Source organism: Trachurus japonicus, chromosome 18 (assembly GCF_045865225.1).
Source record: "Trachurus japonicus isolate A0001 chromosome 18, Traja_1.0".
NCBI classification, from domain to species: domain Eukaryota; kingdom Metazoa; phylum Chordata; class Actinopteri; order Carangiformes; family Carangidae; genus Trachurus; species Trachurus japonicus.
In genome coordinates, this window is record NC_140924.1 from 6,484,745 (window position 1) to 6,555,515 (window position 70,771).

A 70,771-nucleotide genomic window follows, 5' to 3' on the forward strand; every position below is an offset into this window, starting at 1 on the left:
AGTTCAGTTACATTTTGTGTTGAGTTTTTGTTTAAATTGTTACTTGATAAAATAATTATAGAAATTATGTATGAATTTTGTTGAAGGAAAAAGTGATAATATTGCTTTTAGAATCAAATTGGTCGTTTTTTAGAAAATGTTGTAATAAAAAAAAATATCATATCAAGTTAAAATTGTATATTTTTCATATTTTCAAAGTGAAGTTGTGATTATTCTAAGAGAAAGTTATCAATCACCTCCTCCAGGTTGGTTTTGGCTCCCAGCTTGCTGACGACCGTCCGTGGAGCGTTTTCTCCCACGTCCACTTCCTGGACGGACATGGTCTCGGCCAGCGGGTGGCGCCGGACGCTCCGGACCCGTCCGACCCGGAGGTCCAGACGGGACACGTCCAGACGAGGCTCCACGCCCAGAGGGTTGGGGTCCGACACGGGACGAACTGGGACGAAGAGACAGAGAAAGAGTCAGTTTCACTTCTTCTTTTCCTTCATTGTTAAAGGGATAGTTCAACATTTAATCAAATTGGCCCATTGCCATAATCCCTATAGTCATAGCAGTAGGTTCGTTACCTTTAATTGTCGGTGCAAGCTATTTTTTAGAACGGCGGAGCAGAGCTGTGAGCTGCTCAGAGCTACGCTACGGAGGCTCATTATGGGATTTCTTTGTTGGTTTCCCTCATCAAACTCATCAAATACACAATCCAACAACTCCACAACGCTCTGGTGGACAAGTTGTGAGCTGCACATTCACCACGCTATGAGATAATAACACAACGTTACCAGACGGAGCTGTTTTAGAGGGAAATTCATGCAAAACCGCTGATGCACGTTGTTGGATTGTGTATTTGATGAGTTTGATGAGTTTGAAACCAAATGTAAATTTACCAAATTATGTCAAATTCAACAAAACACAACTTAAAGGAAAACCATTGGTGACTGTCAAAGTGAATATAAGGTAAAGAAATAAAGTAGTAGGAACATTTACAAAGAGAAGGTGTAGCTAATGTAACATTGAATTAAAGTGTCGGTTTAATTTAAACTCTGGCAGTGAGCAAATAAACTTTAAAATAAACAAAATTTTGTTTTATGTGCAGGTCACAACTTGTCCACCAGAGCGTTGTGGAGTTGTTGGATTGTGTATTTGATGAGTTTGATGAGGGAAACCAAGAAATCCCATGAGCCTCCGTAGCGTAGCTCTGAGCAGCTCACGACTCTGCTCCACCGTTCTAAAAATAGCTTGCACCGACAATTAAAGGTAACGAACCTACTGCTACGACTATAGGGATTATGGCAATGGGCCAATTTCCCAAAATGTTGAACTATCCCTTTAATTTTTTCCTTCCTTCTCACCTTTCCTCTCTCCTCTCCTCCTCCTGCTCTGCCTCTCTCTCCGGTCGTGAGGGGACGGAGGAGGAACAGCAGCTAGCGCTTCAGCCGGTTGATTGGCCGGCGGCGGCGTGGGGGCGGAGCCAAGACTCTGAGGGGGCGGAGCCGAGGAGAACAAGGCCTTCGCTGAGAGAGAGAGAGAGAGATGGAGAGAACTGATGGTGTGTTGACAGAAATTACATGCAAGGATTTATTCTAAACGTTTGTGGCTGCGTTGTCGTTTTATCTTTGGGACGAAACTCATAAAGACGTTTTTTTTTTTGGACTTAATAAAGTTCTTATTGAATTTAAGAAGAAGTCCACTGTAGTGTTATTTAAATGTGACCACAGTCAAAACTGAACCAGCTCAGAGGGAAACCAAATCATTTACAGTCGTCTCTGAGTGTGTGTTTGTGTGTGTATTTGTGTACTTGTGGGAACCAGCTATACTTTTCATACACACACTAAAAAATGTTGGGTTATTTCTGTAACCCAATTTCTGAGTTATTGGTGTTGAGTTAAATTTTTGGGTTATTTTTCCAGAGTGTAACCCATTTTCAGGGTTATAGGCTATGAATTTAACCCAATTCCTGGGTTGTTCAAGTAATTTCAGTGAAACAGTTGAATATTCAACCCAAAAGTTGGGTCAAAAAGAATAACCCAACCTGTTGGGTTAAAATAACCCAAAAAAGGGGTTTGTCCTTATCTGTACCAGCAGTTGGGTTAAAATTGGGTTATTTTTTAACCCAACTGTTTTTAGTGTGCATAAATAGGCCTACACAAAATAATTTTTTTGCAATGTGAGGACATTCAGTGAAAAGTGAGAAGTTTTCTTGAAGCAAGGACATTTTAGACAGTATAACAGTCTTTTTGGGGCAAATTAGAACATTAACGAAATGTATAATTGTTTAAATTATTATTCTGTGATGTTTTTGTATGTTTCAAATGTCTTGTCTTCTGTCCTTATATGTTTTGTGTTTCATCTCGGCTATATTGTAAATGAGGTTACTCCTCAATATACAGTATCTCCGAGTTTAAATAAAGGTTATGAAATGAAATGAAATAAATATTGACTTTTTTTTATTTTAGAACAATTTCAAAATGAACGTACATTCTGTAAAGTGTGGACAATTTTAGAAAGTGCAAATATATAATATATAAATATAAAGTCACGACCTCGATGCAGAACGATGGCATTTCGGGAAAGTCTCAATCAAGTCTCAAAAACTCTGTTAATTTAAGTGTTAAATGTTTAATTTTGCTTTTTTTCTCCGTTATTTTACCAGTGCGTCTTCTCTGTTTGTCCTGCAGCTGATTTCTCAGCTGTTCGATGTCTTTCTTCAGTTTGGCGTTTTCCACCAGCAGCTTCTTCTGCTCTCTCACCGACGACTGCAGGACTGAACACACACACACACACACACACACATTGTAAAGTCTCTTTCAAAACTGGCTGTTATCTAAACACATTATTTTGCCCCCATTAAATTGGATGTCGATCAAAGTTGGACTACAGTTAAAGGAAAAGAACTTGGTGAACATTTTAATTTCCCTTGGAAAACATTTCATCAACAGATGTAAATACCTCAAAGTGAAACCTCACTTAATGAATGGAGAAACGAACTCAGAATATAGCCTATAAAAAATCTTTGCATTTCATGAAAAGCAAAAATGCCCTAAGGTTATTTTCTTTGCTGGACTTATTTACTATTGTGGACTGAGACCCTCACGTCCTCTTTTCTTTTTCTTTTTGTTCTTGATTGATCAAGATAGCTGATTCAGCACTGTGCATTTATCTATAAACCGAATCTCCTTGTTGTTTACATTCTACTTCCAGATAGAAAACCAGCACGTAATTTGAATGAGATCAATAGTAACAAACGAGAGTTTAGCTATATATCATATTTTTCACGCCCTATCACCGTTTAGACAAATCTGAAATGATTGAAAAACATTACTATTTCTGTGTGTGTGTTTTGTGTTGCTATGTGTTGTATTTATTCAGTTTGGGGGAATCACAGTGTCTAGAAAGCATCAGTGGCTCAGCTGACAGGGACAGCTAACGGTAGCTAAGCTAGCGGCGGTAGCTAAGCTAACACCAGGACCTCAGCTGTTAAAACCCTCCCGTTGTGGGACACGACATGAAACTACTCCAGTTAGCTCAGTCATGTTGGAACTCAGATATCCGCTGGAGAAAATATTTTTTCATGGAGCGTTTATTGAGTCACTGAGTTATTAAAGTTAAACAGGTAGCTAACCGTTAGCCCGGCTAATCTATGATAACCATGACTAATTACAAAAATGTGCACACGTAAATAGTAATGTTTGTCCAATCATTGGTTTTATAAACTTTACAAACATCAGATTAGTCTAAACGGTGATATAGTGACATGAAAAATTAGATAAATATAGTGAAACTCTCGTCCGTCACTATTGTTCGAATGCTGGTTTTCTACCCGGAAGTAGTTGTAAACAACAAGGAGGTTTGTCCTATTACCAATGTGCCTTTAATGTTTGTATTTTGAAGATACTTCAATAAAAAAAATTAAAAAAAACACTGTAAAGTCTCATTATTAGAGGTTTTCCTGGCTTTACAGTAAAACAGTGAATGAATCAATGACCATTCAATCAGCTCTCCTGTCTGAATGCTTCAGTGTTGTCCACTAGGGGGCAGCACATCGACCCTCTGCCATCCCAGCTGTACAGTGTGTTTCCTCTTACGTGCTTTCTCTCGGCTCAGCAGTGCGTGAGTTTTAAAGTAGTCCATGATCTGCTCTCCGTCCTCTGGATCCAGCTTCATGATGGCCGACTCCAGGCTGTAAAACACACGGAGACTCAGGGATCAGTCAGCAGTGATGGACAGTAATAGGGTAAATTTACTTGAGTAGCTACTGTACTTAAGTACATATCCAGAGGATTTGTACTTTACTTGAGTATTAGATTTCTTTGGTACTTATTACTCTTACTTGAATACATTTCCAAAACAAATATTTTAACTTTTACTCCACTACTTTCCTTAAGCCAGCTCCTTTATTTCCTGTCTTACATTATTGGACAAACTGATTAATCCAGGTGTGTCTGAGTAGTCACAATAGTCAGACACACCTGGATTAATCAGTTTGTCCAATAGTGTAAGACAGGAAATAAAGGAGCTGGCTTAAGTTCAGGAAGTAGTGGAGCTGTGCAAAGGGCCCATAGGACACAAGCTGTGTTTGTCAGAGAAGGAAACCCTAACCCCTAAAAGCAGCACATCAGTGCAGCTGAGTTAATTCTCAGAAACAGGAGTTAAAAGGTCCTTACATTCATTTAGAAACAATTATAGTAATTCATTGATGTGAAAAATGAGAAATTTACTCTAAAGTAAATTTAAAAGCATGTACTTTTGGATACTTAAGTACCTTTTAAAAGTAGACTTTTTTACTCTTACTCGAGTAACATGTCGACTGAGCTACTTTTACTTGTAACAGAGTAAATTTTGTAGCTGTGTTTATTTGTTCATGATACCTATTCACTGTATTATTTATTGTATTTGTATTATTGCACTTATTGTATTCAGGGCCGTTGTATAGGGGAGAAAGGTGATGATAATTCTATTTGTATGACTGATTTATTCTGCTTAGACCCTGACTAATACTACTCATAGTACACTGTAAAAACTCAACATCTTTCCAAGAATATTTGTCTTATTTCTTGTCCAAATGTCTCATTTCTAGTCAAAGCTAATCTCTTTCCACTTACAATAAGACCCATCACCTAAAAATTTACTTGTTTTTAGATAATTTTCACTTAAATTCAAAATAAATAGAAAAATCTGCCAGTGAAAGCAAGTTTTTTGTAATAAGGAAGAAAAACTTGCTCCACTGTCAGATTTTTTCTACTTATTCCAAGTGAAAATCTGCTTGAAAGAAGTAAAAAGTGTCTAAAAACAAGCTACTTTTAATATGATGTGTCTTATTTTAAGTAGAATGAGATTTGTTTTGACTAGAAATTACATTTTGACTAGAAATAAGACAAATATTCTTGCTAAGATACTTGAGTTTTTGCAATGTAATGCTGCATTAGCATCAAAACAAAGTAGGCTAAATAAAAAATAATACATACATAGTCTAAGAAAAAAAAACTGGAAAAGTTAGGGGAAGGGGCCCACTTTAGTATTCTTTAAGGGGGCCCAGAATTCCTAGCAACGGCCCTGATTGTATTCAGTATCTTTTATCCTTCTTTAGCCTGACCAGGGACAAAGACTGCAAATTAGCTGAAGCTATAGACGTCTTGTATGTTAAATAAACATTAAAATCAAAAATAAATAAATAAATTTTGACCAGTAGTATTTGTACTCTTACTCTGTTCATCTCTGTTAGTCAGAAACTAAACATCCCAAAACATCAACAGTCAGAAACAGTCTTCCGCCAAGGTGTCAATTATTATCAGTTGACGTCTCTCCACAGATAGATACACACCGACCGACCGTGACCAATGACGGTCAGAGTCAGAGTGGGCGGGGCTTAAACATCGACAGACTGTGTGACAGTATATGCAAACCACACAGGCAGCGATGATGTCACAAACACACTAATAAAACGTTTATATAGATGCTATCTTAGAGGAAAGGCTGTGTGAATGGATATGCCATCGCCAGAGGTGACACACACACACACACACACACACACACACACACACACAGAGGAAGAGACGATGACAAAATGTCAGAATTAATTGAGCGGAAGTTTGTAACACGACGAGCGTCTTAGTTGATCCACTTCAAAATAGTTTGACCTGTTTGGTGTTTGGTCTAATCCACTTGATTGACAGCTGGATTAGACCAAACACCTGATTGGTTGGTTTGTTTAGCTGTGGACACGCCCACTCTGAACACTTTAACAGTTTATTCAGTAGCATTGGAAGATTATTCCTTGATTCCTATTGGTCGATGATGACGATATGATGATGATGATGACCTACATGGAGCTTAGACAGATTAATATTGTGATATAACAAGAGAAATTTGCATGTTTTATATGTCAAGATTAGGCGATGTTGGGTTTTTGTTAATTTAAAGGGATAGTTCAACATTTTTGTCAAATTGGCCCATTGCCATAATCCCTATAGTCATATAGCAGTGGGTTTGTTACCTTTAATTGTCGGTGCAAGCTGTTTTTAGAACGGCGGAGCAGAGTCGTGAGCTGCTCAGAGCTACGCTACGGAGGCTCATTATGGGATTTCTTTCTTGGTTTCAAACTCGTCAAACTCATCAAATACACAATCCAACAACTCCACAACGCTCTGGTGGACAAGTTGTGACCTGCACATTCACCACGCTATGAGATAATAACACAACGTTACCAGACAGAGTTGTTTTAGAGGGAAATACAGAGACTGTTGATGAAAAACTGTCCCTGAAGCAGCAGTTTTACATGTATTTACCTCTAAAACAACGTTGTGGAGTTGTTGGATTGTGTATTTGATGAGTTTGATGAGGGAAACCAACAAAGAAATCCCATAATGAGCCTCCGTAGCGTAGCTCTGAGCAGCTCACGGCTCTGCTCCGCCGTTCTAAAAACAGCTTGCACCGACAATTAAAGGTAACAAACCTACTGCTATGACTATAGGGATTATGGCAATGGGCCAATTTGACAAAATGTTGAACTATCTCTTTAACAATTTACAAACAAAATGTCAACAGAAATATATCTGCATTAGATGTGTGATCTTACAACCTTCATTAATAAACATTAAATGACACTAGTGACCAAGATACTTCATTTTCTACAACTTTATACCTCCACTTCACATTTCAGGAGGAAAATCTTTCATGATTTAAACTAATAACGTTTAAACAAAAACAACAGGTCGTGCAAAATGAGGTTTTCATTATTCAATTAAATGAGTGTAATTAAATATCTTTATTTAAATGCAGGTTTCTGCAAATGAAACAGCTCGACTCAGACCCAGATGGTAACGCACCGCGTGGATAATAATAATAATATATTACATGGGGCCTTATGAAAACGTGCTGTTGGACATTATGTCATTGCTTTTGTTTTATATTTTCTCGATCGTTCTTCTACATCAAAAACCGCAGGAGATTACGGCCGAGAAGCCACATGAAGGGGAAAGGAGAATTTCACTAAAACTGAGATTGAGACATGAAAGCATAGAAAGAGCTGTCAGTGAAGTTTCAATAGATGTTATCTGTGATAAAGGAAAAGCTTATAATACCATCAAAGGACTGGTACACACACACACACTCATACACACTCATACACACACATTCAGAGGCTTATTGAAACCAGGATATTTGCATAATGATAAACAGAGAGCTACTGACGCAGCCCGTAGCTGTAAGTCTGGTTGAGATTTACATAAACAAACACCCTCGACCAATCAGCTGTCAGCCACTCAAACTAGTCTAAACTGCAAAATCTAACAGAAACAAAACTTCTTCTTTTATTAAATATCACACGTTATATGTTTTATTCTGTATCATCTATTTCAGTTTATGCATTTATTTTCTTATTTATATGAGAATATCTTAAAGGGATAGTTTGTATATTTTACGCCACATTGTTGATGTAAAAACAGAATTTGGTTTGATGTCTGATCATTTTAATGAAGTTATATTAAATTAAATCACATTTTTTGGTGACATAGTGAAGAATGTTTCTACATTTTCTTTGTTGAAATCCAGATCAACTGTCCTCTTAAAGGGATAGTTCAACATTTTGTCAAATTGGCCCATTGCCATAATCCCTATAGTCATAGCAGTAGGTTCGTTGTTACCTTTAATTTTCGGTGCAAGCTATTTTTAGAACGGCGGAGCAGAGCCGTGAGCTGCTCAGAGCTACGCTACGGAGGCTCATTATGGGATTTCTTGGTTTCAAACTCATCAAACTCATCAAATACACAATCCAACAACTCCACAACGCTCTGGTGGACAAGTTGTGACCTGCACATAAAACAAAAAGTTGAATCCGTTTTTGTAAATTTTGTTTATTTTAAAGTTTATTTGCTCACTGCCAGAGTTTAAATTAAACCGACACTTTAATTCAATGTTACATCACACCTCTTTGTAAATGTTCCTACTACTTTATTTCTTTACCTTATATTCACTTTGACAGTCACCAATGGTTTTCCTTTAAGTTGTGTTTTGTTGAATTTGACATAATTTGGTAAATTTGGTTTCAAACTCATCAAACTCATCAAATACACAATCCAACAACGTGCATCAGTGGTTTTGCATGAATTTCCCTCTAAAACAATAATGCTAATGGGATTAGCATTATTGTTTTATAATTTTGTTACCACTCTGTGTGGTAACGTTGTGTTATTATCTCATAGCGTGGTGAATGTGCAGCTCACAACTTGTCCACCAGAGCGTTGTGGAGTTGTTGGATTGTGTATTTGATGAGTTTGATGAGGGAAACCAAGAAATCCCATTAGAAAAAAATAGCTTGCACTGACAACTAACAACAAACCTACTGTTATGACTATAGGGATTATGGCAATGGGCCAATTTGACAAAATGTTGAACTATCCCTTTAAGAGGACACTTTGTCTGGATTTCAACAAAGAAAATGTAGAAATATTCTTTACTACGTCGCCAAAAAAATGTGATTTAATTTAATATAACTTCATTAAATGATCAGACATCAAACTCAAATTCTGTTTTTACATCAACGATGCGGCGTAAAATGTAACAAAATGTCCTCGTAATGTGATTAAGAGGAGTACAAACACAAAAACACACACGTGAGCAGCAGCTGCTGGACGTAGGAGGGGATGCGACAGCTGCACTCAGACCTTGTGCTATAAATAACACAAATTGGTATAACACACACACACACACACACACACACTCAGGTCCTCGATTGCACTACATTTGAGGAGCTCCGTCCTTGTCGTACTTGACAAGTCACAATGTGTTTTTTTCTCTAACAGTCACCTCTGTTCTCTTAACCCCGACCTGAACCTGAATAATAACCCTTAAACCCCAAACAAACCTAAAACATCCCATAAAAACACAACAACACAACACTCGAGTCCCCACAAAGCCCAGAAGTACAGTACACACTCATAACAGCCCCCAAAAATACTGTAAAACACACTACACACTCATATTTAATATTAAAAACGACTATAATCCAACATTTCAAGTGACAGTATTGTAAAATCTTATTGTTTTGTCCATGTTTGTGTCATTTTGATGCTGTAAAAGTTCAGTTTTTCTGTCTCAACAACTGGTTTCAATAATCAAATGAGGGATTTGGACCCAGAAACGATGCACAGGAGGTTTAAATAAAGAGATAATAACATCACTGTGGCTGTGGAGAGAGAGAGATTATTATCAGTATGTAAAACTGAGACACACACCTCTCACTTGCACATGCATACGAATAGAAATTGGGGTGAGTTTGTAAAAAAAAAAGGAAAAAAAGTGAAGAAAACAGAGAGATAAAGTCGTACCTTGGGTGGAAGAGGTTGTCGATGTTGTCCATGTCCGATGGGATGTTTATTATCGGTCAGTTTATCGGTCGGTCAGTCGGTCGTCCGTAGACAGAAACAAGCTCAGAGTCTCAGGGTCTCGGGCTGAGGACGAACTCCCCCGTCTGTCAGCTGTCTGCGTCCGTCTTCAGCTGCAGTCAACACGGCCACATGAGGCTGCACGGGGTCAAAGGTCAAACAGCTCCTAGTTAAAGGCCAATGAGTAGAAGACTGAAAGACAAAACTCACTGATTATAATGAATTAAATCTGTTGTTTTGTTCAGTGGTGGACAAGTAACGGAGTAAATTTACTGTAGTACTGTACTTAAAGGGACAACGAGGAGTTTCTATTTGGTTATAAAAAAGTCTCATATTAAAGCAGAAGTAAGTGATATATTTGTGTTAATATAAGTCTTAAATCTTCCGACAGCAATCACTTACATAGAGTGTTTGGTCTGAAACACGGGTCTGTCAGTCACTCTGCTCTGCTCTGAGCCCAGGAGAAAACATTTATCGTATCCTACAGTTTTTATCCAATGAGGAGAGAGAACGGCATAAAGGGGCAGTCCTCTCTGTGTGTGCAGCCAAGGGACGCCGTGAATGTGGCGACGTAGGGACGAGGACTGTTATGGTGCGTTTAAGGAAACTCGTAACTCGTGTTTTTCCGACCGTGAAGTGGTACCAGTTCGATCTGGTACGAGTTCACGGGTCAGAAGTTACGAGTGGCCGTTATAGTGACTTTCACCGGTAAAACAGGTCGGAAAAACACGAGTGGGTTGCCTGGAACGCTACAAAGTCGTAAGTTGTGACTTGAAGCTGTAATTTACGATTTCAAACGCCTGCCTGGAACGCAGCATTAGCCAAAACGACCGGACCACTTACTTCTGCTTTAATATGGATGAATCTACGTTACCACTTGTTAATGGGCCCATTTTAGATAAATATATTGTTTTGTCTCTATCGTTATTTTGTTATTATTAGTGGTGGTGGAAACGCTGGTCGAGCCGACCAGCGTTTCCTTACTTTCGGTTTCTTGGCGAGTCATGAGAATAACGCCGCCGAATCTCCGTTTATGGTCGGAACTACGACGGTATGTGATCGTCTTCCAACCTCTGACTTTAATTCTTGATGAATGAAAACATGAGTCTGTCTTGCGCCGGTCAAAGAATTTCACGGTGCGGAGGCTCATAAATGTAGTGTGGAAACGCTTCGCTTTTACAAAACTCCTCGTTGTCCCTTTAAGTACATATCCAAAGGATTTGTGGGTGAGATATAGTAACAAAGGATGTGTAAAGTATATTCAATTGTAAGTGATGTATTTTCTGCCGTACCTAGTGCATATGTTTTATGAAAATGTATCCTCTTGACTGAAACCTTTATGTAATTATTAGAATTTGTATTTTTTTTTCTTTTTTTCTATTTTTATTATTATTATTTTTACTTTTCATAATGTCTGATTACTTTACTATGTTTTTGTTTGTCTGTTTGTTCATTAAAAAAAAGGAAGTATTCAATAAAAAAAGAGCAAAGGGGGTTACTTGTAACGGAGTAAATTTTGACCAGTATTTGTACTCTTACTCAAATACTGGGGTCGAGTACTCTCTGGTTGTGTTATATACATTATATAAATACTATACATTCATATACTGTATATATTTACACACTTTATTTCACTATATAAGTGATCATTTTCACATTTTCCTGCAGGTATCAAGACAGAAACGTCTTCTGAATGTTTTCTCTTCCTTAGAATTAGACTTTTATTTTGAAATCTAAGGTGAGAGTAAATGACATTTTCACTTTTTTTTTTTTTACTTTCTTGAGCAACATTTTTCAGGAAATCCAGGATTTCCTAGAATTTATTGTAATCTACTTGAATAATCACTTTTACTTTCCTTCTGACGGACGATGTAAACTTCCCAGATCTGAAGTATGTGGAGAATGTCCTTCTGTCCTTCCACACAGAGCTGCTTCCACAGAGGGAGTGGCGTCGTGGCGGCGTCTCACTTCACTGTGTTCTTCAGTAGATAATCAGCCTCCTCTAGTGGAGAAACATCGCTACTACAATAATACTACACATTAACTTTTCACTCTTTTTTTCCACTTTAATAACTATTATGATTGTTTTCTTTCTCCTCTAGTGGAAACAACCCTTTGAATTTTTGGATGTCTTTTATTTTGAAATTAATGTCAATAGGAAACAAAGTATAGGCCTAATCATAATTTTAATTTTGGGTTGTTACGTGGTATATTTTCAATTTTTGTCTTTTTTTAATGAATGTTAACAATTAATAGATGAGTGACATTGCTGATTCTCAATTAAATTAATAAATATGGATGTAACAAGACTAAATTCCACGAATTCCACTAAAAACATCAATTTAACTTTTATATTAGGCTATATTTCATACAATTTTAACTTATTAATCATATTTTCTGCTTTGATTGCCTATTTTACCACATTTCTAACAGACTGTGTAATAAATATCAGCCTTATAAAAACTCACCAATGTTTAATCTCATGATGAGTAATAATAGCTGAATGTAAACTCAGTATCAGTAAAAGCTCTAATCTATTGTCTTCTACGTCCAAGGCCATGAGCCAATGTTTGATTATACAGTCAGTTCAGGGAGTGACAGGAAGTGAGTTTCACATTGAGACAGCTAACTAATTCCTAAGTCATTTGTATCAATTAAAAGTCAGTGTCTAGATTTTATGGCTGTGTTTAGTGTGTGACTTACTTCCTCTTCAGAGGATTTCACTGGAAATGCAGCAGCAGGAAGTAACAGCGCTGAGAGAGACTGACCCTTAACAAACACAATGATAAAGACACATTCAGTGAAATCTACAGTGGATGATTCACAATTGTTTCATATGGTCATACAACAACCTATATAGGCTAATAAAATAATAATATTAACAGAAAAATCAGACACAAAGTTACTGAGTAAAAAAAAAAATGGATTTCATATTTTGGATTTGGAAGTTAAACCTCTGATTTTTATTAATTTGACCATAAATATTACTTAAAATTGGCATTTTATTAACATTTTGACTCATGTCATTGGATAATAACAGATAGTAGCTATAAAATGAACATTTTTCATTATTTGAATACTTATTTAGGCTATATGTATATTAATGTGTCACTGTCTTGTAAGCTAATGCTGTCTGGAGTCATAGCTACTAATGACAGATAGTAAAAGAATTTAAACCATGCACCATGCATTGCCTCAGACTTAGTAAGCCTAAATATGATGTCATAGTTTTATTTACTTTCGATCAGCCATGCAGCCCTGCTTTTTTTTTTTTTGTGGTGCTATTTATTTTTTGATGTGCTGCTGTTTGAAATAAACTCTAACTCTAACTCAAACTCAAACTCATAGTTTTATTTATCAATTTATTCAATGTAAAATAACAGAATTGTATGCTAATTAGCCAAAAAAGTGTATATTTATTTACTTACACTTGGAGCGAGTTTTATAACTTTAAACGAGCTGATTTCTATGATTCACCTTCGTTTTTTTACGGAAAATCCCGAGTTATCCATTTATTCATTGTAAAATAACCGAATTTTATGCTAATTAGCCAAAAAAAGTGTATATTTATTGACTTACAGCGAGTTTTATAACTTTAAACGAGCTGTTTTCTATGATTCACCTTCGTTTTTTTACGGAAAATCCCGAGTTATCAATTTATTCATTGTAAAATAACAGAATTTTATGCTAATTAGCCCCCGAAAAGTTTATATTTATTTACTTACAGCGAGTTTTAGAGCTGTTTTCTATGATTGACCTTCGTTTCTTTACGGAAAATCCCGAGTGAAAGCCGAGCTCAGGTGAGTCATCATCGTCGGCAGCTTCGGCGGTGAGTCATCGTCGTCAGCGGAAACCACCGAACCATATTTGGAGCCGCTGACGGGAGGCGGTGGGGGCGTGGCTTCCTCACCGATACTGGCGCTCGTCCTCGGAGAGAGCAGCGGGAGCGCGCTTCCAGTTAATGAAGAGTCGAGGGAAAAGAAGCTGAAGGAGGAGAAGTAGAAGGAGAAGAAGGAAAAGAAGATTTCTGGAGTGGAAAAAAGTGTGGAGAAGTGAGTTTAAAGGAGAGAAACTCTGCAGCGGAACAGGTGAGTGTGTTTCTAGGAGAAAAGAAGCGGTTTGTGTCGTGTGTTGTGTGGTTTTTTTTGTTTCCTTTTTTACCTGTTAAGTTAAAGGAAACGTGTCACGCACCGTCACGCAGGTGTGTTTATGTCCCGTGTCACAAAATGAAGGACGCGCGTGCTCAGCGGTTTTCTGTCTTTCAGCCACCGACAACAGCTGAAAGTGTCGAAACTACCGATACCTTATCAATATGATTATTGATGCACAGCCGATAAGTTTTCAGGACTTAAATGGTGGAAACAGGCCAAGAAAACTTTTAAATTCTTTAAAAACCTTATTATTTTTATTATATTCGGCCTATATTTATCATTATTAGGCTATTAGTAGTAGTAGTATTCTCATATTTGTATTGTTTATTTTATTATTTCTATTAGGCTGTTATTATTTTAACTTATTAGTGTATTTAAAGTTTGTGCTAAACTGAAAACTAATGACTTTATTGATTTGGTGAACATAAATTGCGACTTGCTCCTTCTCTATTCTGTAAGTTAAAGAAGTTTACAGTTTTCCCTTTAAACATTTTTACTGTAACTTTTATTGAGCACTTACATGATTAGCTAACCTGTCAATCGATCAATCAGGGAATGCAGCATTTTTTATCAATCAATGCATCATTTAAGTCAGTTATTAGGACACATAAGCTGCTTTAGTCTTTGTTCTGTATCGTCCTAGTTGAATATATTTGGAGTTTTGAACAGAAGAAGGTTGAAAACTTAGTCTATGGGATGTTAAAAATGAGTATTTTTCACTGTATCGATTCCTAACAAACTAAACTGATGAATAAGTGAATCAATACCGATAGTAAAACTCGTGTTTTGCCGTCAGTCTGCTGTAACACTCTCCACCGTGTCTGTCTTGTGTTGATGAATCAGCACTAATTTGGGGAAATTGAATTCCCATGGTCTCAAATTTGATTTAGGGTTCATTTCTGTGTGTTTCTGACAGGGCTGTAAACAGGATGTGACATAAGAAAACCATTCACAGGGTAGTTTAGAAACACTGTGAGGTTTAAAAAGCTGCTAAAACCAAAATATAAGAACATGTGTTGAGCTTTAAAGGAGACGATAGCAGCTAAACAATGTCTACAAACTACGAAGTTGTTGGAAAGGTAGAAGTTTTCATTTCTTATTCTTCTAATTACACAATAGATTGACACTTTTAAAGCAGTTATGTCATTAATTAGACAAAAAACTGTCTCTAGCTTCTCCAATGTGACGGTTTGTTGCTTTTCTCTGTTCATTTATCATTATAAGATGAATATTTTGGGGGTTTTTTGGACTATTTGGTGGATAAAACAAGCAATCTGAAGACAAAACTTTGGGGTTTTGGAACATATTTGGGCATTTAATGTTATTTTTTGAAGCTTTATTTTGAAAAGAGTCTCAAGAATCTGAAACTAGGCACCTGAAGAGACTAAAACACAGACACACACCTGTAATTGCCTCACAGTTGTTGCATAATACTCTACTCTTTCCTCTCATTACACAATATATCTACTCTTTTAAAGCAGTTATGTCATTAATTAGACAGAAAAACTGTCTCTAGCTTCTCCAATGTGACGGTTTGTTGCTTTTCTCTGTTCATTTATCATTATGAAATGAATATTTTGGGTTTTTTTGGACTATTTTGTGGATAAAACAAGCAATCTGAAGACATAACTTTGGGGTTTTGGAACATATTTGGGCATTTTATGTTATTTTTTGAAGCTTTATTTTGAAAATAGTCTCAAGAATCTGCAACGTAGACTAAAACACACACACACTCACACACACACACACACCTGTAATTGCCTCACCAGTTGTTGCATAATAACACACAGGACAGGACGGTTCGTGACGAGCAGCCCGAGGGCGTTGAGGCTGCAGCGGTTTGAGACGAGGCGCCAACAGACGGTCACACACTCACTCATACACCAGCACACACTCACTGTTGTGTGAATTGTTGTTGGCGAGGCGACAGGGACGGGAGATATTTAGCAGGAGAGAGAGACATGACTCAATCTAACTGGATCTGCAGCAGTTTAAAGGGATAGTTCACCCTAGAATGATATTTCGCTCATTATCTACTCACCCTCACCCTCATGTTGACTAAGGGCTGGAAGAAGTTTCAAATCTCGCGTGATTTGCGCCGGCGTCAGCATGCGTCAGTGCGGTTACTGCGAATCACGCGAGATTTGGACGGACCAGGAAGAGGAGCTTCGAGAAGCTTCCGCTACAAACAAGCTTAAAATATAGACTTATTTAATTTTTTTCGGGACAATTACGCAATTTGGGGCTTCAGCACAAGACGGACATTACATACGAGCATCATGGAGGTATTTGGATGTTTTTTTGTGTGTGTTTTTTTACGAAGAGCTCCGGTGTCCCTTTGCAACCGTTATATGGACATGCACTGCTACGCTGAGACCCCCTGTAACTCAGAGAAGCCACGGAGGAATCTGAAACTTCTTCCAGCCCTTAGTCAACATGAGGGTGAGTAGATAATGAGCGAAATATCATTCTAGGGTGAACTATCCCTTTAACTTTACATTCATCAATCCTTCCTCAACTCGCTGCTCGGTTTAATCTGTTGGACATGGGATTTCTTGGTTTCCCTCATCAAACTCATCAAATACACAATCCAACAACTCCACAACGCTCTGGTGGACAAGTTGTGACCTGCACATTCACCACGCTATGAGACAATAACACAACGTTACCAGACAGAGTTGTTTTAGAGGGAAATACAGAGACTGCTTGATGAAAAACTGTTCCTGAAGGCAACGTGCATCAGCGGGTTTTGCATGAATTTCCCTCTAAAACAACTCTGGCACTCTTATGGCAATGGACCAATTTGCCAAAATGTTGAACTATCCCTTTAAAGTCCCTGTGTGAGCTCAGTTCTTCAGATTTACCAGTGAAAAATGATTATAACATAATTAATTGAATGGAATAGAAAGTTTATTAAATAAAAAGGGGTTTTATTAAATGGCAGTGTTGATGGTTTGCACTAGAATACAAAAGAATAAACTTTAGTCTTTTAAAGTGGCATCTTATGACTGAAGCTGATCATTTTCATGATTGATTGATACTGTATACATACTATATCAGTTATTTATAGTTTTATTTCAATAATAAAACAGTCTGTAAGATAAAACTGGTCAGAAGCTGCAGTAGAAAGTGATCGACTATATAAATGATGATAAAGATCAATTGGTTGTTATCAGCCTATTTGTTCAATTCATTGATTGATTGATCGCTCTTTCGATATCTTTAAAAAACTGTGTTATGTTTTCATTTTATGAAGATGCAATGAAAGTTATTCTTTAAAGGTATAGTATGTAGGAATTCCCCCCATCTAGCGGTGCGGTTGCATATCTGAACGTATTCTTGTTGTTGCATTCACGTGAAATCGGGCAGACGTCAGACAGACAACAGATCGACTTCAGTGAAATACGTATTTAATATTTTTAATATTTGATTTTTGCTAATAAAAAGCCAAATAAGTTACACACTGGGGCTTTAATGTGAATAATCATAACACTTGGTGCATAATTTTCTTTACTTACAAAGTGATTTATAATAAAAACTGAGAATAAAACAAACTCAGAGTAAGAAGAAACGAACAAAAGCACAAAGCCAGTGAAGATGATGAGTTATTTATCAGTCCAGACTTATAAAACAAGTAGAGGTGAAGCTTTGATGGTCTCCAGGAGCTGAAGGTGACACGGGCCTCTCTCAGCTTTTAAACTAATCAATACAAATCTGAAAATAGATCCCAGAAGCAACAGGAAGCCGGTGAGGAGACGCTGGGATCTTTAAAACAAGGTCGTGAGTTTAAACCTCGATGACAGAGTTCTTTCATCGAGGGGCGAGATCACGATCGTAGAAGATGAGACAGAGAGAGATTTCTGCAGAACGAGGTGAACGACGCAGCTTGTAGTTTGAAATGTGGATGTTTGGATTGATTTGACCTGTAGATAAAAGAAATGGTTTTTGAGCTGGAAGTATAAAGGACGATGACGATACACTGTAAAAACTCAAAACCTTACCAAGAATATTTGTCTTATTTCTAGTCAAAATGTCATTTCTAGTCAAAACAAATCTCATTATACCTAAACTAAGACTCATCACATTAAAAGTAGCTTGTTTTTAGACACTTTTTACTTCTTTCAAGCAGATTTTCACTTGGAATAAGTAGAAAAATCTAATAGTGGAGCAAGTTTGCCTTTCTTATTACAAGCACACAAACCTTTCTTTCACTGGCAGATTTTTCTACTTATTTTAAGTGAAAATTTGTTTGAAACAAGTGAAAATGATCTAAAAACAAGTTCATTTTTAGGTGATGAGTCTTATTTTAAGTGGAAAGAGGTTAGTATTGAGTAGAAATTAGACATTTTGACAAGAAATAAGACAAATATTCTTGGAAAGATTTGGGGTTTTTGCAGTGTAAGAGATAGTTACTGTGGACGAGTCACTGACGGACGGGAAGGATTAAAGTTACAAGCGTGAAATCAAGAAGAAGCTAAAGAAAACCAACCAGTTTAGAAGATGCAGATCTCACACACACACGTGGCTGTTTGAATAGTGTGTGTGTGTGTGTGTGTGTGTGTGTGTGTGTGTGTGTGTGTGTGTGTGTGTGTGTGTGTGTGTGTGTGTGTGTTTGGGCGTGTTTGTGTTGTTAAAGGGAGTGTCTCCTTCAGGTTACTAGGAGTCAAACACTCAGACAGTAGTGTGTGTGAAGCAGGTCAGTAACTTATCTGAACTTGATAAGCTGCAGAGATAAGTTAAATACCTGAGTTGTTTGACTGCCGGTCTGTGTGTGTGTGTGTGTGTGTGTGAGTGGTTCACAACTTCATTAACAATTCCTTTGACTCACAAATGGAGGCCGAATCGACTACGGATAAAAAGAACCCCCAACAAAAAATGCAAAACTTTACCGAACCGGTTCACAGCAGGAATGTGTGAGGCTGGAAGAAATGTGATCAGATGTATCAGTTATAACAGAAAAAAGTAAAGTTTAATCAATGAAACTGCATCAGAAACATGTTTAAATGTAAAATGAAGTTTGTATGAGGAGGATAAATTGGCTTTAAAGCATTATTGGTTACATTTATCTGTAATTTATTAGAATCCAAACTCTAAATACATAGGCTATAGGTACTTTTACAAGTTGTTTCTTGTGCAATCTTGATCCCAACCCACCAATGTCTTGTAGGCAAGGCAAGGCATCTTTATTTATAGTGCATTTCATACCAAGGCAACTCAATGGGCTTTACATAAAGACAAAACATTTGAAAAGAACAGCATAAAACAAACTTAAAAAAACAAAACAAAAAACAGAGTTAAAAGCAGGAGCAACGAAGAATAAAAAAGTAGAATAAAAGAAATAGATATATGTTTTTAACCTTAATTACAATCAATTACAATCAGTGCAGTTTTAAAAGGAGCCATTTGTAAAGTATTGCTATTGCTACATAGCTAGCGTTAGCATTACCAGCTGTTGACTCACCAGTCCAAGAAATGTTGCAACTTTGGCATCAAACTTTATTCATTTACTCGCCTACAGTGGAAAACAATGTTTTAATTTACTGTCTTTTTCTATAACTTGTTTTCTCCTGCTGATGTTAGCATGCTAACTAGCTAACTGGGTCCAGCTCACATTGACATTTTCCGATACTGAGTCACTGTAGCGTCCATTAGCCGATCAGACGACGTATTATAACTTTTTGTCTTGTATGTGAACAGTTGCTAAAGCTGAATAGCTCAACTGATAATCATAGACACAACAGAAACACAAATGCAGTGAAGCTTTAAGAATATTTGTTTTAAAACGGGAGTCGGACAAAAGAAAGGTATTCGCGTAACGTCACAAACACAACACCTTCTGTGATTGACACGGTCCATTTGACCTCAAAATGAAAATCTACGTCTGAAAAACAAACTGAAAATAAAAATGTGTGTTGTGTTGTTGTTTTTCAGGTTTTCTCAGAGTCGCACCATACTGACCAGACCGGATCGACCAATCGCTGCCTGGATCGCCGGGCTTCACTGCTGCTACTGTATTGATCCCGGTCGTTGATTCGTACGGTGCTCGTCGTTGTGATCCGGGACCTTTTGATCACGAAGGAATCGATCACTGCTGCTGCTGGAATACCGATACGGGATTACCAGTCGCACCTGAACCAGACAGAAGCAGTCGATACCCGATAAAGGAATATTTGATCAACCGCTGTTAGCATAGCAAGGCTTCGATTGGCTAACGAACAGCAACCCCCTTTTGCTTTATTGATCAACCGCCGTTAGCAAGGCGTTGATTGGCTAACGAACAGCAACCCCTTCTGCTCTATTGATCAGACTTCCTAAAGGGAAAAGGACGGATCAATGGCGGCATCGGACTTGATCCAAGACAGCGAGGACATCCGGCCTCATGTGGAAGCGTCCGTGACCACAACAACCCCTAGTAATCCTCAGAGGGTCGCTAATGGTAACCCGCCTCGCCATAATAATAACTCCCCACCGCCACCATCGCAGCCCGGCGAAGACGCCCACGACGGCCAGAAGAAGAAGCATGAGCACAGCCGGCTGAGCCACCTGCTGCAGCAGAACCAGCTGATCCACTCGCTGAGCAACGGGCTGCGGCGCCACTGCGACTACGTGAAGATCGCGGTGCCGGAGGAGCGGAGCAACCGGCTGCCCGCGGAGTGGTGGAAGACGGGCGTGGCCTTCCTCTACGCCCTGTTCAACCTCGTCTTCACCACCGTCGTCATCACCGTCGTCCACGAGAGGGTGCCGGACAAGTCGGTGAACCCGCCGCTGCCCGACAAGTTCTTCGACTACGTGGACCGGGTGCCCTGGGCCTTCACCGTCACCGAGGTCAACGGCCTCATCCTGGTCGGGCTCTGGTTCGTCCAGTGGCTCTTCCTCAAGCACAAGTACGATAGAAAGTTTCTATTATTTCCTATAATTGACCCTTTGTTGGCCTTCTGATTGGTCTGCATTCTAAGGTTGGACAACCCTGGGATGAAACTCTATGAAACTAGATAGGTAGACAGCAATTTTTTCGGCAATATAATTGTTCAATATGGCTAAAATGTGTGCCTAGGGTTCCTGCAATAGCGACTCACGATATCTGGAACGTATTCCCAAAGAGTCATTTTTATCCCATTCCCCAAACCCAAGACATCAATAAATATACTTAGCCTATGTATAGGGCCTATAACATATACATATTACTTTAACCTTCAAAGTTATCTAGCAAACGTAACATTACCGTTGCTAATGTCTTTTGAACTTTGTGAAGTTTTACGAGGAGAAACGGGAGATCGGCAGAGATTAAGCATTAGCTTGTAGCTAACGTTAGGTAGCGGTGTTAGCTGCAAGCTAGTGAGTGACCAAAACAATGATTTTTCACCACTTATCGGAAAAAGTCATGTAATGTCCGTTCAGTCGCTCTTTAGCCGAGTCTGTCTTCTATCACAGACACCATTTTTCTGATGTGTAAGATAATTCAAATTTTCCTTACAAGCAATTTCAATCTGCCTAATTTTCAATGGTTTCCAATGGGATTTAACCCTTCCGTGACCATTGTTTGTCCAACCTGCCAACGGTAACCGTGGAGGGCGGGACTTGACAAAGGGTCAATTATTGTATAGTCTCTAAGTATTGATTGTTTTTGACGACTTATCAGCAAAAAGTGAAGAGTTCCATTGATTTGGGACGAGTGGCCTCTTGTGAGTCGTTCACAGTCGTGTTTGTAGTTTGGACTCTGTTGACCTTTACGCTCCACTGTGGAACCGGTTCACTCTTGTCTACGGTAAATACACGTCGTCTGCTGCTGTTGGACTGAGGCTGGTCTGACTGAGATGTTTTTAGACTCTTCTGTTCAATTAGGCCAAGCCGGACCGTAGGCACCAATGGTACCATGGTAACGTCAATGATGACCAGTAGCATCCAGCAAAGAGCTGCAACTGGTAGTTTTTCCAAATGAGATTTCTCTAGGATTTCTCTAAAGTTAAACTGTCGATTTATTCAGTTAAAATATTTTCTGCTGCAGTAGTTTGATGTGTTTCTCTGGGTCTGCCATTTTGTTTAATCCATTGTTTAAAAGGAAAGTTCAGCTTTTTTGAAGTGGGGTTGTATGCACATCCAACAACAAAAAGAAAGTAACGTTTCGAGCGTACTGCTCTTCTTCAGACTTAGTTAGTCTGAAGAAGAGCAGTATGCTCGAAACGTTACTGTCTTTTTGTTATTGGATTGCTAAATAAAACAGCACATAAGGGAGCTGAAGTGTGCCGTCTCCTCTTTTCTCTTTTCTGTCTATATTTATGTTTGAGGCCAGCACCTTTTTAAACTGGATGTGCGCGACCTTTCTACTTTTTTGGTTGTATGAGGTACAAATGGGCACTAAGTATATCTGCCGTCTCAGAATAATACACCGGGACTTCCTGATTAATTGTCCCTCATTGACAACATTGTCTTGTGTTTCTCAGTGGGGGAGACAGACCTTTCTACTGCAGATATTACACTTAGTGGCCATTTGTACCTCAAGCTGAACTATCCCTTTAAATCGCACTGTGGTGCTAAGATCCTCTATGTAGGAGATGCAGCGTTACAGGCAGCAAAAATGGGACGAAATGGGAAACAGTTTGAGTTTCTTTAGAGGAAACTCCATCCCACATCTTGACAGTGATGTTATTTAGATTTAATTTAATTTGATATAAAAGCGAGGCACTTCCAGAACACCTCTGGTCCCTCTGAATACAAACTAGACTATAGTGGGACCAACCAGAGACGCCTGTATCCAGTCAAGTCCCTTTCCTCCTGTCTTTATTTATTTATTTATTTATGTGACTAACCGTTGACTTCCTGTCTGCAGAGCCATCGTGGGCCGCCGCTGCTTCTTCCTGATCGGGACTCTCTACATGTATCGCTGCGTCACCATGTACATCACCACGCTGCCGGTGCCGGGGAAACACATGGTCTGCGCTCCCAAGGTACAACACACACACACACACACACACACACACACCGGTCCAGTTCACACACAGTCCACGTTCACTGGTGTTAAATGTCGATGTTGTTGTAAATCAAATGTTCGTTTGTTTGTGTGTTTGTAGTTGTACAACAACTCCACAGGGAAAATCTGGAGGATTTTGCAGCTGATCTCAGGAGGAGGTAAAAACACAGAGTTTCACTTCCTGTTTACAAAGATAAACAAAGACCGTCTGTCAACAACACTGCTTCATATTGTTGTTGTGTTTTGTTTGTGTGTGTTTGTTGTGTTCAGGTTTGTCCATGACTGGCTCTCACCTGATGTGTGGAGACTTCCTGTACAGCGGCCACACCGTCATGCTGACTCTGTCCTACCTGTTCATCAAAGAGTGTGAGTGGAATATACCTTCCTGTTGCCACCACCTCTCACACTTTCCCAACCCCCCAGGTCAGATGAAAGGTCACTGGGGGCTGGTTTTTGGCAAGGAGGTTTATCTTTGGGTAAACTCTGGATGTCCCAAATTTCAGAATGAAAGTCCATTTTTTTGGACCCGTAATGCATTTTAACAACATCCATGACCCTTCAAGTGGACAAAAATGTCCAATGGGTTTTTTAATGTAAAAATTTTAACTAACAGATATCACCATGAAACTTCCCAAGTTTATCACTCACATTAAGACACATATTTTTTGTATTACAAGTTTTGTCAAATTTTATGTTTAAATATGTAAATGAGGCGATATCTAATGAAATATGCTAATGCTAATTTCCAGAACCGAAATCTGAACAATGGATAAAGCCCCTTTCAAAATTCTTTTTTTTTTTTTTTTTTTTACACATATCTTTATTGATTTTTAGTCTTTACACAATTCCCCTCCCTCCCCCCAACCCTGAACTGGATCCATCTGTTAAAAAGCAAAAACAATGACATTTCCTTTGAAAAATGAAAAACAGAAACGCAAAAACAACATACAGTACACCTGCCTGTCTTCTAGTTAAAATTGGTTACATAATCACCTGAAATAAATAGGCGAGAGTGAGAGAGGAAAAAAATAATTAATAAAAAATAGTGAGAAACATCCTTTCAAAATTCTTGTTTTATTTTGTTGACATATTAGAGTCAGAAGTTTTCACCAAGGGGATTTTGGATATCTCTTTTTTATCACTACTGTCACCAGCCATAAAGCCCATATAGAGCCCCATAGAAATTTTGCGTTTTTGCAGCAAAAACAAGTGGCCAGGAAGGGGTTAAACATTTAGAAACCCATGTCAAAAGTGATTTTCATGTTTAGTCAAGACACAGACCTATATGTAGCCTATCACAAATATTTTGGGAGTAACTGATGTCTAAATTTTGTCCAGCGGTCATGGAAGTCTTGATTGTCCAAGACAATTTTCCCTCCGGGGACATTAAAGTTTATTTTGATTGTTTTATGAAGTGGCACAAATTGAAGGATCATTAGAGGGTTAAACTTTAACTGTCAGAAGCAGGATTGTTAACACTGTGTGTGTGTTTGTGTGTGTGTGTGTGTGTGTGTGTTCAGACTCTCCTCGCTGGATGTGGTGGTATCAGTGGATCTGTTGGCTGCTCAGCGCCTCGGGCGTCGTCTGCATCCTCATCGGCCACGAGCACTACAGCATCGACGTGGTCATCGCCTACGCCGTCACCACCCGGACCTTCTGGTGGTACCACACCATGGCCAACTCACATGTAAGTACTAATATATATAAACACACTGGCATGTCCTTATGCTGCCCCCTGCTGCAGAAACTCAAGATCTTTCCAAGAATATTTGTCTTATTTCTTGTCAAAATGTCTCATTTCTAGTCAAAACTAATCTCTTTCCACTTATATAAGACCCATCACCTAAAAATCAACTTGTTTTTAGATCATTTTCACTTGTTTCAAACAAATTTTCACTTGAAATAAGTAGAAAAATCTGCCAGTGAAAGCAGGTTTTTTGTGCTTGTAATAAGAAGGAAAAACTTGCTCTACTATCAAAATGTTCTACTTATTTCAAGTGAAAATATACTTTCACTTGAAATAAGTAGAACATTTTGACTAAAAGGTGACTTTTTACTAAAAAAGTGTTTAAAAACAAGTTACTTTTTATGTGAGGAGACTTGTTTCAAGTATAATGAGATTTGTTTTGACTAGAAATGACATTTTGACTAGAAATAAGACGAATGTTCTTGGTGAGATTTGGAGTTTTTGCAGTGTAAGCTTATTGGTTAAAGGGACAACGAGGAGTTTCTAATCGGTTATAAAAAAGTCTCAGGTTAATGTGGATGAATCTCCGCTACCCACACTTGTTAATGGGCCCATTTTCGATAAATATATCATTCTGTCGTTATTTTGTTATTATTAGTGGTGGCGGAGATGCTGGTCGAGCCGACCAGCGTTTCTTTACTTTCAGTTTCGCAACGAGTCATGAGAATAACGTAGCTGAATCGCCGTTTATGGTCGGAACTACGGTGGTATCTGAACCTCCTTGAACCTCTGACCTTAATTATTGATGAATGAAAACATGAGTCCGTCTTGCGCCGGTCAAAAGAATTTTACGGTGCGCGCGGAGGCTCATAAATGTAGTGTGAAAACGCTTCGCTTTTCCAAAACTCCTCGTTGTCCCTTTAAAACTATAGAATAGAATAGAAAGCCTTTATTGTCATTATACATCAGTACAACGAAATTATGTTGCTACTCCACTGGGTACTCAATATACAATCAATAAAGTAAAATAAAACCATATTCAGTTTATAACACATTTATTTATTTAACGCTCTTTAAATATGTCCAATAACGACACACGATAAAAGGATAAACCCACTCCCAATGTTCCTTTAACTTCCCATCACTAATTTTTCCCTGTGTTTGTTTTATTTTCTGCTCAGTCGCTGCGTCAGGCTCCCAACAACTACCTGTCGAGGACGTGGTGGAACATCATCTTCAACTTCCTGGAGAGAAACGTCCAGACGACGGTTCCCATCGTGTTCTCGTGGCCGGTGGCGCTGCCGTCGTCATGCCGACAGAGGTACCGCATGGTGGAGGGGGGGAGGGACGAGTGAGGACGGACGATGTGGAGATGCAGCTAAGTGACACGAGCTGACGACGAAACGAAAGACTCTTGTACGAGAGAGAGAGAGAAACGGCGGTTTATTTATTTGAAGCAACATTTCCACCTCCTTCCTGGTTACTGAGGAAGAGGAGGAGGAGGAGGCACCGACGACGAGGTGTCACTACGTTTACATCGATTATAATCACATCAGAGGACGGACAGGAACAGATCGACCAGCTGAAGAGGCGGATTATAAACAGTCACCGACCTGTGGAAACAAAATACTGACGAATAATAATGAATATTCTCTTTATGTCGTTCATTTAATGAATGAAGCTCAGATTAATCTTTTCTAGAACTAACGTTAAATTAAATAGGCTAGCCTATATCTGATCAAATGGTAATAATAAGATATTTTATACAGTTTAGATGGTTTACACGAGTTAGCTATGCCAACAAATGCTAGTCTTTGCATGGATAGCCTATTTAAAGCTGACTTTTGAAATCGTTAAACTGTAACAGAAGCTAAACTGCTGGCATGCTAACGTTCTCAAAGCTAACATCAGTGTCAGAATGAATGTTTAGTTAGCCAAACGCTAACTGAGAAATGCCAACGAAGCAAACATAACTAAAGAGTTGGGACAAAGCTAAAATGCTAGAACATTTACAAAGCTAACATCAGTGTCAGAATGAATGGTTAGTTAGCCACACGCTAGCTCCTTATGCTAAGGGCTATGTTGATGAGAAATGCCAACGAAGCTAGCTAACATAACTAAAGAGTTGGGACAGAGCTAAAATGCTAGTTGTTTAACATTTACGAAGCTAACATCAGTGTGGGAATGAATGCTTCGATAGCCACGCTAGCTTGTTATGCTAAAGCGGCGTTGATGGGAAATACAAATGACGCTAACATAGGGACAACGCTAAAATGCGATCTGTTAAACATCAGTATGAGAAGGAAAAGTGTTGCCATCGAGTTTGATTTGTTTGCCACGTTGGCTTATTATCTTTAAGAACTGTGTTGATGAGGATTTAAGCTAGCTGGAGGTTCAAAACCAGCTAAAACCACGAGCCACGTAGCCTTCCCTGTATCGCAACATGGTAGCTTGTTACGTTATCTGAATATAAATAAAAATATGTTTCGCACACACAACGATAAACTTGCCACCATGAATGTTTGTATGTCTGGGATGTTAGGCTACGTGCTACGGTTTTGCTAACAAAGCTAAAAGTGCTAACTCTTCATCAGAATGAGAGTCCATGAGTGTTGTTGTAAGTACGTCTTCCTAAACTTGATTATTGTTAAGTTATATTTTCAACAAAAGTGTAAAAAGTATTTTTTATGTGTGTTTATTGTTTAGTTTTTCTTTTTTTTTTTACTGAAACAAGAAACTGCCTGTTTTCAATTCAACCAAAAACCAAAAAAATAAAAATGCTGCTGAATTTAAGTCGGATTAATGAAGGTTGTTGTTGCTGTGTAGTGTTAATTTTGTAAACTTGATGTTCACCACGGCAACATTCTCAACATCTGTCCAGTGTCAGAATCCAGATGTTTATTGCTTCTGTAATAAAAAGATTTATTTTCAGTCGAGAGCGGCTTCTGCTGATCGATGTGTTATCCTTTTTCCTTTTTTTAGTTTTTGGGACTTTTATTTTTTTTGACATTTTTCTTTCACCAAAACCAAAATAATATCGATGCAACAGACAGATTTTATTATTATTTCTTCAACAAATACAACACATGAAGTAAATTAAGAAAGATTAAAGACGAAGAGACGTTTTATTTTGTTTTTTTATCCATTTAACTGAACCGTGGGAGGTTTCCTGAGGCCGGCTGGCTGCGTTTCCTCTTCCTCTTCCCCTGGAAAAAGAAGAAAAAGCAATAAAAACTGAAAGTACCTTACACACTCAAACAGTATTTAGATTACACAGTGTGATGGACAAAGCGTACGTACGTAGTTGTCTCTGGCCGACCATCCGGGGTAAAGCTGCATGTGGAGCAGTCTCTCCTTCTGGGCCAGGTCGTAGTATTTGGACTGTTCAGAGTGCGACAGAGCGTGCCACTGATGGAGGAGTTATAAAAACAACAAAGTACAAGAAATTAGCTGTCGGCATCATATCACTGAGGATCGAGTAGATAAATACCACTGATATTGAAGAAAACTTAAAAACCTGACAATGGTTGGACAAGAACTGCACCTAAAATTAACTTCTTACTTTGTTTTATGAGGTTTATCAATTAAAACTGTGTGTTTCATGTCTCTGAGGTGCCATAAGGATTAAAAGTTGTTTAATATCATTAATATTTAATCAGATTTATTCACCTCATCTGTTTTTTTCTTTTGTTTTTTTCAATGAGCTTTATTGAAAAGGCATTGAACAATCAAATGTACAGGGAATATCACACAGCTGCTCCATAAAATGTCACATAAATCAGAGAAAAATAATAGGCTACTCAATATATTATGCTTATGGATATGAGCAGTAGCCTATCCACAATAATTCAAAATATATAGGCTAATGAGAAAATATAAAATGACATGGGGATAAGAAGAAAGGAAACAGAATAGACGCATTACTCCTCTTTGAAAAGATTCTCATATAGATTTGTAGTTGTGATGCTTTGTTTAGTATCAATAGTATACTCCTTAAATTCACATTAAAAAAACTAATGAATTTGGGTGAGACTTTTTAATGTTTACATGTGTAGGCTATATCGAATTTGCAATACAAAACAAATAGATTGTGATATACATAATATCATGTTTTCCATGGTCAAAGTACATTATATCGCTTTTACAGTCAATTGAACACTGCAAAAACTCAAAATCTTTCCAAGAATATTTGTCTTATTTCTTGTCAAAATGTCTCATTTCTAGTCAAAACTAATCTCTTTCCACTTAAAATAAGACTCATCACCTAAAAATTTACTTGTTTTTAGATAATTTCACTTGTTTCAAACTAATTTTCAATTGAAATAAGTAGAAAAATCTGCCAGTGAAAGCAAGTTTTTTGTGCTTGTAGCCTAATAAGAAAGAAAAACTTGCTCCACTATCAGATTTTTCTACTTATTTCAAGTTGAAAATCAGCTTGAAAGAAGTAAAAAGTGTCTAAAAACAAGCTGCTTTTTATGTGATGAGTCTTATTTTAAGTAGAATGAGATTTATTTTGACTAGAAATAAGACAAATATTCTTGGTAAGATTTTGAATTTTTGCAGTGAAATGTTGATATATGATGCTCAAGTTGAGAGTCCTAGTAGCTATAACTGTAGCTGAGTGACATCACAGTGACATCACAGTGACATCACAGTGACATCATCATCATGATGTCTCACCCTGCGTCCCAGGATGCGGTTGATGGCGGCGCTCTCTCTCTCCCGTCCCTCCTGCAGCACCGTGTGTCTCATCTCCTTCATGTAGAGCATGAAGGCGTTCAGAGGCTTCTTCACCGCCGGCTGCCGGCTGCACAGGGACACAGAGAGAGAGGTTAAAGGGATAGTTCACACAAAATTGAAATTTCTCTCATTATCTCCTCCCCCTCATGTTGACTAAGGGCTGGGAGAAGTTTCAGAGTCCTCCGTGGCTTCTCTGAGTTACAGGGGGTCTCGGCGTAGCAGTGCATGTCCATATAACGGTTGCAAATGGATAGATAGATAGATAGATAGATAGATAGATAGATAGGTTTTATTTGTCATTCTTATGCGTCACATAAAAACGAAATTATGTTTCACACATCCACCGTTCGAGATCAAGATCAGTGCATTAATTTCAACAATAAATAAGTAAAACATGTATAATTAAAAAACAACATATAAAATTAATGATCATAAATAAAAGAGAATAAAAGTTATCATTAGATAAACACTCTAAAAAATCAGTTAATTCACATTCTTTTGTTAAGGAGTCTGATCACTGTGGGGAAGAAGCTGTTCAACAGGCGAGTGGTTCTTGCTTTGATGCTTCTGTACCTTCTTCCTGACTGCAAGATTGTGAACATGCTGTGAGAGGGATGTGTGGGGTCCTTTAAGATGTCCTCTGCTCTGTGCACACAACGGACTCTGTGGATGGATACCGTCTTCGTAACAAAAAGACACACCAAAAAACATCCAAATACCTCCATGCTGCTCGTATGTAATGTCCGTCTTGTATTGAAGCCCCGAAATGCGAAATTGTCCCGAAAAAAATTAAATAAGTCTATATTTCAAGCTTGTTTTACGAACCGAGAAGAGGAGCTTTGAGAAGCTTCCGCTACAAAACAAGCTTGAAATATAGACTTATTTAATTTTTTTTCAGGACAATTTCGCATTTCGGGGCTTCAATACAAGACGGACATTACATACGAGCAGCATGGAGGTATTTGGATGTTTTTTGGTGTGTCTTTTTGTTACGAAGACAGTTGGTATCCATTTGCAACCGTTATATGGACATGCACTGCTACGCCGAGACCCCCTGTAACTCAGAGAAATTTCAATTTCGGGTGAACTATCCCTTTAAAAAGAAAGTTCAAGCCAGAAAGAAAGAAAGAAAAGAAAAGAGAAAAAAAAATGGGGACACACTTGGAGACACCGTTGCCGGGGTAACAGGGGTGTGTTCCTGAATGGGCGTCGCCCGTATGAGCAGCAGCGGACGAGCTGATTGGCTGAGTGAGCGGAGAGGAGGATGGGAAGTGTCTGTCACTGTAGAGGAGGAGAGGAACCAGAGGATGGACGGACGACTGTACAGAGAGAGGAGAGAAAGAGATAAAATATTAGACATGAAAATTAATATTGGGTCAATTTGGTTATTAACTATTGTTTGCAATATTTTGTTATGATATAGGCTAGAAGTGTTGACTTCAATTTATAATTTGGTAAATATTTCATAATTCATTACAATTTTTACTATACCATGATTAAATTGTATACAATTGTTTTTTTATAAATCAATATTCTTTTACATTTATATTGTTAATATTTTATATCATTATTATTCTAAGTTTTATGGACTAGCTACAGTTTTTTCTTGGCTTTTTTTCATTTTTTACCCCATGAAAATGAAACTTAGATTCATATTACAATATTATGTTGTTCAAATTTCGGTTCAATTTGTAATAATTTCACAATTTCATTATTAACATGCTGTAAAATGTTTTTATTGTATGTATAAGTTATATGGACTACAGTTCTTTCTTGGCTTTCTTTCATTTTTTTCCCATGAAAATGAAAAAAAATATAGATTTATATTAAAATATTGTGTTATAAAGGTATTGAGTTCAATTTGTAGCAATTTCACAATTTCATTATTAAGATGCTGTGTATTTCATTGATGTTTCCCCATCCTAGTTGTTTTTTTTTTAACATTGCCTTTGTTGTAACAGACATTTTCCTTGCAGCTGTATTTTTTATTTTATTTTTTCCCCCTGACGGCACTAGAAGGCAACAACATTACACCCCAGTCTGGTCTACGACACGTTAGAAACGAAGCTCTGAGGGAGAGAAGACCTCTGACTCTCTGGGTCACATGTGACACTGATGGTGTTAGAAGGGAAACGTATTGCCTTAAAGGGAGAGTTGGACTACACACACACACACACACACACACACACGCACGCACACACACACACACACACACACACATATACACACTCACAGTAACAGCAGTGGTGTGAGTTTGTGTGGTTTGTGTGGTGTTGTTGCGCCCCCAGCTGGTCAGATTGAGGTACTGCTGCTGTGGAGTTGGACAGCAGTCGAACACCTGAGGTTTACCTGCAGTGTAATAAAGGAAAACAAAAGAAGAACACATTATAATAATACTAAAAATAATACTAATAATACTACTACTAATAATAAAAAATCTGATTTAATTTCACTTTGGTTTATTTTCGTTTTTTATTCAGCTGTGAGACTCACCACAGGTCGTCGCTGCAGGGTTTTGATTCAAGCCACTCATCAGTCCAATCTCCTAGAAATAGATTAATAAGATCAATAAAACAGTTCAGTTAAAAAATTAAAAATTAAAAATGTTATGCAACTTAATGAGGTGATGGTGTCATGTTTTTAAAATGAATAAACCTAGAATCTATAAAGTAATATTTGTAATAATGAATGTTAATTATATGCAAATTTGATTTTAAACAATAGTTAGTGCATCAAAATATATTTTTAAAGAAGGAAACAACAACTAAAGAATGCAGTTGTAAGCTAAGTCGTAATAATTTGTAACTTTGCTTTACATACATTTTCATAATAATAAACTAAACTCATCATCATCATTATTCCTTTTATTTCAATCATTGTTTTACAAACACTAAAGTTATTGTCACAAAATGCAACTGTTTTAGAAACAGTGCAAACATGTAAATAATGAGCAGCTGACAGATGAATTAATTAATAAAGTATCTGTCTGTCTGTCTATCTATCTATCTATCTATCTATCTATCTATCTAGTATCTATCTATCTATATATCTATCTATCTATCTATATCTATCTATCTATCTATCTATCTATCTAGTCTCTATCTATCTATCTATCTAGTATCTATCTATCTATCTATCTATCTATCTACAGTATTTATCTATCTATCTAGTATCTATCTATCTATCTATCTATCTATCTATCTATCTATCTATCTATCTATCTATCTATCTATCTATCTATCTATCTATCTAGTCTATATCTATCTATCTAGTATCTATCTATCTATCTATCTATCTATCTATCTATCTATCTATCTATCTATGTAACTAACTATCTATGTAACTAACTATCTATGTAACTAACTATCTATGTAACTAACTATCTATGTAAATGAACAGTTAATTGTCAAAAGTAAAGAAAGAAAGAAAAAGAAATGTACTAATACTAAATACATATATATGGAAATTACACATGCAATTGTCTTTTCTTTTTTAACATGTTGAACATTAAAGGAGATATTGAACATGATAATAATAATAAGTACGTACCGCTCTGCTGGACATCTGCTCCGCCCTGAATGAAGAAAGACAAGAAGTTGTATTTTTACAATTATTGATAAAAAATGTTAAAGCTCCGAGGAGTCGACAGTCACATCCTCGTCAGACTGGTGGGATGAGATCATGTTCATGAAGCTTTTATAACAACACTCACACTCACACTCAGTCCTTACAGTAGCCTCGGGTTCTTCCACCGACGTCGCTCATATTCTTATTTTCTACAGTTTTTATGAGAAACTCTCAGCCGTTTATTAAGATGTAGATATTGTAACTAACTGTGGAGGTTGATGGAAACATCTGTGATGCTCAAAATGTTGTAAAATTACATTTAAAACATTTATCAACATGCAGCTGCTTTGGCTGACGAGTCGACGTTCATGTTTCTCCACTCCTCTGACCTTTGACCTCTGCTGCTCTCCCTCAGAGTTTAGAGTCAGGGGTGAGTTTCTCCCTGTGGCTTCGCCGGCACGGCTGTCACAAATGTTTTGCTGTGAACCGTCCAAACTGAATCACTGTGAATAGAAATCTGTGGTAAAAAAGAAAAAAAAAGAAAGAAACATTTTTTTAGTTGTGACTTTTGGCAGATTCTTCTTTTGTAGATGTGAAATATGATGTAGTCCAGTGCTTTTCAACCTTTTTTGAGCCACGGCACACTTTGTTCATTAAAAAAATCCCGCGGCACACCACTAACCAAAAATGTTAGAAAATGACACAGTGCAGCCTAATGCAGTAAATATAATACAAATTTTGTCTCTTACAGTGTAGTTAGTTTGTTCTGACTCAGTAATGGTCACTGTGCAGGCTTCTGCCACTACACTCATTGACATAAAAAAAGTCCTATTTTATTAGCCAACTCTGCCAGACAGTCACTATTGCAGACACAGATGCTCAACAAAGCCTTTTTTTTTTCTAGCTGTCAATCAACTCATGCGAGCTTGTCAACACGTGCACACTTCCACTCGTGCCTTCAGCCATATTTCACAGCAAACATGAGAGGACTTAAACTTATGTTGTGCACTCCTTGTGAGAGAAAGTCAGAACAAACTCTGAGTGCAACCTGCAACTCTGCCTGGTCGCACATCTCGCGCTCTGGAGCACAGTGCGCGCAGCTGCAGCGCTTCAGATCGGTTCAGTTCTATTTTTCACGCGAGCCGTGAGCGCCGAGAGCGCCGTCAAGCTGGGTAGACCAGGTCGTACCAGACAGGAAGTCTGGCACAGAAAAGGCGAGAGAATCCGGTCAATTTTCAAAATAAAATAATTAAATAATGATTAATAAGTTGTTGCGCGTCCGTCTATACATAGGCTATTTGACCGTTGCGTATGCACACGAGACACATGTTTACGTGTGTGTGTGTGGAAAACCGAGTGAATACGAATAAGGACGGTGCCCCTAAAATAAAAAGGAGGCGCTCTCCAGCCGGCTCCCCCGTCACTCACCTGCAGCTGCACAGACGAGCAGAGGAGCGCTCTGCTGTTCTGGCGTGGATGAGACGCAGCACAGCGGGAGCAGCGCGCGTGTGTTATTAAAATAAAAAACAAACAAAATGAGACTGGCCGGTCGGCTCAGTGGAGTGCTGAATCTCACTCATTAACGGTTATAATCGCCTATGAGCGTCGGTTATCGGTCTGAAAAAAAAAAATCAAAATGTGCATCGCTAGTTTGGATCAATTAAGTAAATTTGGTAATTTTCCACGGCACACCTGGCGAAAGCTCACGGCACACTAGTGTGCCGCGGCACAGTGGTTGAAAATCACTGATGTAGTCATTGTAAAATGTCCGATACCTTCTTTTATCTAATGAGGAACGTGATCAGACGTTGAAACAATTCTGATAAAATTGATAGTTTTTTGTTATAAAATGTAGTTTTCTGTTGGATGGATGAAATTCTACTGATTCAACTTGAAAAAAATATTATTCTCAATCATCACCAAGTAACTTTGTTGTTTATAAGATGTTTTACAAATGTTCATGTAAAAAGAGATTGGATTGGATAACAATATATTAATTTTAAGAAAATATTTTTAAAGAATTGATATAAAATTAATTTTAAATAAATAATACTTAGCCAATACAATCTCACCTATTTATTTAAAGATACATAAATTCAATAAAGCATTGCATAAATAAGAGTACAGTTATTGAAAAAAAGATAGTCAGTATTACTGTAATATTGGTGATTACAAAGAAATTAAAAAGCTTACAATGTAGATAGAATATACGAACCAATTGTGCTAATAATATCAAATGCAAAACAAATACTGTACATGACGCGTTCATGTAAAAAGAGATTGGATAAGTATAAAATTGAAACAATATATTAATTTTAAGAAAATATTTTTAAAGAATTGATGTAAAATGAATTTTAAATAAATAATATTACTTAGCCAATACAATCACCTCACCTATTTATTTAAAAATATATAAAAAGATAGTATTAATTTGGTGATTACAAGGAGGGAAAAGAAGCTTATAATGTGTGTGTATATATATATATATATATATATATATATATATATATATATATATATATATATATATATATACATGTATATATATATATATATATATATATATAGATAGATAGATAGATAGATAGATAGATAGATAGATAGATAGATAGATAGATAGATAGATAGATAGATAGATACTATTATGTAGCCTACTACCAATACTAATTATTGTACAAATAATATCAAATTCAAAACAAATACTGTATATGACGTGTGAATATGTGAATTTATATTTAGAAATTCTACCAGTGAGAGAAGAAATGTGAAAGTAAAAGTGAATCACTGCTTTCCTAGAATAACCAGTCCTATAATAAAGCTTAGAGCGCCATCTACCGTCCGTCTGGTCTCAATGGGTGTTGGTGTTCTCCGCCCCAGACAGTGGATGTTTCTAGTCGGACAGTATTTGTGGCTGCACCAACATCCGCTCGAATCATTCCCCGCCAGTTTGTTTCTTTTTCCGTGTATCTATCTCTCGGTGCCCAGAAGCCCGAGCTGCTGGACCCGCGGTGCCGCCATGGAGCCGGAGGCCGCGGACGCAGTGGGAGTGGGACTCAACCCCAAGGCCGAGATCCTGCGGCTGGTCATCAGCGAGAGGCTGAGCGCGGCGGCGCAGGAGATCTTCGCCGTGGTGGAGAGGACCTTGGCCGGCTACGAGGAGGAGGCGTCCGGCTGGAGGAGCCAGCAGCTGGAGGCTCTGCTGCAGCCGCCGCTCAAAGTGGAGAGACCCGGTCGGTGCTGCTGGACCACAGAGTCTAGAACTTCTGTTGTTTCTTTGTTTGTAGTTTGTTACGGAAAATATTATTGCTGAACCCCGTCCATGAAGCTGTTAATTTAAACATCTGGCGGTGGAAAACAGCAACATATGGAAACTTTCTATTGATACTTTTGTGATATTGTTGCACTCGTCACTTCGGCTGCTACAAAAGTAAACTGCAAAACATTAAAGGGACACTGTGTAACTAATCCATTCACGAAAATCGATTCTTTCGTTCAAAAGTACGTTTTTCATTAATCAGTAATCCCCCCCATAGTCACCGCGGTAACAATGGAGCGTTACACTGATGCTGCATTCATGTGCAGTCGGGCAGACGGCCGTCGGTAACAAACCAGATGTCATTTTAGTCACAGAAGTCCAGAGAGAAAGCCAGACCACTTGTTTACATAGAGGCTTGTTTATGACGTTACATGCAGTGGCTGTCGTGCGTCTGCCCAATTTCACGTGAATGCAGCAGTAATTCCTACACAATGTACGTTTAAAACCTGCAGAGGAGCCAGCAGCTGGAGGCTCTGCTGCAGCCAAAGTGGAGAGACCCGGTCGGTGCTGCTGGACCACAGAGTCTAAACTTTTGTCTTTTGTTTGTTTGTAGTTTATTCCGAAAAATATTATAGCTGAACTCCGTCCATGAAGCTGTTCATTTAAACATCTGACCGGTGAAAAACAGCAACATATGGAAACTTTACACAACAACTAGCCTATTGATACTTTTGTGATCCTATTGTTGCACTCGTCACTTCGGCTGCTACAAAAGTAAACTGTAAAAACATTAAAGGGACATTGTAACTTCTCCTGTTATCTAGGATTCTAGGCTATTCACGAAAATCGATTATTTCGTTCTACAATGGTAACAATGGAGCGTTACACTGATGCTGCATTCACGTGCAGTTGGGCAGACGGCCGTCGGTAACAAACCAGATGTCTATAACTTCTGTTGTTGGTTTGTAGTTTGTTCCGGGGAAATATTATTGCTGAACCCCGTCCATGAAGCTGTTAATTTAAACATCTGACCGGTGAAAAACAGCAACATATGGAAACTTTACGCAACAACCTATTGTTGCACTCTTCACTTTGGCTGCTACAAAAGTAAACCGCAAAACATTAAAGGGACATTGTAACTTCTCCTGTTATGTAGGCTATTCATGAAAATCGATTATTTCGTTCAACAATGGTAACAATGGAGCGTTACACTGATGCTGCATTCACGTGCAGTCGGGCAGACGGCCGTCGTTAACAAACCAGATGTCATTTTAGTCACAGAAGTGGAGAGAAAGCCAGACCACTTGTTTAAATAGAGGCTTGTTTATGCCGTTACGTGCAGCGGCTGTCGTCCGTCTGCCATCTGCCCAATTTCACGTGAATGCAGCAGTAATTCCTACACAATGTACGTTTAAAACCTGCAGAGGAGCCGGCAGCTGGAGGCTCTGCTGCAGCCGCCGCTCAAAGTGGAGAGAACCGGTCGGTAGTTTGTTCCGGGAAATATCATTGCTGAACTCCGTCCATGAAGCTGTTAATTTAAACATCTGGCGGTGAAAAACAGCAACATATGGAAACTTTACACAACAACTATTGATACTTTTGTGATCTTATTGTTGCACTCGTTACTTCGGCTGCTACAAAAGTAAACTGCAAAAACATTAAAGGGACACTGTGTAACTAACCCATTCACAAAAATCGACAATTTTGTTCAAAAGTATGTTTTTCATTAATCTTAACAAACTGACGTGTACTTAAGGCGGTGCAGTGAGGAGGAATGGAGCGTTACACTGATGCTGCATTCACCTGCAGTCGGGCAGACGGCGGTCGCTAACAAACCAGATGTCATTTTAGTCACAGAAGTCCAGAGAAAGCCGGTAAAACGTGGGTCAGGTAAACAATACGACATCACCATGACAACATATTGTCACGTGTGTTGTTTTGCCTCTTGCTGACGGACCACTTGTTTACATAGAGGCTTGTTTATGCCGTTACGTGTCGTCCGTCTGCCCAATTCACGTGAATGCAGCATGAAAAATACGACTGAGTTGCTTGCGAAATACAACCGCAACGCTAGATGGGAGGAATTCCTACACAATGTACCTTTAAAACTAAGTTATGACGTGATTTATTGTTGCATCTTGTACCAAAACAAATCTATAGTGCCAACGATGCACATTTACATTGTAAAGTTTGAAGGAAATGATCTATATATTAATTATATCCTCTGATCCAGATGATGACGAATATATGATTCCCATCTCCGAGCCGATACCAGAGGAGGCGTCTGAAGTCAGAGTTGGAGATGAAGGTGGAGGTGGAGATGAAGATGGAGGTGGAGATGAAGTCGGACTCAATGGAGATGAAGTCGGACTCCAAGTAGAAGAGGAGGAGCAGCAGCAGCAGCAGCAGCAAAAGTTTGAGATGAGTAAGAAAAAAAACCTCATTTTTTTTTAAGGGGATAGTTCAACATTTTGGCAAATTGGCCCATTGCCATAATCCCTATAGTCATAGCAGTAGGTTCGTTACCTTTAATTGTTGGTGCATGCTGTTTTTAGACCGGCGGAACAGAGCTGTGAGCTGCTCAGAGCTACGCTACGGAGGCTCATGGGATTTCTTGGTTTCCCTCATCAAACTCATCAAATACACAATCCAACAACTCCACAACGCTCTGGTGGACAAGTTGTGACCTGCACATTCACCACGCTATGAGATAATAACACAACGTTACCAGACAGAGTTGTTTTAGAGGGAAATTCATGCAAAACCGCTGATGCGCGTTGCCTTCAGGGACAGTTTTTCATCAAGTAGTCTCTGTATTTCCCTCTAAAACAACTCTGTGTGGTAACGTTGTGTTATTATCTCATAGCGTGGTGAATGTGCAGGTCACAACTTGTCCACCAGAGCGTTGTGGAGTTGTTGGATTGTGTATTTGATGAGTTTGATGAGTTTGAAACCAAGAAATCCCATAATGAGCCTCCGTAGCATAGCTCTGAGCAGCTCACGGCTCTGCTCCGCCGTTCTAAAAACAGCTTGCACCGACAATTAAAGGTAACGAACCTACTGCTATGACTATAGGGATTATGGCAATGGGCCAATTTTCCAGTTTCAGTTTCTCAGTCCGGTGAAAACAGGTGATTAAAGTGTGAGTTGGTGTCCAGGTGTGGAGGATGACGGGAGTATGGCGCTCCTCTGCTACACCGGGGTGGAGACGCATGATGAAGAGGAGGAGGAAGAAGAGGAAGAGGAGGAACAGGAGGAGGAGGAGGAGGAAGAGGAGGAGCTGGTGCTGACCCCCATAGTGGATCAGGATCAGATCTCAGAGCTGGATTATGAAGAAGCCTCAAGGTCACTTTGGTCACTGTTATTCATTTGATATCCACAAATACATCTGTCACATTACCATAGCTGGTCTTTTTTTTTTTAATTTTTTGTAACTGAGAATTACCATCGTTGGTATTACCTCTGCCACTGTTGCAACACTTATGTTTTATTTTCACTATTACCATATTTATTTACTATTATCATTATCATACTATGAATAATCATGCTGCTATGAGCACTTTGCACTTTTCCCACCACACATATATAACAATCAACATCTTGCTGCTATGAGCACTTTGCACTTTGCCTACCTCATACATGTTTCATTATTGTCTAATGTGTTGTCTATTGTCTAATTGTGTCTTTTTATGCCTCACCTTCGTATAGTAGCTTGTGGTCTGTGTAATTCTGTGTATTTTATCATTTTTATGTTATGTGTAGGGACTACAGATGGAAATTAGCTGTGAGCTAAATCTGGCGCAACCATCTTTTCATTTTTTCCTGCAAATGATTAATGTAATTGCACACTGTCCCTTATTAAACTAATAAACTAAACTAAACTAAACTTTCACTACGTCGTGGTCTGATCTGGGATGTTTCTAACTCAGATGCTGATCTTTATTTATTTTATTTTTAATTCATTTTTTCAGGTCATCGCCTCCCACAGTTCAGCCTGAGCGGAGGAGCGTTGGCAGACCTCGCCGCAACGTGGACCTCAGGATCTGCATCCTGGAGGACTCGGCCATCGAAATGCTGTCGCCCAAAGGTTCGTTTTTACAGCAGAGACCCAGAGAGAAATGAATTACACTGGTTCCAACGCAGTGGTGTAGTCCAGTGGTTCCCAAACTTTTTTTACACCAAGGACCCCTGAATTGACACAAATTAGACCATGGACCACCACAAATTTGAAGCAAACACCAGAAATACACAAATATTTGTTCTGAGACTAAAGAACTTTTTTTAGTCAATGTACGTTCAAATTAGGCCCAATGGCGTACATTTTTGGAAATATTGTAGAGAAATTTCTGGGGGGAAAAAAGTGGTAAAATTTCTCCAAAAACATTAAAACATTTCTAGGAAAAAGTGGTAAAAATTCTCAAAAAAATAAAATAAAAATAAAAAATCTAGAAAAAAGTGGTAACATTTCTCAAAAACAATTTTGGAAAGAAAGTGGTAAAAAAAATTCAAAAATAGAAAAAAAAATTCTAGAAAAAAAGTGGTCACATTTCTAAAAAAAAATGTTTAAAAAAAATTCTAGAAAAAAGTGGTAAAATAATGATAAAGTGGTAAAAATTTCTCCCCCAAAAAATTTAATTTCAAGAAAAAGTTGGGGACGCCCTCGAACCCTCTCAAGGACCCTTGGGGGGCCCCGGACCCCACTTTGAGAACCATTGGTGTAGTCTATGTGATACTCAGGTATACTCAGTATACCCATTGAAAATGCATAAATACTTCAGTATACCCAGTACAACAAAACTATCTAACTAAAGTAAATGTCAATGGTTCTTAATGTGGAAGGGTTGAAAGGGTTCAAGGGGGTCCCCAACTTTTTCTTGAAATTTTACCACTTTTTCCTAGAATTTTTTAACTTTTTTTTTTCAGAAATATTATCACTTTTTTCATTACTGTTTGCCTTTTTTTCTTCTTTTTTTTTTGAGAAATTTTACCAGTTTCTTCTCAATTTTTCTTTTTTAGTTTTTTTTTTCAAGAAATTTTACCCCTTTTTTTGAGAAATTGTACCACATATTTCTACAATTTTTTGAGAAATCTTACCACTTTTTCTAGAATTGTTTTGAGATATTTTACCAGTTTTTTCTCAATTTTTAAAAAAAACTTTAAAACTTTTTTTTTAATAGAAATGTTACCACTTTTTTAATTATTGTTTGACTTTTTTTTTCTTTTTTAGAAATTTTACCACTTTTCCTAGATTGTTTTTGAGAAATTTTACCAGTTTCTTCTCAATTTTTCTCTTTTACTTGTTATTATTTTTTTCAAGACCCCTTTTTTTGAGAGAAATTGTACCACATTTTTCTACATTTTTTTTGCGAAATCTTACCACTTTTTCTAGAATTCTTTTGAGAAATTGTACCATTTTTTTCTCAAACTTTTAACTTTTTTTAATTTTTTTTTTTAGAAATTTTACCACTTTTTTCAAAAAAAAAATCTGAAACTTTTTTTTTTAGTCTTACCACTTTTTTCTAGAAACGTTTCAACTTTTTTTGAGAAATTGTAGGCTACCACTTTTTTTTCCAGAAATTTCTCTAGAATCTTTCAAAAATGTACGCGTAATTTAAGCGTACATTGATTGTTTGTGTATTTCTGGTGTTTGCTTCAAAAATTAAATGGGGGTCCGTGGTCTAATTTGTGTCAATTTTGGAGTCCTTGATGTAAAAAAAAAGTTTGAGAACCACCGGTGATACAAGTATGAACAGTTTACCACCTAAAAAGCAGTTTACCCACTAAAAGAAACTTTGCTCCAGTGTTTCAGGCGTGCACGAGGCGGGAGTTGCGGTGTCCTTGTGGACTGCAGGAGGCCGACTTCCTGGTGCTGCTGCGCTCCACCTTCCCCCAGCTGGCGGCCAACCAGCCCTTCGACACCTTCTGGTCGGACAGGACTCGGCTGCTGAGGCCTCTGACGGTGGAGACTCTGACGCCGGAGCAGATCTGCAGCGCCATCAAGTCCAACGGCCTCGGGAACTCCTCGCTCTACATCCGCCTCAAGGTACCGAGTCGAGACACTACAGGCAAAAACACAGTTTTTTCATGCACTGATCAATTTTGAGATTTTGGGCTATTTTTCTTTCTGAAACATGTATTCTTTTTTTTTTTTTTAACAATATTTTTTATTGAAATTTCAAATGTATTTCAAACTCAACATTAAATGTACAAACATTTTCTCCCATATCCCCTCGAACAGACCAAAAAATAAAATAAAAAAGCAAATGGACAGTGACATCAGACATCAGACTAATGGAGTAAATTAAATAAATATTTAGGAGATTCCCAAATACAAGCAAACTCCTCCTGTTTACCTTTAACAATGTATGTCAATCTCTCCAGTCCAAGACAAGTTATCAACTCCTTCTACATTTAACTACATTTTCCCAAAATACCAATATTTTAGAGCATTCCCATAGGCAGTGAATCAGGGTCCCCTTTTCAATAAACTCTCATTAACCATTTATACTGAATTAATTTTAATCTTGTGTTAATTGAATTAGAAAGATGTATTCTTTCAGAAAAGTCGAAAGAAATGGTAGAAAATCCACATTAAGGTTTTTATTTTACTTCATTTTGTCTTCTATCGTCGGTAGATTTCTCCTAAATTCACCAAAAGTTAGTCTGACCCATGTCATGTCAGGTGTCATTGTAAATCTCTCTCTCCTGAACAATGATGTAGGCTCCAAAAATTGTCATCTTCTCCGTATCCACAACCAATCGTAAATGTACGATTGACATTAACAATTTATGTAATTTTACAGTCCAAGTCTTTAAAGGCCGTTTTCTCAAAATGAGTTTTTCAGACTCAGACTCTGAGCTAGAAATCTCCACTTCTGCAGCACTTACAGACACCAAACCTTCCACTTTGATCCCTGTCTATATCCTGAAGGTTTTTACAGAGGGGATTGTTGATATATCATTCACAGCCTCATTTATACAACATTTTGTTCCTAAAAACAGGGTGAAATTAGATTTTTTTTAAAGGGCTGGTGACAGTATTTTCTCATTTACAGAGTGATAAAAAGAGATATCCAAAATCCTCCTCTGTAAAAACTTCTGACTCTAATATGTCAACAAAATAAAACAAAAATTTTGAAAGTAGCTTTATCCATTGTTCAGATTTCCATTCTGGAAATATATGCAAATTAGCGCATATTTCATTAGATATTGCCTCATTTACATATTTAAACATCAAATATTTGTCTTAATGTCAGTGATAAACTTGGGAAGTTTCATGGTGATATCTGTTAGTTAATTTTTTCCCCCTATTCACCTGTAGTGTCTCGTTTCAGCCTCTTCCAGTTCCTAAGAAGACTCGACGATCTGCTGCTCACTCATCAACCAAAGGTCTGCATCTCAGGATCTGCATCCTGGACGACCCCAAGATATCAGTCATCATACCCGTGGGTACGTGCTGTAGGTTTACTTCTGACTTAAAGGAGAATTACGGTCATTTTCTAAGAAAGCTCTACAGCTCTATAAGTCCCCGAGTGCGACCGTAGGAAATGGTTTCCCTCATCAAACTCATCAAATACACAATCCAACAACTCCAAAACGCTGTGGTGGACAAGTTGTGACCTGCACATTCACCACGCTATGAGATAATAACACAACGTTACCACACAGAGTTGTTTTAGAGGGAAATTCATGCAAAACCACTGATGCACGTTGCCTTCAGGGACAGTTTTTCATCAACAGTCTCTGTATTTCCCTCTAAAACAACTCTGTCTGGTAACTGTGGAGTTGTTGGATTGTGTATTTGATGAGTTTGATGAGGGAAACCAAGAAATCCCATAATGAGCCTCCGTAGCGTAGCTCTGAGCAGCTCACGGCTCTGCTCCGCCGTTCTAAAAATAGCTTGCAACGACAATTAAAGGTAACGAACCTACTGCTATGACTATAGGGATTATAGTAATGGGCCAATTTGCCAAAAATGTTGATCTATCCCTTTTAATGTGAGAGAGCAGTGTTAACGTGTGTTTTTATCACGTAGCTCTGTTTCCTCTAGCTTCCTGGGTAGACCTTACTAGTCGACTGTCGAGACAAAATGCGAGGGAAACATGGATTTAGGAGGAAAAAAAATATTTTTGATGGGGAAAAAAGCATCAGTATGAATATAACTGCTTTTGTTCCCATACAAAATCATTTTTTTCCTCGCATTTTTTCTCGACAGTCGACTAGTAAGGTCTACCCTAGAAGCTAGAGGAAACAGAGCTACGTGATACACTGCAAAGATTCAAAATCTTACCAAGAATATTTGTCTTATTTCTAGTCAAAATAAATCTAATTATACTTAAAATAAGACTCATCACATTTTAAAAGTAGCTTGTTTTTAGACAATTTTTTATTTTTTTCAAGCAAATTTTCCACTTTAAATAAGTAGAAAAATCTGACAGTGGATCAAGTTTTTCTTTCTTATTACAAACACAAAAAAAACCTGCTTTCACTGGCAGATTTTTCTACTTATTTCAATTGAAAATTAGTTTGAAACAAGTGAAAACTGTCTAAAAACAAGTTAATTTTTAGGTGATGAGTCTTATTTTAAGTGGAAAGAGATTAGTTTTGACTAAAATTTGAGACATTTTGACAAGAAATAAGACAGATTTTGAGTTTTTGCAGTGTAAAAACACATGTTACTTAGTAAATGACCGGAATTCTCCTTTAATGTTGGTTTACCTAAGTAGTCTTCTCCTGAAATAGAAAATATGTTTATTCAAGTGCTACATATTAAAAGACAGCAGGTTTACCTAAGTGAACATTTCTTGAACGTGGTCTCTCGGTGCTCCAGCGTTCAGGAAGTGGCCGATGCGGGAGCTGAAGTGTCCTCGGGGTCTACAGCAGGACGGGTTCCTGGACCTGCTGCGGTCCACCTTCCCCGTGTTGCTCGGCAACAAGCCCTTCGACTTCTTCACCATCGACAAGAACCGGACGCTGAGGCCTCTGGTGGCGGCGCCGCTGACGCCCGAGACCATCGTCAAGACCATCAAGTCCATCGGCGCTGGAAAGTCAGCGCTGTACATCCGCCTGAAGGTACCGAGTCCCATCCTGGTCTATGAAGTTAAAAAAAAAAAAAACTTTCGGTCTGTTATTAAAGGAATAGTTCTCCAAAAAATGAAATGAATAGTTTTTTATTCCTCATAGTGCATCTGGAGACCCGGAAGGCCGGTTCGTAGTCCAACCAAAACTTTATATTATAGTCAACAGTGCCCGACACAAAAACGTCCATAAAACTACACAAAAACCATTTAATATTCCTCCACACTGCTCGTCCACTGCAATCCAAGTGTCCTGGATTAAATACATAAGTAGGGCAATATACTTAAAAACACATGTCAACAACAGTACTAAAAACTCAGCTGGCTTGAAGCTGTAGTTTTTAGTACTGTTGTTGACAATGTGTTTTTACGTATATTGCCCTACTTATGTATTTATTATATTTTTGTACTTTATCTTACCTGATCTCAATTTTGCACCGTTCTTGCACTTTCCTCCTCAATTGTATGTATGCTTGTGTATGTGATTGTGGTGTGGTGGTCAGCTGTAGAAACAGAATTGCCCTTTGGGATAGGAAACTCAACTCAACTGAAGGGATATAGTCCAGAGTTTACTGGAAAAAAATGTCCTAAATGACGTTGTTTCCAGTAAACTCTGGACTATCTCCCTTCAGGACACTTGGATTGCAGTGGACGAGCAGTGTGGAGGAATATTAAATGGTTTTTGTGTAGCTTTATGGACGTTTTTGTGTCAGGTCCTATAGAACGAATCTCCTTGTTGTTTACAACTACTTCCGGGTAGAAAACCAGCATGAGAACAATAGTGACGGACGAGAGTTTCGCTATATTTATCTAATTTTTCATGTTACTATATCACCGTTTAGACTAATCTGATGTTAGTAAAGTCTATAAAACCAATGATTGGACAAACATTACTATTTACGTGTGCACATTTTTGTAATTAGTCAAGGTTATCATAGATTAGCTGGGCTAACGGTTAGCTACCTGTTTAACTTTAATAACTCAGTGACTCAATAAACGCTCCATGAAAAAATATTTTCTCCAGCGGATATCTGAGTTCCAACATGACTGAGCTAACTGGAGTAGTTTCATGTCGTGTCCGACAACGGGAGGGTTTTAACAGCTGACGTCCTGGTGTTAGCTTAGCTACCGCCGTTAGCTTAGCTACCGTTAGCTGTCCCTGTCAGCTGCAGCCACTGATGCTTTCTAGACACCGTGATTCCCCCAAACTGAATAAATACAACACATAGCAACACAAAACACACACACAGAAATAGTAATGTTTCTTCAATCATTTCAGATTTGTCTAAACGGTGATAGGGCGTGAAAAATATTATATATATAGCTAAACTCTCGTTCGATACTATTGATCTCATTCAAATTACGTGCTGGTTTTCTACCTGGAAGTAGAATGTAAACAGCAAGGCGATTCGGTCTATTACTCTCATATAAAGTTTTGGTTGGACTAGGAACCGGCCTCCCGGGTCTCCAGATGCACTTTTGAGTCAATAATGACTGAACTTTATTTTTTGGTGAACTATTCCTTTAAAAGTGTCGTCTGTTTATTCACTTGTTTCTTTTTTCTTTTTAGCATTTTGACAAACACATGAGACTAACTCGTGTTCCTCAAAGAAAAGACGCTGCTGCTGAAAACGCTCCCAGACCAAACACCAGGTAACCAACACAACCAACCGTTACCAACGACGACGAACCAGTTCCTCATCTCACAGTCTGACGTTGTTGTTGTTGTTTCCCAGTGCTCAGTCTGACAGGAGGGGGCCGGGCAGACCCAGGACCAGACCCCCACAGGACTACGTGGATCTCAGTCTGAGGGTTCTGGAGGACCCGAAGGTCAACGTGCTCTCGGCCAGAGGTAAACAGGAAGTAGCGGCGACGACGTGCAGCAGCTGGGATATTATGGGCTCAGTAAATATCTCACGTCTTAGTGAGAGTCGGCTGGAAACGTTCACAGATGTTAGAGTCGTGGAGAGTGACGTTACATGTGTGGGTCGGGCACAGAAGATACTCTGGAGTTTGGGAATCGCTGATCTAGAGGATCAGTGTGATCGATCACAAGCGCAGTGAACCAACACTTACACTACTCACAAAAAGTTAGGGATGTTTGGCTTTTGGAAAAAAAAAGGATAATTACAGTTATTATACAACCTGGACCTTATTTGTAGCATAAAATCCGATCATTTCCTCCCCCAGATAACTTTGGTGTCACTACAAGTGGTTGTGATGAAATGAGCTCCAGCCGAGAGGCGCGTATATCCGTATTCATGGGTTGCAGTGACGTCACGTCGAAGGGACCGCCGCCTTGTTTGTGTCTGATTTGACAGGTCTCCTCATATGACAGCATGCAAACCGCAGGATGAAATGACCGTTTCTTGACAAAGTGACAGGGTTTCATACATCCTGTCTGGGTTTATATCTCTATAACAACAGACAAACCCTATATTATCCTACACAGTTTATGAATTAATTAATTAATTTGAGACGTAATGTTGATCAAAGTCCTTAGTCCGGTCACTTCTCCGCTGTTTGCTCCTCACCCTCCTCTCGGTCGACTCGTGTGTAGTTGTTTTCAACGAGCTTTTGATAATCAATCAGTAGATTGATGAATTATCATGTAAATGTTACAATATGCGCATTTATGTCGTCCTGTCTGTCATAAGAGATTACGATACGGGACACGTTTGTGTCACGGACTCGCGGTGGCACAGACACAGCTGGTCACAGCTGTGACACTGCGCTGGCCCGTCCGCTCTGTCCGCTCTGATCGCAGGTTTGGTTTCCAGCAGCGGTGAGGGAGGCAGAGAGCCTCCACTCTCCCTCTAACAAGCTACAAGTCATTTTTCTAACATCACAATTAGTCTGAAGCTGGTAAAAATGAAACACAAGGTAAAAATCCTTGATAGTTCTTCTGCCCTGCTCCGCTGATCAGAGCGGCGTCCCTAGCAACGGCCCGTTTTACTTAGCAACGGTCTGTTATACAGAAATAAAAGACCCTAAATGCAGAATCAGTGAGTAATTAATAAGAAAGTAATCAAAATGCAGAATTCAATATATCCATGTTATTAAAAAAAAAAAGTGAATCCCCTCTTTTTGTGAGACTTGTCACAGCCCATGCTGCCACTGATACAGTAGACTGCCTGCAGTCAACCATTTATTCTGCCTGTAACTTTACATCTTTTGGGATGGAATAAAACTGCAGTCCGGGGTTTTTTTGGCGACTGCTATCACAGTCAACAGCACAGTATAATCCTGGCATCTTTCAAATAACGTCAATTTTCGGTCTCTTGCTGATTTCCTCCTACTACTCCACTTGTTCTGGTAACGTGACGCTGTGATCTGTGCCCAGATCGCCCTGATTCGGACACAAATATGGCGGCGCAGAAACACAGTGACGTCATGTGAATCTAATGAATAGACCGTTTCAGAGAGTATAAACAAATACAGGTGTTACCAAGGATACTAATTAAGGCTCCATTCCATTTAGTGTACCAGAGCGTTTTCTAATGAGCCACACCTGTCTTTGTTTATACTCTCTGAAAGGGTCTATAATGGAGTCTACAGGGCAGCAGAATGTAGCCTCTAAATAACACATTATCTGCAGAGAAACTCCTTCATTTCACCAATATTTAGTTCTGATAGGCTAGTGCTATTCCCCTCTGAGTCCGGGGTTAGCTGTTATCAACATCCGGGGTCTGTAGGTTGACCTACTGACCTCTGACCTGGATGATGTCATCTCTGAGCTTGTTGCTACTGCTAATGCTACGGTTGGTTTCTGCGTGTTTCCGACTTGTCAGAACAAAATGAGCAGCTGGATGAAGTTCAGCTTCCACAGGCTTCCTCTCCTCAACCTGGACTCACTAAAGCTCTGGATAGTTGAGATAAAAATGGACCCGAATGCCGAAGCAGAATGATTATTATCAGAATGAGCCGCGCGGCGCTCAGAGATGACATCATCCAGGTCAGAGGTCAGTAGGTCAACCTACAGACCCCGGATGTTGATAACAGCTAACCCCGGACTCAGAGGGAATAGCACTAGCCTATCAAAACAACAATAACACAGACGCACCGTGCCGTGTCACAGCCTCTGCTGCATCAACAAGACAACGTCATTATGTGGCGGTTGTTCTGGTCCTATGGCCGGTCCTTCACGGTCTGCAGCTGTTTGTTATTATAAGAGGCAGTGCTACACCTACAACATGTGATCGTCTGTGATTGTCCGTCTCAAGCCGCTTTTAGAACTTAGCCCAGGTTTAGCGGCTCTGATCCTGGCTTTGACCAACCGGCTGCTCTTCTCTCTCAGTGTTCAGGAAGTACCCGCTGCAGGAGCTGAAGTGTCCTTGTGGACTGCAGGAGCCCGACTTCCTGGACCTGCTCCGATCCACCTTCCCTCAGCTGGCCGGGGACAAACCCTTCGACATCCTAACGTCCGACCGCAGCCGCACGCTGTACCCTCTGACCATGGAGAACCTGACGCCCGAGGGAGTCCACCGGACGCTGAGGTCGCTCAAGCATTCAGCCATCTACATCCGCCTCAAGGTATCTCCTCTCTGGACTATGAACCTCCATCGAACTTTGAAGGGATAGTTCAACACTTTTGGCAAATTGGCCCATTGCCATAATCCCTATAGTCATAGCAGTAGGTTCGTTACCTTTAATTCCCTCATCAAGCTCATCAAATACACAATCCAACAACTACGCTCTGGTGGACAAGTTGTGAGCTGCACATTCACCACGCTATGAGATAATAACACAACGTTACCAGACAGAGTTGTTTTAGAGGGAAGACTGCTTGATGAAAAACTGTCCCTGAAGGCAACGTGCATCAGCGGTTTTGCATGAATTTCCCTCTAAAACAACTCTGTCTGGTAACGTTGTGTTATTATCTCATACACTGCAAAAACTCAAAATCTTTCCAAGAATATTTGTCTCATTTCTAGTCAAAACTAATCTCTTTCCACTTAAAATAAGACTAATCACCTAAAAATTAACTTGTTTTTAGATCATTTTCACTTGTTTCAAACAAATTTTCACTTGAAATAAGTAGAAAAATCTGCCAGTGAAAGCAAGTTTTTTGTGCTTGTAATGAAAGAAGTAAAAAGTGTCTAAAAACAAGCTACTTTTTAATGTGATGAGTCTTATTTTAGGTTGAATTAGATTTGTTTTGACTAGAAATAAGACAAATATTCTTGGTAAGATTTTGAGTTTTTGCAGTGTATGAGATAATACAATACAACAACGTTACCAGACAGAGTTGTTTTAGAGGGAAATTCATGCAAAACCGCTGATGCGTGTTGCCTTCAGGGACAGTTTTTCAGCAAGCAGTCTCTGTATTTCCCTCTAAAACAACTCTGTGTGGTAACGTTGTGTTATTATCTCATAGCGTGGTGAATGTGCAGCTCACAACTTGTCCACCAGAGCGTTGTGGAGTTGTTGGATTGTGTATTTGATGAGTTTGATGAGGGAAACCAACAAAGAAATCCCATAATGAGCCTCCGTAGCGTAGCTCTGAGCAGCTCACGGCTCTGCTCCGCCGTTTTAAAAACAGCTTGCACCGACAATTAAAGGTAACGACGAACCTACTGCTGCTATGACTATAGGGATTATGGCAATGGGCCAGTTTGCCAAAATGTTGAACTATCCCTTTAGTAATTTGGTAACTAAACTCTTTCAGGCGCCAGAGAAAAAGAAAAACACAGCAGCAGCTCAGGATTCTTCTCCGTCCACATCTGTTTGGGGCCGACACGGCGTCATGTGAGTCCTCAACACCTGAACTAACAAACATTAAAGGGATAGTAGCATTTTTTAAAAGTGGGGTTGTATGATCTCCAAATAGCCCCTAAGTACTTTAATTGCAGTAGCAGACTCTCTGCACTCCTCCCGATTTACAACATACAGTGTTGTGAACAGACCCAAAGAAACGGCCTATTTTCACGGCCTAAAAGAGTTTTTACCCGAAAAAAAAATACATAGTTCCATTGTTTGCAATAATATAATTTTTTCCAGCCCTTCAAAGTGCAGGAAAAACACAGTTTTTATTTGGACCTAACCAACTGCTGATCGGCGGGCGCTAACCCTGGGCGGAGGGATACGTGAGTTGGTTAGGTCCAAATAAAAACTGTGTTTTTCCTGCACTTTGAAGGGCTGGAAAAAATTATATTATAGCGAACAATGGAACTGTGTATTTTTTTTCAGGTAAAACCTCTTTTAGGCCGTGAAAATAGGCCGTTTCTTTGGGTCCATTCACAACACTGTATGTTGTAAATCTCTGGGCAGGTCTATTATGGGCTGGCGTTGCTAACGGGAGGAGTGCAGAGAGTCTTCTACTGCAATTAAAGTACTTAAGGGCTATTTGTAGATCATACAACCCCACTTTAAAAAAATGATACTATCCCTTTAAGGAGCGGAGATTCAGATAAAGTGTTGTGACTCTGTGTTGTGTTCGATTCCCGCAGACCCAAGTACACTGAGGTGTCTTACAACGATGATGGCGATGGTGATGGTGATGAAGAACACGGGTGGTTGGAGACTCCCAGCCTGTGGTCTCTGCCTCTGTCCGGGACGGATCAGGAGGAAGAGGAAGTAGAGGAAGTCGCCTACGCCGACTGGAGAGCGGCCAAGACCGACGAGAACCTGAGGAACGAGAAGCCGGAGAAGATGAAGAGGAAGAGGAAGCGGAAGAGGAAGCGGGAGCGGCAGCCAGACGACGACTCTGACTCCAACGTCCAGAGGAAGAAGAGGAAACGGATCCGCTCGTCTCATTTTCAGGTTTTTAAAAAACAAAAAACAAAAAAAAAACAGGATATACAGGAAGTAAGATAACCTAAAGACCGAATCTCCTTGTTGTTTACAACTACTTCCTGGTAGAAAACCAGCATGAGAACAATAGTGACGGACGAGAGTTTCGCTATATATATATCTAATTTTTCATGTCACTATATCACCGTTTAGACTAATCTGATGTTTGTAAAGTTTATAAAACCAATGATTGGACAAACATTACTATTTACGTGTGCACATTTTTGTAATTAGTCATGGTTATCATAGATTAGCCGGGCTAACGGTTAGCTACCTGTTTAACTTTAATAACTCAGTGACTCAATAAACGGTCCATGAAAAAATATTTTCTCCAGCGGATATCTGAGTTCCAACATGACTGAGCTAACTGGAGTAGTTTCATGTCGTGTCCCACAACGGGAGGGTTTTAACAGCTGACGTCCTGGTGTTAGCTTAGCTACCGCCGTTAGCTTAGCTACCGTTAGCTTAGCTACCGCCATCAGCTGTCCCTGTCAGCTGAGCCACTGATGCTTTCTAGACACTGTGATTCCCCAAAACATAAGAAATACAACACATAGCAACACAAAACACACACACAGAAATAGTAATGTTTCTTCAATCATTTCAAATTTGTCTAAACGGTGATAGGGCGAGAAAAATATGATATATAGCTAAACTCTCGTTCGTTACTATTGATCTCATTCAAATTACGTGCTGGTTTTCTACCAGGAAGTAGAATGTAAACAACAAGATGATTCGGTCTATAGTACTGGGTACTAGGTGGAGAAGGGGTAGGAATTAATAAGCTAATGCTTCTTCCTACTCCTTTTCAAACATACAAAGGTTTTTATCGACTAGTGCTTCAAGTGTAATATGTTATTCACATGTTTGAAATAAAGTATTCATTCATTCATTCAGGCGCTGAACAACAGCAGCAGCAGCAGCAACGGTCCTCTGGCGTGCCGAGTGTGCGGCATCACGCGCCGCTCCACCCGGATGATGATCAAACACTCGTGGAGGCACGTGGACGAGGCGGCGCGGCTGTGCGGCGTGTGCGGAGAGCAGTCGCCGTCGGCCGAGCTGCTCCGGCTCCACCTGCAGCAGAGCCACCAGAAGACGCACAGCTGCAGCATCTGCGGGAAGTCGCTGCTGTCGGCGTCGGGCCTCAGCGGACACCTGGCGCGGCACCGCGGGGAGAAACCGCACAAGTGCAAGGTCTGCCACAAGGCGTTCGCCGAGAAGTGGACGCTCAACAGCCACATGTGGATCCACGTAAAGGACAAACCGCACAAATGCGACTTGTGCCCGAAGTCGTACATGTCGAAGCAGAAGCTCAAACTCCACAGGGCGAAGCACGAATCGGGGTTGCTCGCGGAAGAAGAGAAACCGCACAGCTGCAGCACGTGCAACGCGTCGTTCGCCACGGCACAGACTTTGTCCAAACACGTGTTGACTCACTCGCTGAGTTCTTCCTCCGAGGAGAAACCGTACGCGTGTGACATCTGCGACAAACGGTACTTGTTGAACAAGAGGCTGCAGTCGCACCTGAGGAAACACACCAGCCAGTGGCCGAGCGGCTGCAGCACCTGCAACAAAACCTTCACCTGCAAAGCCAAGCTGGTGACGCACATGAGGAACCACACCGCGTAAAAAGACGGAGTCACTGTGTCCACAACGTTTCATTTCAGTCGTTTAACATTTGACCTCCTGTTTAATACAAAACAGTACTGAAGTAACAACGTTTTCTTCAAGGTTCAGTTCAGTTAAAGGGAGAGTTTTTCAACATTTTGGGCAAATTGGCCCATTGCCATAATCCCTATAGTCATAGCAGTAGGTTTGTTACCTTTAATTGTCGCTGTTTTTAGAACGGCGAAGCAGAGCCGTGAGCTGCTCAGAGCTACGCTACGGAGGCTCATTATGGGATTTCTTGGTTTCAAACTCGTCAAACTCATCAAATACACAATCCAACAACTCCACAACGCTCTGGTGGACAAGTTGTGACCTGCACATTCACCACGCTATGAGATAATAACACAACGTTACCACACAGAGTTGTTTTAGAGGGAAATACAGAGTCTGCTTGATGAAAAACTGTCCCTGAAGGCAACGCGCATCAGCGGTTTTGCCTGAATTTCCCTCTAAAACAACTCTGTCTGGTAACGTTGTGTTATTATCTCATAGCGTGGTGAATGTGCAGGTCACAACTTGTCCACCAGAGCGTTGTGGAGTTGTTGGATTGTGTATTTGATGAGTTTGATGAGGGAAACCAAGAAATCCCATGAGCCTCCGTAGCCTAGCTCTGAGCAGCTCACGGCTCTGCTCCGCCGTTCTAAAAACAGCTTGCACCGGCAATTAAAAGTAACGACAAACCTACTGCTATGACTATAGGGATTATGGCAATGGGCCAATTTGCCAAAAATGTTAAACTATCCCTTTAACATTGCCTGGACGACTGAAAGGCCAGGGGGTGGAGCCTCTGGTTGAAGCGTTAAAAACCCTTTTATTTTTTACAAAAATGTATTTTCAATGCTCATTTTAAGATTTTTTTAATTACTCATTTTGTCTAGACTCGCTGTAGTTTTGCTGTTATTTCACAGAAAATGCTCCAAAAGCAGCTCATCAGTTCTGAACAGTTCCATATTTTGTCAATCGACTGAAAGACGTTTCTTATCTCCGTTCAGATTCTGTCTCAAAGAACTTTAAAATGTCCAGTGATTGTTATTTTACTTTTTTTTTTAAACATCTTTTTCTCTGTTTGCACAGTTTGTCAGTGAAGATGTTGATGTTGCACCGCGGTGCCTGACGATGCTACAAAAATCAAAAGAGAAAGAAGAATTATTGTAAATGTCGGTAACTCCTGTAGCTGCAGTTTAAAGGACAATTCCGGGCGAATTCAACTCAGGGGTGTATTTTCATATCATTTTAGGTCTAAAAGAAGGAATCTGAAGATTTTCAGTTTAATTGCTCCTGTTTTGCGGTAGTTGTGTCTGTCCCCGCGTCGCCACGGCAGCAATGAATGGGAGCGGATGTTAAGTTCTGCTGCTTAGGCTGTTTACATCCCTCAAAGCCACAGATGGCGACTCAAACATGAACCGAGAAGTTTATTTACTTCAAGCAAGCCGACATGTTTGTAAAACTCGATGATCTAATTCAAAGTCTTGCGCGAGACCCAAGTTGCCGCTCGGTGTGTTCAGGTGCAGTGGGAAGCTCCCATTTGTGTCATAAACACAGGAATATCAACTCTTTACTTGCTTCAAGTGTACATTTTTTTCCACAGACAGCGTCAGGTGGCTACTTAAACATGTCTGGGAAGTTTTTTACACTTCAAGCAAGACAAGAGTTGATATTCCTGTGTTTGACGCAAACGGGAGCTTCCCACTGCACCTGAACACACCGAGCGTCAACTTCGGGCTCGCGCGAGACTCCGGGAGACTTTGAATTAGATCTAGTTTTACAAACATGTCGGCTTGCTTGAAGTAAATAAACTTCTCGGTGCATGTTTGAGTAGCCATCTGACGCTGCCTGTGGAAAAACATTGTGGCTTTGAGGGATGGAAACAGCCTAAGCAGTGGAACTTACATCCGCTCCCATTCATCGTTGCCGTGGCGATGCGGGGACAGACACAACTACTGCACAACAGGAGCGATTAAACTGAAAATCTTCAGATTCCTTCTTTTAGACCTAAAATGATAGGAAAATACAGCCCCGAGTTGAATTCGCCCGGAATTGTCCTTTAAACACTGAAAAACACTGTTGCTGACATCAAATTTAGATTTTTGTAAACTTTGAAAACAAAATGAATGATTAAATCTGTGGTCGGCTGGTTTGAGTAAAAGATTCCTACGTCCAACGTTTGTGGTATTTTGCTCTTCAGGGACTCTCAGGTCGGAGCGTTAACTAGATGTACCAATTTAAAAGGAAAAAAAGAAAGAGAGAACAAGTGTTACATAATGAAGGTTTAAATGTTTTTAGTGCACAAGCTCCTGAGTGTTAAATTTCAAGTTCGGTAACATAAAAAAATGCTTCTGGAAAAGTTTACAGTTTAAAGTAGTGTTAACATTTTAACTGATGTTTTTGTTTGGTTTGTTTCTACCAAAACTTTTACATTTGTTTTTATGGATTTGTGTTTCATTCGTTTAAAAAAAAAAAAAAAAAAGCTGAGAGAAGCAGGTGTTCCTAACAAAGCGTTCGCTCGGAGAGAAGAGATAAAGTTCACAATGCAGTGACAAACAAAGATGGAGGCCAATGATTCTGAATGTTGTCGTCTGGTTTAGTTTTTTTGATCATGTGAACGTCTCAAACTGCTCGACCTGCGTGCGGTCACTTTGATGTTTGGATTAAATTTATTTTTCCACTGACTCAGTTTTACCTTTTGTGTTTTTTTTATACCACAAACAGATCTACATGGTTTACTATCATTATATGTCAAATATAATTTATTTAAATATACCATTTGGCCTACTTTTCAGGTTTAGATAATTAATTAGTACAAAATATAATCACTAATAATTGCCTTTATGCTCAGTATCAATTTGAAGTTTCTTTACTCGGTGACACATCTGTTCAGATCAGAGGGGTTTGAGTTGATACTTGACAAATGTCGCCCTTTTTTTTAATGATATAATGTAAAATTCGATCAGTTTTCACTTACTAGTTTATGTACATCATGTGATTAGGCCTATATCATGATTTGATTAACAATTTACATGCATAGATAGTATGCCGTTGAATTTGTAAATTATAAATTATAAAATATACACATTCTATGGAAATACTCCAATCCCACCAAAATTGAAGGAAAACTATTTTCCTTTTAATAAAATATTGTCTAAATTATAAATGTTATATGACATTTATTATCATTCTATCTAAATTTGTATTTATTCTGATATTTTACATGCTTATAAAGGCTACATTCAGGGTCAGATTGTTCTGATGAGTTTTACTGTTGGGAATGAAGCTACAAACTTCAAATCTTATTATAAACATTTTATATATTATGTAACATTAATAAAAAATAATATGCTGCTTTATACTCCCTATCCCACTACAATTAGGAGAGAACTATTTTCGTTTTTATTGATTATTGTCTAAATTCTAAATATATGAAAGAATAGTAGTAGTAATACGACAAACTTTGGTTTGATATCACCTGGTGTAAATAATAATTTAAAAAATTCAAATATTTATTTTAAAAACGGAGTTATCTGCTTTTGCAAATGAACTCTTGAAGTGGAAACATCTGCCTCAAATGACTCGGTCAGTGAAGTATCAGGTCAGTGTATCTTTTGGTCATTGGATTTTCTTTAGATGAATGGAAATTAAAAAACAAAAATCATCGGTTTATTCTATTTTCGTTTTGAAATACAAAAAATTAAATTGAAACACAAGTGTTCTTGTTTTTGAGTGTCAAAGAGCAATTAACTCAATTTTAAAAACAGTTTGATTTTCGTGTTCTTTGTCACAACAAGAAATAAAATCAGCAGTCAACAGAAACAAATTAAGACCAAAAACACTTTCTTTTTTTCATATTTTGACACCAGATGTTGTCATCTTCAAAGCAAGAGCGCCAATAAGCACTATGGTACCTGTGTATGTGGTTCTGTAGGCCAAAATCTACTCAGATAGGATTTCAGACAGCAAAACAAGGCCTGACATCTACAGAAATCTGTACGCATATCAGATGAAAGTGGGGGCAGAAAGGAGATTTTAAGATGAAAATGGCAGAAGCCTGAGTCCCCAACGTGCGGATAAAATCACTAGATGTTTTTGTTACATGAAACAGAACATGAAAGTCAAACTGTTTTAAAATTTTAGTTAATTGTTCTTTGATACTCAAAAAGAAGAATGCTATGTGTTTCAATTTTATTTTGTGTATTTCAAAATGAAAATCCAATAAACCAGTCATTTTTTGTTTTTTAATTCCCATTCATCAAAAGAAAATCCAATGACCAAAAGATACACTGACCGGGGTATCACAGCTTTGGTTCCGCTCTTTGCGTTCCCAGTCGGACATTTTTAGAGGTTGCACCATAACCTGGAACCACTTTCGCTTTGATGTGAGAAGCTGTATCAAAAAAAACCTTGTGAATAAAAACACGCATCGACATGTTTTACTGGATGAAGCGGAGCGGCGGGGCTCCCGACGGCTCCTGCGGCCTCGACAACATGTCCAAGGCCGAGATACTGAGAGGGATCGTCACCGAGAAGCTGAGCACGGCCGCGCAGGAGATCCTGGCGGTGGTGGAGAGAACCTTGGCCGGATACGAGGAGGAGGCGTCGGGCTTCAGGCAGGAGATCGCCCGGCAGAGGAGGCATCTGGAGGTGCTGCAGCCGCGGGTCAAACTGGAGAGGAGAGGTCGGTGCACGGAAAGTTAGAATGAATGAATGAATGGATGGATGAATGGATCCACAAACGATTCGTGATTCTCAAAGTTTTTGACATCAAGGACTCCTAAATTGACACATGGGCTATTAGACCACGGATGCCATTAGACAAAGCTAATTTTAAACAAAAATTTCACAAATATTTGTTCTAAGATTGAAGAACGTTACTTTCCTAGACATTTTTAGAAAAAAGTGGTAAAATTTCTCAAAAAAGTTTTTAAAATTAAAAAAAATGTTTTTGTAAAACTTCTTTTTTTTGTTTGGAAATATTGCAGATACATTTCTGGAAAAAAAAGTGGTACAATTTCTCCAAAAACGCTTAAACATTTCTAGGAAAAAAGTGGTAAAAAGTCTCAGAAAATTAAAAAATAAATAAGTAAGTAAATAAAAAAAAAATAATAATAATAATAAATAAACTATAGAAAAAAGTGGTAACATTTCAAAATAAAAAGTTTTTAAAATATATATATATTTTTTTGTAAAACTTCTTTTAAAAAAATTGGCACATATTAGACCACGGATCACATTAGACAAAGTTTTGAAGTATACACCAAAAATGTCACAAAAATTTGTTTTAAGATTTAAGAACGTCACTTTTTTAGTCAATGTTTGTTCAAATTATGGCCAATGGCGTGATTTTTTTGTAAATATTGTAGAGAAATTTCTGGAAAAAGTGGTACAATTTCTCCAAAAACGTTTAAACATTTCTAGAAAAAAGTGGTAAAAAGGCTTAAAACAAGTTTTTTAAGAGAGTATGGAAAAAAGTGGTAAGATTTCTCAAAAAAGTGGTACAATTTCTCCAAAAACGTTTAAACATTTCTAGGAAAAAAGTGGTAAAAAGTCTCAGTAAGTAAAAAAAAAATAAAATAATAATAATAATAATTAATAAATAAATAAACAAACTATAGAAAAAAGTGGTAACATTTCAAAAAAAAAGTTTTTAAAATATATGTATATTTTTTTGTAAAACTTCTTTTAAAAAAATTGTCACATATTAGACCACGGATCACATTAGACAACGTTTTGAAGTATACACCAAAAATGTCACAAAAATTTGATTTAAGATTTAAGAACGTCACTTTTTTAGTCAATGTTTGTTCAAATTATGGCCAATGGCGTGATTTTTTGTAAATATTGTAGAGAAATTTCTGGAAAAAGTGGTACAATTTCTCCAAAAACGTTTAAACATTTCTAGAAAAAAGTGGTAAAAAGGCTCAAAACAAGTTTTTTAAGAGAGTGTGGAAAAAAGTGGTAAGATTTCTCAAAAAAGTGGTACAATTTCTCCAAAAACGTTTAAACATTTCTAGGAAAAAAGTGGTAAAAAGTCTCAGTAAGTAAAAAAAATAAATAAATAATAATAATAATAATAATAATAAATAAATAAACTATAGAAAAAAGTGGTAACATTTCAAAAAAAAAGTTTTTAAAATATATATATATTTTTTTGTAAAACTTCTTTTAAAAAAAATTGTCACATATTAGACCACGGATCACATTAGACAACGTTTTGAAGTATACACCAAAAATGTCACAAAAATTTGTTTTAAGATTTAAGAACGTCACTTTTTTAGTCAATGTTTGTTCAAATTATGGCCAATGGCGTGATTTTTTGTAAATATTGTAGAGAAATTTCTGGAAAAAGTGGTACAATTTCTCCAAAAATGTTCAAACATTTCTAGAAAAAAGTGGTAAAAAGGCTCAAAAAAAGTTTTTTAAGAGAGTATGGAAAAAAGTGGTAAGATTTCTCAAAAAAGTGGTAAAATTTCTTAAAAAAAAAAAAAAAAGTTTTTAAAGAATTCTAGAAGAAACTGGTAAAAAATTCTCAAAAATGTTTTTAATTAAAAAAAAATGTAAAACTTCTTTTTTTTTTAAATTGTAAAAGTCTCTCAAAAAAAAGTTTAAGAATTCTAGAAAAAAGTGGTAAAAATTTCAAGAAAAAGTTGGGGACCCCCTTGAACCCTCTCAAGAACCCCACTTCAAAAGCATTGATATTGAACCATTGTTGTGCTTTGTTGAATTTGACGTAATTTGGTAATTCACATTTGGTTTAAGGATCTTACGTTAACTCTTGTTGATGGAGATAAACTGTCTTATTTTTACCTCTGATTGAATCCTCACAGCACTGATTCCAGATCTGGAGAGTCATGACGGAGTTGTTCTAAGTGAACGTGAAGAGGAGAAAGAGAAGACACAGCAGACAGGTGTGTCCTTATATTTTACAACTAAGGGTAAAGTAAGATTTACTTACTTGCTCTGTGATTTCTATGTTTATGTGTCATGTATGTGCGGGTGACGATGCGCTGCTGTTCATGTACAGATCTTTAGGGTTTTAAACTGTCCCAAAAAAGACTTTCTATTTCTGTCCAGATGTGGGGGACACCGGGACTCTGGGCCAAATGTGGTTCGATGATGGCGATGACATAGATGAAGAGGAGCAGCCATCGACGAGCTGCAGACAGAAACGAGAAGATCTGCGGGACCCCGATTATCAAACACCATCAAGGTGACATCAAGACACCTTCTTACTGGTTTGGTCCCTCAAGGTCCAGTGAAGACAGATCTTTGGAGACAAGACTTTTCTATAATCTTGATTCAGCTCATGTCAACATCCTGCCGGTCTTCTTCCTCCACCAGGACGCTTTCCCCCAGAGTTCGGTCTGACAGAAGGAAGCCCGGCAGACAGAAAAGCGGCATTCGAACCCATCGGAATCTCAGGATCTGCATCCTGGAGAATGTGCAGGGCGACGTGCTCTCAAATGAAAGTCAGTTTTACAAAACACTAGAGTCAAACAGTGAAATCAGATCAGTTCAAATGTTCATATAACCTCAAACTGCGTTTCCCCCTCTGTGCTCTAGTGATTAGAAAGTATCCGGTTCGGGAGCTGCAGTGTCCCTGTGGTCTCCAGGAGTCGGACTTCCTGAACTTGCTGAGGTCTGAGTTCCCTCAGCTGGCAGCCGGTAAACCATTTGACATCCTCACCATCGACAGAAGCTGGAGACTTCAGCCTCTGAAGGTCTCGACCCTGACGCCAGAGGAGATCTACAGGAGCATCAGAGCCCCCAGGGGGAAGTCGACACTCTACATCCACCTGAAGGTACCGTCTTCTTCCATTGACCGAACCTCGATGAATCCATCTGTTATCCCAAATTTAGAATCGTCCACAAGTCGACGAGTGGCTCAGGTGTAGATTTAGTCTTTGATGCTGTACATGATGACGTATGTGATTGTTGAAGGGGTGTCCCAATTCGGAGGGGTTGACTTTCAACCCCTACCCCTTCTAGCTCCGTTTCAAGGGGTAGGGGTAGGGGTAGGGGTTGACTTTCAACCCCTATCCCTTCTAGCTCCGTTTCAAGGGGCGAGGGGCAAGGGGTAGGGGTAAAAAAAAAAAGAGAAATGGGATTGGGCCTAGTCTTTGGTGCTGTTTGGTTTAAGTACGATTGTGGATCTTTTGTCAGACAGGAGAGGATCCTCAGACCGGCAGTAACGACCTTCGTCCTCTACAGAGACCGGATGATGCCGATGGAGATTCTCCATCCAACTCCGCCTCCATGACACCTGATCCAACAAGGTTCGTTTTCCCAGACGGAGGGAACTCCGACTGATGATATCTGGTCATGAACCACATTTAAAAGCGACCTTTTCTCTTTCAGTTTGTCTCTCAACGATCAGTCGGAGAGGAGGAGGCCTGGCCGTCCACGACTTGGCGAGGAACCAACCCATCACTTCCTCAGGATCTACCTGCTGGAGGACTCCCAGTCAGACGTGCTCTCAAGGAACGGTAAACATGAAGAAAACAGAAACTCACCAATCATGAAAGACGTTGAATGAAGTCTTAAACCTCCGTCTTCTGCTTCAGTGTTCATGAAATCCTCCATCCAGGAGCTGCAGTGTCCTCGCGGTCTACTGGAGGCCGACTTCCTGGACCTACTCCGATCTACGTTCCCTCAGCTGGCGGGAGACAACAAACAGTTTAACATGTTCACCACCAACACAAGCCGGAGACTTCAGCCTCTGAAGGTCTCGACCCTGACGCCAGAGGAGATCGACAGGAGCATCAGAGCCACCGGGGCGGGAAGGTCGGCGCTCTACATCCGCCTGAAGGTACCGTCTTCTTCTATTGACCGAACCTCGATGAATCTGTCTGTTATCCCAAAAAATTAGAATCGTCCACAAGTCGACGAGTGGCTCCCATTTCCCCCTTGGCCCTACCACTTACCCCTACCCCTCCGTTTTGCACATTCACGTGTAGGGGTAGGGGTGTCCCAATACCCGTTAGGACAGAGGGGTAGGGGGAAGTGGTAGGGCTACATACCCCTTCAAACGGAGATTTTTCAGAGGCACAATTCAAACGGAGGGGTATGAAAAGTTTCACAGAATGCATCTTGCGGCGGATGACGTGTGTGATTGTTGAAGGGGTGTCCCAATTCATAGGGGTTGACTTTTCAACCCCTACCCCTTCTAGCTCCGTTTCAAGGGGCGAGGGGCTACATACCCCTTCAAACTGAGATTTTTCAGAGGCACACTTCAAACGGAGGGGTATGAAAAGTTTCACAGAATGCATCTTGCGGCAGCCGGCAGCGGTAGCCGTAAAAGCGGAAAGCTTTTTTATTTCTTGCTGTAGCGCTGTTATTACGTCACTTTAATATTTTTTCATGCAAGAAACAGGGATGCAAACAGCGCGCCGAAAAGCGAAACTCGCTTTTTTCATGACCAATTAGGTGACTTGTGTGAATCGTTCAGATCCGAAGAGTTTTTGTTTTTGGGAGGAGGGGGGGGGTCTCAGTGTCTCAGCTGGGGTCAGTAAAATGTTTTTCTAACAGGCTGACAGTGACAATCACGTGAAACTGAGGCGAACTCATTCATGGTTGTCTCTGATTATACTGGTAACAGCCTACCTCCAAAGTAGACGCGCGACATGCGCGCTCATTAAAGCGGCGCGTATCCGCGTGCAGTCGGTGCGACGGCGACGCCGTTTTTTCCCCCGTGCATGTCCGTGGAGCTGTGCGCCGCGGACATGCACGGTTCCCTACGTTGCTGTGTCAGGCAGGTGTTTCCACGGAGCTCTGCCCCGTTTCAGAGGTGAAGGAAGCCCTGAGTGGAAAGACGTCGCCTCCGCGATGTAGAATGTGTTCAATTAAAGTGAAACTAACACATTATGTATATATGTCCATTACACACTGAATGAAACATCCCATGTCTTTATTTATTCAGTTTATTTTAATAGTAATAATTACGACTAACATTCAGTGAAGACCTAAAATTCAGTATCTCCAAAATTGAAATATTGCAAAGGATCTTTTTTTAAAAAGCATTTTTAATATAGAAATGTTGGCCTTCTGAAAACTATGTCTATAGTCAATCAATCAATACTTGGTTGGGGGGTTGAACTACTGGAACTTGACTTTTCCATGATATTGTAATGTAATAATTTGTTAATGGTGAGCACCCCCCCCCCCCACGCCAGACAATTCCTCTCTTTTTTGGTCCTGACCCGTTTGCATCCCTGAAGAAAGTAACTGTTTAGGTCCCAAATGTGCGGTTAGTTTATCCAAATGACGGCTGGTAAGAAGTTTGCTCCGACGTTTTTTCGGAGAATGAAGCTCCAGGAGGAGCGACTCCTCAGAGGCAGCAGCCGGTCTGCAGCGCTGCTCCGCTGGCCAAACTACGTCCTCATCCCGGGAGAGAAGGCGATCGCTAATTAAAAATTTTTAAAAAAATTTAAAAAAAAGAGAAATGGGATTGGGCCTTAGTCTTTGGTACTGTTTGGTTTAAGTACGATTGTGGATCTTTTGTCAGACAGGAGAGGATCCTCAGACCGGCAGTGACGACCTTTGTCCTCTACAGAGACCGGACGATGCCGATGGAGATTCTCCATCCAGCTCCGCCTCCATGACACCTGATCCAACGAGGTTTGTTGTCCCAGACAGAGGGAAGTCTGACTGATGATATCTTGTCATGAACCACATTTAAAAGCGACCTTTTCTCTTTCAGTCCGTCTCCCAAAGATCAGTCGGAGAGGAGGAGGCCTGGCCGTCCACGACTTGGCGAGGAACCGACCCATCACTTCCTCAGGATCTACCTGCTGGAGGACTCCCAGTCAGACGTGCTCTCAAGGAACGGTAAACATGAAGACAACAGAAACTCATCAATCATGAAATGTTTGTTTCTAGATGTTGAACAAAGTCCTAAACCTCCGTCTTCTGCTTCAGTGTTCATGAAGTCCTCCATCCAGGAGCTGCAGTGTCCTCGCAGTCTACAGGAGGCCGACTTCCTGGACCTGCTCCGATCTACGTTCCCTCAGCTGGCGGGAGACAACAAACAGTTTAACATGTTCACCACCAACACAAGCCGGAGACTTCAGCCTCTGAAGCTCACGACCCTGACGCCAGAGGAGATCTACAGGAGCATCAGAGCCACCGGGGCGGGGAGGTCGGCGCTCTACATCCGCCTGAAGGTACCGTCTTCTTCCATTGACCAAACCTCAATGAATCCATCCGTTATCCCAAATTTAGAATCGTCCACAAGTCGACGAGTGGCTCCCATTTCCCCCTTGGCCCTACCACTTACCCCTACCCCTCGGTTGGGGTGTCCCAATTCCCGTTAGGACAGAGGGGTAGGGGGAAGTGGTAGGGCTACATACCCCTTCAAATGGAGATTTTTCAGAGGCACAGGTCGGCGCTCTACATCCGCCTGAAGGTACCGTCTTCTTCCATTGACCGAACCTCAATGAATCCGTCTGTTATCCCAAAAAGGAGTGGCTGAGGTGTAAATTTGGTCTTTGGTACTGTTTGGTTTAAGTACGATTGTGGATCTTTTGTCAGACAGGAGAGGATCCTCAGACCGGCAGTGACGACCTTTGTCCTCTACAGAGACCGGACGATGCCGATGGAGATTCTCCATCCAGCTTTGCCTCCATGACACCTGATCCAACGAGGTTCGTTGTCCCAGACAGAGGGAAGTCTGACTGATGATATCTTGTCATGAACCACATTTAAAAGCGACCTTTTCTCTTTCAGTCCGTCTCCCAAAGATCAGTCGGAGAGGAGGAGGCCTGGCCGTCCACGACTTGGCGAGGAACCGACCCATCACTTCCTCAGGATCTACCTGCTGGAGGACTCCCAGTCAGACGTGCTCTCAAGGAACGGTAAACATGAAGACAACAGAAACTCATCAATCATGAAATGTTTGTTTCTAGATGTTGAACAAAGTCCTAAACCTCCGTCTTCTGCTTCAGTGTTCATGAAGTCCTCCATCCAGGAGCTGCAGTGTCCTCGCAGTCTACAGGAGGCCGACTTCCTGGACCTGCTCCGATCTACGTTCCCTCAGCTGGCGGGAGACAACAAACAGTTTAACATGTTCACCACCAACACAAGCCGGAGACTTCAGCCTCTGAAGCTCACGACCCTGACGCCAGAGGAGATCTACAGGAGCATCAGAGCCACCGGGGCGGGGAGGTCGGCGCTCTACATCCGCCTGAAGGTACCGTCTTCTTCCATTGACCAAACCTCAATGAATCCATCCGTTATCCCAAATTTAGAATCGTCCACAAGTCGACGAGTGGCTCCCATTTCCCCCCTTGGCCCTACCACTTACCCCTACCCCTCGGTTGGGGTGTCCCAATTCCCGTTAGGACAGAGGGGTAGGGGGAAGTGGTAGGGCTACATACCCCTTCAAATGGAGATTTTTCAGAGGCACAGGTCGGCGCTCTACATCCGCCTGAAGGTACCGTCTTCTTCCATTGACCGAACCTCAATGAATCCGTCTGTTATCCCAAAAAGGAGTGGCTGAGGTGTAAATTTGGTCTTTGGTACTGTTTGGTTTAAGTACGATTGTGGATCTTTTGTCAGACAGGAGAGGATCCTCAGACCGGCAGTGACGACCTTTGTCCTCTACAGAGACCGGACGATGCCGATGGAGATTCTCCATCCAGCTTTGCCTCCATGACACCTGATCCAACGAGGTTCGTTGTCCCAGACAGAGGGAAGTCTGACTGATGATATCTTGTCATGAACCACATTTAAAAGCGACCTTTTCTCTTTCAGTCCGTCTCCCAAAGATCAGTCGGAGAGGAGGAGGCCTGGCCGTCCACGACTTGGCGAGGAACCGACCCATTACTTCCTCAGGATCTACCTGCTGGAGGACTCCCAGTCAGACGTGCTCTCAAGGAACGGTAAACATGAAGACAACAGAAACTCATCAATCATGAAATGTTTGTTTCTAGATGTTGAACAAAGTCCTAAACCTCCGTCTTCTGCTTCAGTGTTCATGAAGTCCTCCATCCAGGAGCTGCAGTGTCCTCGCAGTCTACAGGAGGCCGACTTCCTGGACCTGCTCCGATCTACGTTCCCTCAGCTGGCGGGAGACAACAAACAGTTTAACATGTTCACCACCAACACAAGCCGGAGACTTCAGCCTCTGAAGCTCACGACCCTGACGCCAGAGGAGATCTACAGGAGCATCAGAGCCACCGGGGCGGGGAGGTCGGCGCTCTACATCCGCCTGAAGGTACCGTCTTCTTCCATTGACCAAACCTCAATGAATCCATCCGTTATCCCAAATTTAGAATCGTCCACAAGTCGACGAGTGGCTCCCATTTCCCCCCTTGGCCCTACCCCTCGGTTGGGGTGTCCCAATTCCCGTTAGGACAGAGGGGTAGGGGGAAGTGGTAGGGCTACATACCCCTTCAAACGGAGATTTTTCAGAGGCACAGGTCGGCGCTCTACATCCGCCTGAAGGTACCGTCTTCTTCCATTGACTGAACCTCAATGAATCCGTCTGTTATCCCAAAAAGGAGTGGCTGAGGTGTAAATTTGGTCTTTGGTACTGTTTGGTTTAAGTACGATTGTGGATCTTTTGTCAGACAGGAGAGGATCCTCAGACCGGCAGTGACGACCTTCGTCCTCCACAGAGACCGGACGATGCCGATGGAGATTCTCCATCCAGCTCCACCTCCGTGACACCTGATCCAACCGACTTGTTGACAAGGTTTGTTTTCTCAGACAGAGGGAACTCTGACTGATCAACAACACTAATGCTGTTAAAGATGCTTTGTCAATGTCGCCAGGTGCAGAATCACATGGAAACAGAAACACCAAGTCAACAAAGTGATTTAAGATTTTCCCTCCACAGCAGGTCAGTTCGTGCCAGCAGCTCGACGTCACAACACAACATGGAAACCGACGACGAAGACGTCCCAGAGAGCGTCGACAAAGATGGAGACCAGGCTCTCGACAGGGACGACGACGACTGGAAACCAGATCTTGAGCAGCGTTTGCCAAAGAGGACATTGATCCATAGGCGTCGAGGGCGTCCAGCTGCTGACATGGAGAGGAGTAAGACGCCCTGTAAGGTGTGTGGAGTATGGTACATGGTACGAGGCAGCTTGATCAAACACGCCTGGAGTCACATGGACGAGGCACAGGGTGTCTGCGGAGTGTGCGGCGAGCGCTTCGAATCTGTGGAAGAGTTGAAGAAACATCTTAGAAGCTACCAAGAAACACACATCTGCTCATACTGCGGAAAATCTTTCTCCACCGTCTCCGGACTAAACTGCCACTCTGCCCGACACACGGGAAACCAACCGTTCAAATGCGATGTCTGCGGCAAAGCCTTCGCCCACAAATCAGCCTTGAGCGTCCACCGCTGGATCCACATCACTGAAAAACCTCACAAGTGCGACGTTTGCCCCAAAGCGTTCGGCCTGAAGGCGCAGCTCAAAGTTCACAGCAAGGTGCACACGGGCAGAGACCGGTACCTCTGCAACATCTGCGGTAAGTCCGTCTACCATCGCCGGTCCCTAACCCTGCACAAGGCGACGCACTCGGGCGAGAGGCGCTACGGCTGCGAGGTTTGCGGTAAGCGTTTCAAAATCCTCGGCACGTTGAAGTCGCATGAGAAGACCCACACGGTGAGAGACCGGCCGTACCTCTGCCACATCTGCTGCAAGACCTTCGTGTCGAACAGCTCTCTGAATATTCACATTAAGACGCACAGCAACGAGCGGCCGTTCATCTGCACCGTGTGCAGCAAGGGCTTCATATCCAATAGTGATCTGAAGGCCCACATGCGGGTCCACACCGGCGAGGCGCCGTACGGCTGCTCTGAGTGTGGACGCCACTTTAAACACAAGTCTCACCTGAACAGCCACGTCCGCAGCCACCTGGGCATCAAACTGTTCGTGTGCAGGGTTTGTGGGAAGGCGTGTTCTCGCCCAGACCACCTGACTGCCCACATGAGGACTCACAACGGAGAGAGACCGTACAAGTGCTCGCTGTGTGATAAAGCGTTCACGCAGAGCCACTGTCTGAAGACGCACATGAAAAGTCACCAGGCGGAAGAAAACTCATTTCTGGATCCGTCCACATCCTGAAGGACTCGTTGTGTCTGACGAACCTTAAACTCGTTGGTCCAAGTGCTGAAAAAACTGACTTCAGACTTTTCTCTTTTACAATAATTTGGCCTTTTTTTTCCTACTGTGCTTCATCATTCACAAAATGAATGATTTAAATCTGTAATCGGCTGGTTTCAGTAAAAGATTCCTACATCCAACGTTTGTGGTATTTTGCTCTTCAGGGACTCTCAGGTCAGAGCAATTAACTAGATGTACCAATTTATAAAAAGAGAAGAAGACGTGTTACATAATGAAGGTTTAAATGTTTCTAGTGCAGTCCATGACCAGCAGATAGACACCATCCTTTCGACTGTGCGTGCAGTAACAAGGGAGATATGGGCAGAGCTGGCGCACCGCTAATTAGCTTAGCTCAAACGCTGGAAGTGTATTGAGAGTGAGGAGTCACGTGCCGATTTGGTCTAATCTGGGCGGGGTTTGAGCTTTTTACAGTCCGGTCGGCCATGATGGAAGGAGACGCTATCGGTTGCCAGGGGCAACGTCATCAGAACAGCACAGAGACGGACTAAATTCTAGCTCTTTTTTGCGCCAACAGATAAACAAATTACAAGAAAGAATAAGGAGAAAGTAAATCACTGGAGCAGTTTTTAACACAGCAGTGATTTCCAGGCATTGTAAAACAGTAAATTACGGAGTAGACGATTTTGTTTTGCCCATAGACTAGTAAGGCTTTTGCCACCGGAATCCTTCCATCATGGCGGAGAAGGGGGGCGGGGCTCTGAGCTGTGACGACAACTCCTCACTCTCAATAGGTAGTGTTATCCTGCCTCCACCTGAAGTCGCTAATTAGCTTAGCTCAAACACTGGAAGTGTATAGGTAGTGTTAGCCTGCCTCCACCTAAAGTCATCAGAGAAACTCTTCAGCAACTCTAAACGGAAACCGGCGGGCCGATCTTCGTCTCAGAGCTGACAAAACTCTCCGGTAAGGCATCTTGAGCGGTCAAATGCCGGTAACGGGACGAGATCAGTCAAAACGGAGGGTTCAAGCAAAGACGCTTTATTTTGGTTCAAGCTAGCTACATCAATGGTAGGTTAGCTTCCTATTTCAAAGTAAGTGCGTTGGTCACAACGGCTAGCTTGAGTAGCGCCAAATTTGTCCGAACCAAATTGTAAACAGCTGGTATTTAGACAAATTAACGAGACACTGCTGATCTAAACGGCTACTTTCTCGCCTAAAAATGTTTGAAATGTTGATAAAGTGATATATTTACAGAGTTTAGAGCTTCTGACGGCTGATTTCGGCTTGGGTAGGAGGCAGGCTAACACTACCGATGCACTTCCAGCGTTTGAGCTAAGCTAATTAGCGACTTTAGGTGGAGGCAGGCTAACACTACCTATACACTTCCAGTGTTAGAGCTAAGCTAATTACAGGCGATACGGCTCTATCTCCCTTGTTACTGCACGCACAGTCTAAAGGATGGTGTCGATCTGCTGGTCATGGACTCGGGAGTGGGGCAAGACACAAAAAAAAAAAATGTTGGCGTATCCCTTTAAAGTAGTGTTAAAATGTTAACTGATGTTTTTGTTCATTTGTTTCTACCAAAACGTTTGCATTTGTTTTTTATTGATTTTTATTTGTGTTTAATTCATAAACAAAAAGCTCAGAGAAGCTGGTGTTCCTAACAAAGTGCTCGCTCGGTGAGAAGAGATAAAGTTCACAATCTGGTTTTCACGTCTCCGTGGCAACTTAGTTCGGATGTATTTAAACTTCCTGGTTCCAGGTGATTTTAAATAAAGATGGAGGCCATTGAATTTGAATGTTGTCGACTGGTTTTGTTTATTTGAACATGTGAACGTCTCAAACTGTTCGACCTGTGTGTGGTCACTTTGATGTTTGGATTAAATATATTTTTCCACTGACTCAGTTTTACTGTTTGTTTTTT

General features: G+C 40.0%; 5 protein-coding genes across 6 annotated transcripts in view; 3 read left to right on the forward strand and 2 right to left on the reverse strand.

Moving 5' to 3' along the window:
• Positions 1-10,037, reverse strand: part of aimp1b (aminoacyl tRNA synthetase complex interacting multifunctional protein 1b) — an 11,960-nt gene extending 1,923 nt beyond the window's left edge. Inside the window, exons 1-5 of one of the 2 annotated variants that reach the window (XM_085759845.1) lie at positions 9,819-10,037; positions 4,080-4,174; positions 2,645-2,758; positions 1,347-1,508; positions 237-436 (exon numbers count right to left, since the gene is read on the reverse strand). In XM_085759845.1, coding sequence (XP_085615971.1) covers positions 237-436; positions 1,347-1,508; positions 2,645-2,758; positions 4,080-4,174; positions 9,819-9,850 — 603 coding nt within the window. In that variant the 5' untranslated portion in view covers positions 9,851-10,037. The remainder of the gene's footprint in view (positions 1-236; positions 437-1,346; positions 1,509-2,644; positions 2,759-4,079; positions 4,175-9,818) is intronic. The other variant, XM_085759846.1, reaches the window with a different exon arrangement.
• Positions 10,038-20,356: 10,319 nt separating this feature from the next.
• Positions 20,357-26,100, forward strand: LOC146968530 (phosphatidylcholine:ceramide cholinephosphotransferase 2-like). The gene is made up of 6 exons (XM_085806399.1): positions 20,357-20,910; positions 22,854-22,971; positions 23,095-23,152; positions 23,265-23,360; positions 24,515-24,681; positions 25,863-26,100. Exons 1-6 carry the CDS (start codon positions 20,360-20,362, stop codon positions 26,034-26,036), a joined length of 1,164 nt encoding a protein of 387 aa, XP_085662525.1. The 5' UTR covers positions 20,357-20,359; the 3' UTR covers positions 26,037-26,100.
• A 1,643-nt stretch (positions 26,101-27,743) lies between these two features.
• LOC146968531 (transcription factor 7-like 2) lies at positions 27,744-32,985 on the reverse strand. Its single transcript, XM_085759826.1, has 7 exons — positions 32,971-32,985; positions 31,915-31,966; positions 31,661-31,770; positions 30,579-30,740; positions 29,362-29,481; positions 27,982-28,089; positions 27,744-27,887 (listed from the first exon to the last, which is right to left on the reverse strand). The coding sequence occupies exons 1-7, from the start codon at positions 32,983-32,985 to the stop codon at positions 27,828-27,830; spliced, it is 627 nt and encodes a 208-aa protein (XP_085615952.1). The 3' UTR covers positions 27,744-27,827.
• Positions 32,986-35,991: 3,006 nt separating this feature from the next.
• LOC146968532 (uncharacterized) lies at positions 35,992-53,764 on the forward strand. The gene is made up of 13 exons (XM_085759256.1): positions 35,992-36,218; positions 38,478-38,669; positions 39,403-39,589; positions 40,216-40,331; positions 42,046-42,287; positions 43,579-43,693; positions 45,075-45,316; positions 46,892-46,974; positions 47,058-47,173; positions 49,619-49,854; positions 50,990-51,069; positions 51,771-52,083; positions 53,011-53,764. The coding sequence occupies exons 1-13, from the start codon at positions 36,005-36,007 to the stop codon at positions 53,740-53,742; spliced, it is 2,868 nt and encodes a 955-aa protein (XP_085615382.1). The 5' UTR covers positions 35,992-36,004; the 3' UTR covers positions 53,743-53,764.
• Positions 53,765-58,173: 4,409 nt separating this feature from the next.
• Positions 58,174-69,140, forward strand: LOC146968533 (uncharacterized). The gene is made up of 17 exons (XM_085759257.1): positions 58,174-58,450; positions 60,600-60,682; positions 60,828-60,982; positions 61,114-61,149; positions 62,164-62,258; positions 62,337-62,581; positions 64,277-64,389; positions 64,472-64,599; positions 64,690-64,934; positions 65,302-65,414; positions 65,497-65,624; positions 65,715-65,959; positions 66,328-66,440; positions 66,523-66,650; positions 66,741-66,985; positions 67,341-67,465; positions 67,613-69,140. The coding sequence occupies exons 1-17, from the start codon at positions 58,201-58,203 to the stop codon at positions 68,847-68,849; spliced, it is 3,684 nt and encodes a 1,227-aa protein (XP_085615383.1). The 5' UTR covers positions 58,174-58,200; the 3' UTR covers positions 68,850-69,140.
• Positions 69,141-70,771: the final 1,631 nt, after the last annotated feature.

What these genes read in the sequence shown, in the direction of transcription:
- LOC146968530 (XM_085806399.1), top strand. Translation starts at nt 20,360, where the DNA reads ATGGCGGCATCGGACTTGATCCAAGACAGCGAGGACATCCGGCCTCAT. An exon ending in ACATGGTCTGCGCTCCCAAG is followed by an intron (nt 22,972 to 23,094) that starts GTACAACACACA and finishes GTGTGTTTGTAG; the next exon opens with TTGTACAACAACTCCACAGG. An exon ending in CTACCTGTTCATCAAAGAGT is followed by an intron (nt 23,361 to 24,514) that starts GTGAGTGGAATA and finishes GTGTGTGTTCAG; the next exon opens with ACTCTCCTCGCTGGATGTGG.
- LOC146968531 (XM_085759826.1), bottom strand. An exon ending in GCAACGGTGTCTCCAAGTGT is followed by an intron (nt 29,482 to 30,578) that starts GTCCCCATTTTT and finishes TGCAGCCGGCAG; the next exon opens with CCGGCGGTGAAGAAGCCTCT. An exon ending in GGTCGGCCAGAGACAACTAC is followed by an intron (nt 27,888 to 27,981) that starts GTACGTACGCTT and finishes TTCTTTTTCCAG; the next exon opens with GGGAAGAGGAAGAGGAAACG.
- LOC146968532 (XM_085759256.1), top strand. Translation starts at nt 36,005, where the DNA reads ATGGAGCCGGAGGCCGCGGACGCAGTGGGAGTGGGACTCAACCCCAAG. An exon ending in CCATCTACATCCGCCTCAAG is followed by an intron (nt 49,855 to 50,989) that starts GTATCTCCTCTC and finishes AAACTCTTTCAG; the next exon opens with GCGCCAGAGAAAAAGAAAAA. An exon ending in TGGGGCCGACACGGCGTCAT is followed by an intron (nt 51,070 to 51,770) that starts GTGAGTCCTCAA and finishes CGATTCCCGCAG; the next exon opens with ACCCAAGTACACTGAGGTGT.
- LOC146968533 (XM_085759257.1), top strand. Translation starts at nt 58,201, where the DNA reads ATGTTTTACTGGATGAAGCGGAGCGGCGGGGCTCCCGACGGCTCCTGC. An exon ending in AGAAGACACAGCAGACAGGT is followed by an intron (nt 60,683 to 60,827) that starts GTGTCCTTATAT and finishes GTCCCAAAAAAG; the next exon opens with ACTTTCTATTTCTGTCCAGA. An exon ending in CGCTCTACATCCGCCTGAAG is followed by an intron (nt 66,986 to 67,340) that starts GTACCGTCTTCT and finishes ATCTTTTGTCAG; the next exon opens with ACAGGAGAGGATCCTCAGAC.